Source organism: Cajanus cajan, chromosome 1 (genome assembly GCF_000230855.2).
Source record: "Cajanus cajan strain Asha chromosome 1, NIPB_CcT2T_4, whole genome shotgun sequence".
NCBI lineage: Eukaryota > Viridiplantae > Streptophyta > Magnoliopsida > Fabales > Fabaceae > Cajanus > Cajanus cajan.
In genome coordinates this window covers 33,858,266-33,930,354 of record NC_138517.1, presented here as the reverse complement: position 1 = coordinate 33,930,354, position 72,089 = coordinate 33,858,266, and the positions used below count along the sequence as shown (strand labels likewise).

General features: G+C 33.3%; 4 protein-coding genes and 1 long non-coding RNA gene across 5 annotated transcripts in view; 2 read left to right on the top strand and 3 right to left on the bottom strand.

The window, feature by feature from the left end:
- LOC109815785 (cytokinin dehydrogenase 2) overlaps positions 1-3,250 on the bottom strand; it is a 3,805-nt gene extending 555 nt beyond the window's left edge. The window contains exons 1-4 of the mRNA XM_020380581.3: positions 2,570-3,250; positions 2,258-2,385; positions 768-1,037; positions 303-571 (exon numbers count right to left, since the gene is read on the bottom strand). Coding sequence (XP_020236170.1) covers positions 303-571; positions 768-1,037; positions 2,258-2,385; positions 2,570-3,188 — 1,286 coding nt within the window. The 5' untranslated portion in view covers positions 3,189-3,250. The remainder of the gene's footprint in view (positions 1-302; positions 572-767; positions 1,038-2,257; positions 2,386-2,569) is intronic.
- Positions 3,251-7,995: 4,745 nt separating this feature from the next.
- On the top strand, positions 7,996-8,849 carry LOC145953943 (uncharacterized). Its single transcript, XR_014431160.1, has 3 exons — positions 7,996-8,010; positions 8,146-8,301; positions 8,394-8,849. It is a non-coding gene; the product is annotated as an uncharacterized LOC145953943 (long non-coding RNA).
- Positions 8,850-25,379: 16,530 nt separating this feature from the next.
- On the top strand, positions 25,380-26,459 carry LOC109815778 (uncharacterized). The gene has a single exon (XM_020380573.1). It carries the CDS (start codon positions 25,380-25,382, stop codon positions 26,457-26,459), a length of 1,080 nt encoding a protein of 359 aa, XP_020236162.1.
- Positions 26,460-32,068: 5,609 nt separating this feature from the next.
- Positions 32,069-38,160, bottom strand: LOC109815777 (cytokinin dehydrogenase 2). Its single transcript, XM_029274862.2, has 5 exons — positions 37,496-38,160; positions 37,133-37,260; positions 33,392-33,661; positions 32,886-33,154; positions 32,069-32,530 (listed from the first exon to the last, which is right to left on the bottom strand). The coding sequence occupies exons 1-5, from the start codon at positions 38,103-38,105 to the stop codon at positions 32,239-32,241; spliced, it is 1,569 nt and encodes a 522-aa protein (XP_029130695.2). The 5' UTR covers positions 38,106-38,160; the 3' UTR covers positions 32,069-32,238.
- A 33,218-nt stretch (positions 38,161-71,378) lies between these two features.
- Positions 71,379-72,089, bottom strand: part of LOC114916433 (cytokinin dehydrogenase 2) — a 4,735-nt gene continuing 4,024 nt past the window's right edge. The window contains exon 5 of the mRNA XM_083059449.1: positions 71,379-71,838. Coding sequence (XP_082915575.1) covers positions 71,547-71,838 — 292 coding nt within the window. The 3' untranslated portion in view covers positions 71,379-71,546. The remainder of the gene's footprint in view (positions 71,839-72,089) is intronic.

Genomic DNA, 72,089 nt, shown 5'->3' with positions numbered 1-72,089 from the left:
TCCCATTTCATGTCCATAGTTCTCTTAATAAAAAAGTAACATGTGGTTAAAGAAATAACATGCTTGATCTTCTAGTGATGCATCGTTTTTCTTGATCAAAAAGTTTTTGGAAATGAGATATTAAGACAATAAATGATTTCTTTTTTGTGCAGGGACATTGTTCATACAATGTTTCAAAACTGATAATAAAAAATTAATTTAAATGCGATTTCTGTTAATCAAATATTATTTTAACATGGTTGTACATAATTTTGATAAATCTTTTGCCACTTTTTTAGTATTAATTAATCTAATAAACTTACTTGTTTCGATTCATGGGGTAGACTAAACAACCACCGGGAGAAATATTTTGCTTAAGAATAATGTCCTTGAATACACCTTCATTAAAATCTGAGATTTGAGAACTTGGAACAAACATGTTCAGCCAAGGATGAGGAACATCCCAAACTCCTTGCGACGTAAGTAATAGCTCCGAAGCATGAACTCTACCCAGAAACTCCTCGTATGATACATTTTTTTTAAACATAAATGTGGGTAAAAAATTTAACCCTTTGACCAAATTTGCGACTTCCTGCTCAAGAAATTATTAAGAAAAATGAGTTTGTAACGATATTTGATTTGAATGAGTTTGACATATGGTATGGTCTCTCTTGGATTCGAGAATCTTTTGTATTTGTTATTAATAAATTGACTTAATCTTATAAAAATATAAAAATTAAAAAGATGTACCTAATAAACAGCAAAAACTACAATTGTTTCAAAGTTACCTGTTCGACACGTGCTTCATTGTTGTTGTCATAATATTTGGCAATCTCTAAGACATAGATAATGCCATATTGAGTTACCAAGGAAGTTATTCTTTGTTGATCAGAAGGTTCGTAAAAGGAAAGGTCTAGTGGCGATTGATTGATCAGTAGAAGTTGACCTTCTATATAATCTGCTGCATTAGTATCACTCCTTTCATTAAATGAGATCAAATATTCTTGGTCTTTAGAAAATGTCGTGAAGTTGTTGTAAAGCAAATGGATCCAATAAACCTGCGAGATAAAATAAAGCCTTTAACATGATTTTAATTCTCATAAAATAAGTAAAATTTGATTTTAATTCTTATATTTTTTTTTCTAATTTTCAAAATAAGTAAATATTGTTTTTATCATTAATAAATATATAAATTTTGATTTTAGTTCTCACAACATATATTTTTTTCATTATTATTTTATCACTAAAAAAATCAAATAAAGTCATTATTTTTTTTCTTAATTAATATTTATTTTATGATAAATAAATAATTTTTTAGTGATTAATAAAATTTTTAGAAGTATTATATATTGACTTGATATTACATTAACCGTTGTGAGTAATACTTAATATTATTACTTAATTTTTTTAACAAATAAATAAATAATTAAAAATAATTATATAATAATAAGAATTAAAAATAATAATTCTTAATTTTAAAAGGATAAAAACAAATCTTTTACAAAGTCCTAAATTAAAATTTATTTATTTTGTAGGAATTAAAAATAAATTTAGTTATAAAATAAATAACTTAACAAATAGTGGGGATTTTGTAATTTCAAGCTTTGTCGTTGCAGATAAAAGAGATAAATGAATAACTTTGAAGTCTTTTAGTTTTGTTCATCTTTGAATATCTTGTGCTAAAAAGTGGACCCACAAGCTTTTTGTTTACGACTTAAAAGATAATGGGATTGCACATTGTTTAAAAGTTTATAGAATTTTTTTTTATTATGTTTATGTTTTAAATAAATGACTTGTATATTTAAATATCCATCACTTGTTGCAACAGGTGTTGGTATAAAAATTAAAGTTAGAGAATTAATCGGGTTATCAAACTTTTGTGCCATCTTAGTTGGCAACTCTATTAGCCATTTCAAGCTCTTGGATTTGAGGTGGATACCTTTATATCTTTGTCATCAACTCACAAAGTTCAAAGCTTGAGAATAAGAAACACACAAAGTCAAAGGCATAATGATGTTATAGGATTATTTTTTGTAGCTTGATTATATGGATATGCCAGATCATAGATTGATTATTTCTACTAATTAATTAATCAACTACTTGATCTAATATAATTTATTAACTTGTATCTTAAAACTAAAAGAAAAAAGTTTTAAATTGTGATTGTCACTGATATTGATGAGAATCATACATTAATTGTTTTTTTTTTCCACAACAGATTAATTGTAGTTTTTACGCAAAAGTAAACTTGCATGAAAAGGGACAAAACGATACTTGCCCTCGTAGGTGAAGGTCTTAGAGGTATTCTTGCTCTTGTTATCACTCCAAATTGACCTAATCCTCCAAGAACAGCATAAAATACTTCTGAATTTTTCTCGGGAGAGCAAGTCACAAATTTTCCTTTCCCTGTAAAGACCACATATAAAGTTTATATGCGGAAAACAAACATGCACATACTCATAGAGATGTATTACAGAAAAATAAATAATAACAGAAAATGAACTTATTTTCATGTAACGTACAATGGTAGCAGAAACTATTTAAGAAAAAAAAATCAAATTAATTCATACAATGCCCTAATTAATCATACCTGTAACAACATCCAATTCAAGAACATTGGAGATCTGTGGTCCCAACAGAAAGGTTCCACCATTGATGCCAGCATTAGAGAGCGTGCCCCCAACCGTCAAATACAAATAATCAGTAAAAGAGAGAGGAGTGAGTCCATGTTTAAGGGTTGCATTCAACACATCAATCCACAATTGCTCACCACCCACATCAGCATAACAACCCCATGAACTCTTCCCATCACAAACAACCTTAATTCTTGACCCATGTTTGAAAGCATTTAGGTTAGTCATGTTCAGCACCACCCCATCTTGCGTCATGGCTTGACCACTAACCGAGTGGGCTCGCCCTCTAGTGGCTATGGTGAAAGGAGTGGGAAGAGAGTTTGAGAAGTTTATCAAAGCTGAGATATCTTCAACGGAACATGGCTCAAAAACTGCTTTTGGGGTTTTGTGAACTATTTTCCCGAAATCATTTGAGGCTAGTGAGAGGGCTTGAGGGTTTCGTGTAAACTTTGGAGCAAGGTCTTTGGGTGGGTGGAATGCTGACAACCGTCGTGGATGTGATTGTGCTGGTGTGAGCAATATGCTCAATAGCCATAGTACGATCGTAACTTTTGAAAAGACTATGTTGCTCAACATTTTTCTTAGCTAGGAGGGACAAAAGAGAATTAATTTGGGTAGTGTGCGATTTCTTCCAATTAGTTAGTGCATATTTATAGACTACTAAAAGGAACATGAAGAAGAAATTCTATTACGTAAGAAATGTAAAGAACTAAAGATAGATCAACACTCTTTTGTTTTCTTTTTTTTTTTTTTTTTTTTTTAACAGCAAAGAAATTTTATTAATGAAAGAGGATGAAGGTACAAGTTACCCATCCTTACGAATATGTGATTGAGATATGATGTAATTCTATCATTTTCTCTTAAAGTTGATTTCCTTGTAGATTACTAGTGAAAATAAAACCCAGCTGACTACTGTTTCATACATGAAAACCAAATGCTAGACAACGAAAAAGTATCCTATCTCGTATTTTCCAATCCTCTTAAAGAAGTTGTTGAATTATTTTAGATATCCCTTCATAATTATAACTAATTATGAATCATTTTTGATGAGACAAAGCCTAGATTGTAACACCATTGAGCAAATAAATACTCGAAAGAGTTCTATCTTTCATGTAACTAGGACCAAGAGATCAACACTCTTCCTTTTTAAATATCTCATTTTTTTAATACCTTATTAATAATGTTTTTTTTCTCTTCTTAATTATCATGCCACGATTATTATAATGAAACCATTTGCACGGTATATATATATATATATATATATATATATATATATATATATATATATATTTTTTTTTTCATATGTATTACATTTTGTTAAAAAAATTTCCTTACATTTCGATTTTTTTTAATCAGTAAACAAAAAATATATTAAATAGAAGTATACAACATGCTGCTAAATCCAAACACATATAATACATATTTATATATAGCTTTTAAGTGGTACATTGGATTTATTAACTGTTCATAAAAAGAAAATGAAAATCCTTTCATCACCTTAGCACTTAGTCACGATCAAGATCTGAATTCTATTAAGTGTAGCACATTCACAATATCCACAAACTCCTTTTTGAAGACACACATATTTCGGTTAAAAAATATTCCCAACATGAGTCATGTTTTAGTTACAAAAATTCACCACATTTTATTATACTAGTAAAGCTGGAAAATTTTATTATAATTTAAAATTTAATTACATATTTTATTTCATTAATTTTTTGCTACAATGATAGTTTTTTTTTTTGTTGAAAATAACACAAGTGTGCTATTGTTTATTGAGAGGTGGGGACCAAACCTGACCCACAAAAAGACAATACAAATATAAGGGAAAGTAAAAAAAAATAAAAGAAACAAAAATATAACCTAGAAACAATGCCAAAAAGGCACCCAACACACTACAACATTTGTTATCTATGGCAACAATAAAAAAATGTTGTTGAAAACCAAAAAATCGTTCCTAAAAGTTTAGGAAACGGTTTGGCAACGGTTTTTCAAGCGTGGATTTATCAACTGTTGCCTATTTCAATATGCAACGGTTTTTTAGCCTGTGCCCACGATGTCAAAAAACCGTTACCTAAACTTTCAAGAACGATTTTCATGATCTTCAATGGCAACGATTTTTTTTTTAATTTAAGGCAACACTATTAATTTTTAAAGAACGGTTTTAGAAATGTAGTCTATTTTTATAGGTAACACTTTTATAACCGTTGTTAGTGACATCAGGAAACATTTTTTTAAGGTTGTCAATGAGATAATATAGGTAACAATTTAGACTAAATTTAAGCTACAATTTTGTAAATAGTGTCTAAATAAACGCCCAACGTTGTCTATATTTAAAAATTTAGACTAAATTTAACATTTTTTTAATGTTGTCTAAAATATTGTCTAAATTTTACTTTATCCTGTAAAATCATATATATGTAATACGCACCTATAATTATAATACAAATAGTATATTAAACAACTCATATTAATAAGAAGAACTATACATTATTTTGGATTGATAATCCTCTTGTACATCCTCTTCTTCAAGAAGACATTTCTCATGTGCTCACTAAAGTATTGATTTCACCCTCAAAAAATAATAAAACAAATTATAAGGCTAGTCATCCATCCATGTAAGTAACATCATTCAGTCTCTTCATCATCATAAGGCTGATCTTCATTATCAAGTCTTTCATGCACATAAATATATTTTTTCACTTAGATTTTGATACCATGCTTGGTTAGCATCATATTCCATCTCCAAACGCATGCTTTCAGTAATTTCATACTGGTGTTCTTCACCCAAGTCAGACTTATCTGCCACTTCATCCTGGACACATGAAATTAATAATTATATAAGTTGATGATATAGCATTATAGCATGCATATTGAAACTCGAAAGTAGTCATAATAATTGTGGTGTGAAAGAAGAAAACCCCACATGTTCAGAACTTTGATTAAAAATTATTCATTTTCATTTTTCAGCATTTATAATGAATTATCAAATACACAAGGGAACTATCAGACATTAGATGCAAAATATATACCTTATACGTATTTCAATTCAACAATATAACAAAAGTATTTCTCAAAGACTTCCATCATCAAATTCAATTATAGGAATTAAAAAAATCAAAATGTTGGCAATAACAAAAACAATAATCCTGGATCATAAGAATAGCTAGTTTTCCCAATGCAGAGGTTAATTGCAAAATTATGTTTTTAATATAATAATATATTAAATGTCAATTCTATATAATTGGAAAAACACAGCAAAAGGTTTATAGTATTTCAAGTAAAGATAAATTCATGACATTCCCTAGCATCTATACTTGGATTAATTCCATAAAAATTACAAGAAACAGAAAATTAACAATTACATACCAGGTGTTCTCCTGGAACCTTCATATCTGTCCCGCTTTCTACCATATTTTGTAACTAGTGGAAAAAAGACTTTTAAGATCGGTTAAATAACCGATTTTAAAAGTTCAGCTTTTAAGATCAGTTACGAAATAACCGATCTTAAATGTATCAAGTTTAATTTTAATAAATTTATTAATGTAACAACCCTCATATTTGGCCTCTAAAAGATGCTATTTCATGACATTTCACTTTTCAACGTGTTTTGTCCTTACTGCACATTTTCTGGGAAGCTTCCCAGAAGGTCACCCATTCCTATATTACTCTATGTCAAGCACGCTTAATTTTGGAATTCTGATGAGATAAGCTACCGAAAAATAGATGCATGTTGTCAGTATAAGTAGTAAAAATTAATTAATTTAAGTCATCCTCAACTATACAATCTCATACTTATACTATTTTTGGATCTCTCTCATTTTGGTGTGTCCAGACCGCTATAAAAATATATAAATTATATAATAATTATATTACCAATAATAATAATTATATTATATTTAATTAATCTTTATTTATATATATACTTGTATAATTAACAATCTACTTATTTCTATTTATAATTAATATTATGATACAATTTAAATTATTTATTATAAATTTAAAAGTTTAAATAATAATTTATATATTTTAAAATGACACTACTAGAAAAATTAAAATTAGAGAGGGAACAAAATCCGTCACTAAATATTATAAAATCCGTCACAAAACAAATTAGTGATGAAATTGATTTCGTCACAAAAATTGGCGCCACAAAATATTTAGTGACGGACAATTTCAGTCTGTCAAAATTAGTAAGGGAATTAAGGCAACGCAAATTCCGTCACTAATTTCTAATATTAAATGTTCATAAATTAATAAAATTCCGTCACAAATTGTGACGAAATTAGTGAGGGATATTTATCCGTCACAAATTTGTGATAGAATTTGTGCCTCTTATTAACGCCACAAGTTGAGAGGGATTTTGGCCTCTCAAGAGATATCTATTTCACGACATTTCACTTTTTATGTGTTTTATCCTTACTTGCACAATTTCTGGGAAACTTCCCAGAAGGTCACCCACCCCTATATTACTCTAAGTCAAGCACGCTTAACTGTAAAGTTCTGATGAGATAAGCTACCAAAATGTATATGCATGTTGTCAATATAACTTGTACAAATTAATTTATTTAAGTCATCCTCAACTATACAATCTCATACTTGTACTATAATAATAATATATAATAATTTTATATTACGAATAATAATAATAATAATATATTTGATTAATCTTTATTTATATATACTTACTTTTATAATTAACTATCTACTTATTTCTATTTAAATTTATAATTTAAATTATTTATTTTTATAATTTATAATGATAATATAATTTATAAAATTATAAGTATTTATTTATTACATACTTATTGTGACACCTCTACCCCGCATATCATAATACAAATAATAAAATTTAAATAACACAGTCTTTCATTCACTACTAGAAATATGTCATTTACCTAAGGATTTTCATGCGAAAAAATATTTGTAAGAAATTGTTGCAAAAATTCTTGCAAATATAAATCTCCAATAAATTATTGCAAATATTTTTGTAATTTTAAATTTGCAGAAAATTCTTACAAAGTTTACTACAAAATATTAATTATATGAATTTTTTGTTACAAATAAAAATTTCTAAAAAAATTTGCAGGAATTTTTTTTATTTTCCTACAAATTTTGTTTTAAATATAAATTCGCAAGTAGTTTATTTATTTGTGAGTAGTATTTCCTGCAAATTTTCTTATTTATGATTATTTTTATTAATTTAAAAACTGAAAATATTTTTGAATACACATTTCCTTCTTCCTTCACTGTACTACTTGAGATAGTGACACCTCATCACCTCCGTAAACGTAAACGCACTATCTTTTGATTTCCTCATCACCGTAACACCGCATAACTAAGTCACCTCCGTAAACCTCCGCACATCGCACACCGCACACCACACACTTTTTCTCAAGTAAGTCACCGTAATACTTCTCTCGACATTTCTCTCCTTTTCTCGTCCTGCATATGTTAGGGTTTTCGTTTTCTCTCCTTTTCCTAATTTTTCTCACCGCACAACACTTCATTTTTTGCGCGCTTTTGCATGTAGATTTGAAGTACCAACTCAATGAGATAGAAGACAATGCTTGTAATCTGAAAAATGTAAAAGCAGTTGGCTGGAGGTAAGATGTTGGTTGGATTAGGTGAGAAATTTAGACAAGGTTAACTAGGTCCTGTAAAAAAAGCTATCTCTGTGTAGAATTAGGTGAGAAAGCTGCTAAATCTTTTTCGTTGGTATCAAATTAATGTATCATATGTGTAGAATTAATGTCGTGATTCGTATTCTGTACAAAATAGGATGAATTGCTATGGGCTGCTTCTTGGCTATATAAGGCGAGTGGAGAAAGCAAGTACTTGAGCTACATCATTGGCAACCAAGGTTGGAGTCATGCGGTGTCTGAATTCAGCTGGGATAACAAATTTGTTGGGGCTCAGACATTACTAACGGAGTTCATTATATATTTAATAAATTGACAGTAAACTATAATGTGACAAATTGGTATATATTATTTTATTTACCTTGGATTGAAGGAAATATATATTAAAATTCTACCCCTTTTTATTTATTTTCTCCAGGAATTCTATGGTGGGAAGAAAGACTTGGCGAAGATTAAGAGTGACGCAGAATCATTTATATGTGCAGTGATGCTAGGAAGTAGCTTTGTACAGATTAGAACAAATCCTGGTATATATATATATGTCTACGTTATTCCTGGTATATATATATGTATATGTTATTCACTAATAACTTTTATTATTTTTATATGTATACGTTATTCACAGAACTTTTTTTTTCTTTGGTCATATGATGAAGATTTTTCTATGCACATGGATATCTTTTTTTTTTCTGCTTATATCTTTACCTGCATATCTAATCTTTGCCCATATACGCAATTGTGCATTCTAGATCTCTAGAATTCCTTTTACTAATCATAGGGAAAGAGGAGCATTCTGATTTGTGTGGTTTAGCATTGCTCATACCAACAATTGGAATAAATTCACTAGTGCAAAAAAGGGTATTTACGTCACCCAAATTACGTCGCAAACCACAAACACCGACGTTGTAAAAACGCGGGTGGCAGTTTCGTAAATAAGTGGAGACTAATTTACGTCGGACCTCTCGTAGACCGACGTAAATTAGGTAATTTACGTCGGGTACCTCTATTCCTAAGGAATATACCGTGGTGTGGTTTTGTTCACTTCATCGAAAACCAAGCCAGGAAATTAAAAGCCAATTACATGGGTAACTAAATTTTTTCATTATGTTTTAACACTGTAATTATATATATTGGCTAACATTTATTTTTATTTCAATTAATTAGAATCGTGTCTGGAGCTAATATATTAAGTGGAAGAGCCAGATCATCAAAGTCATTGCATTTCATATACCCTAAGGTTAGCAAATTAATTCATACAGTCAATAATATTTAAATTTATTGACTTTGGAATTAATAGTTATTTGTTTCTCATTTTAGTGTAATAAGCAACAAGACTCGTTTGAATGTGGCTATTACATCATGTATTGGATGAAAGCCATAGTTTCTGCGGGTATTATTGATTCTTGGGCGCAGGTAATTCATATCAAAATTTATTTAACTATATTTACCTTTAGAATAATTAACATTGCATATTAATGACACTTAAATTACCCTTTCAGGTCTTTCAAGATCCATCTCCATTGCCCGAAGATGAGATGCTCAAGATAAGAGAACAATGGGCAACTTTTTTTCTAAGTTTAGTTAGTTAGATATTATGTTTATAGTTTGATAGTTAGTTATTTAGATAGCATTGACAAACATGTTTTATAGCTTTTTTAGGATAATAGGATTTACATTGTCATAATTTATGTTTTTTAAGATTTATATATTATTTTCTTTTTGTCATTCAATTTTGAAATACAATTTGAATTTCTATTCTGGACTGCCTGGTTTAGATTTGGTATTCTGGATTATATTTATATGCAGGTGTTGGGTATATCAATTTACAAACGTTTTTAAAAAAAAAACTGCCACAATTTACGTCGGACATGGCGTTGTCCGACGTAAATTTACGTCGGGCCTTGCAATGACCGACGTAAATTTACGTCGGACAAGGCCACGTCCGACGTAAATTTGTGGCATGATTTTGTCCCTTTTTACGTCGGTCTGGAAAAATCCCCGACGTAAATTTACGTCGTCTTCCAGAGGCGACGTAAATTTACGACTCCCGTATTAACGTCGGACCCTTTTCCGACGTAAAAGGGTCAAAATACACGACATAAAACACCCTTTGTGTACTAGTGATTATACCTTGCTTGAATAGGCAAAAAACCTGAAAGCAATTAGATATATAATACTACACATATAATTAAGATTATCTGGCTAATATTTCACCAAGTAATGTTTAATTTAGCTTTTAGAATTAATATTTATAGTGTTTTAACATTATCAAATTAGCCACTTTAATAGGTAAATCAAATCATAGAAACATTAACCTTCTACATTTTATAATATAGCTGACTGCATAATTAGTATTTTTTTTAAAGACAATATGGACTTAGTTAATGTTTCTGCATAGTTATGCAGAACTTGTATCTTGAACTTTTTTCTTTTGGTTGTTGTTTAGAGTCATTAGATTAACCTTTGAACTTTAAACTTACAACTAGTGCAAACACTATTTTGTCTCTTTTTAACCTTAACCAAAGAATGCCTGCCTATAAACTTGAGGTATGAAACTTCACAATCAAGCCTCAATCATACAGAACTGAAGCATTTATTCTACATAATTTCCTAACATAACTGGGATACAATTCCTCAGATTAAGATTGATCCATTTTGGCCCACAAACTTTGGCAACCAATTTTTTTCTTTAAGCCTTGTTCGAGACTATATTATTGACTTCTTAAATGTTGAATATCTTCACTTGTCTGATAACTACATTGATTTGGTGAAAGGATAATTTAATACCATTATCAGTGATAGTTTAAATAGTCAAGAATTAATGTAAAATCTAGTTACCGAAACAAAAAAGCAAAGTAAGAAGCTAGCATAAAATTGAAAGCAATTGCAGAAAGATGACTTAAAACAGAACAAGAGATGCTTCCAAGCGAATAATTCAGACGGGGAATAATATTTTTATGGGGACTAATAGGCAGGAGCACGAAATTTCAGACGGTGGTTACAACTCGCAATTCCTGTGGAAAATATGATTACTTATATTGCAAAAATTTCCCGCGGAATGAATTTGCAGCAAAATTTGCAGGAAAGTTTCCTGCAAATTTTCAGTTCCGTAACAATTTCTTGCCATTTTGAAAACTGGCAGGTAAGTTTTCTACGACTTTTCTTGCGTTTTTGAAATTTGCAGCAAACTTTGCTGCAAATTTTAGGTATGTAGAAAAGTACCTACACATTTTCTTGCAATTTTTTTCTTAGGAAAGATTACCTGCGGATTTTTTTGCAACAAAATCCGCAGGAAATATTTAAAATATAATTTTCCTTGCCAAAATTTCCTGCAAAAATTTATTATTTTCATGCAAAAATTATTCGCAAGAAATTTCTTACGAATTTTTAAATCCGTGGAAAATGAGTTATCCACGAAGGTTTTACCTGCAAATTTTAATTTGTAGAAAAGTTTGCAGGTAACTTGTTTCCTGCGAATTTTTGAGAAAAATTTGCAACTCAAGTAATAAAGAAAATTCTAGTAGTGATTTTTTTTAAATACCAAACATGTTCAGATAGAGAGCACCACATTCATAACTTAAACAAATAACATAATCACAAAAGAAATAAGGATAAGATTTTCAAAATAATTTAATAGAAACAACATACTAATCTAATCCTATCTACGTCCCGATGTCACATGTCCTATCAGAGTAAATCCCAACATAGAAGCCTAAGCTTCATCACCAACATCCTCAGCCTCATGCTGATAATCACTTGTAAGACAGTCAAGGAAAAACAACACAAGAAAAGGGAGTCAGAAACATCTCACTCTGGCTCACAGTGTAGGAATATACACCGGATAGCCAAACACAAACAAAACATATATAACACAGATAAATTAGTAATAATATCACATCTCATTCATTGAAGACATAAAAATATCAATTTATCATATAACATTAAAATGCACATGGATGGACATGGACTACATTTTATCATGTATGTGGCGCTAGTAAAACATCACATGGCATATTGCCGCTAACAATACACGAAGAGTAGTCTAGGAGTACATGTTGGGTCACACCCTTTGTGCACTCTCACTAGAAGAACATACTACCAGAGTCTCGTCGGGATAACTAAGCCGCGCAAGATATGACTGGGAGTGTATTTAAAGGTATCTTGCATCACACCGAGGTGGCTATAAAAATGTTGAATCCTGAAAGCACACAAGGACCTAAATTACAAGTATTTCCTTCTATTCTTAGTATGGACGCCTTGGCTGGAGTGATTTTTTTTTTCCTTATAATTATTACTCATGTGAAGTGTATTATTTCAGACTTGTAATGATTTTATTTGATGTGACCAACTCTTAGAGTTGTGCAGCCTGTGCTTATAATCTTGTGATTTACACTATTTTATATTAAACAGTGACGGATCCAGAAATTTTAGATAGTGGGGCACTACTTATTTATATATTAATAATATTAAAAATTTTATATATAATTTTTAAAAGTATAAATATATATTATAATTATTTTTTACAAGCTTTTATAATTATGATTATGATTAAGGATGAAAATAAGTTAGATTAGACTATATTATATTATAATTTAGTAGGTATGGACTTAAATTTAAAAAAAAAAATACATGTCTTAAAAATGACTTATTTATTTATCATAGATATTTTTTATATGTTTCATTAAAACTACAATCTTAAAAATATAGTTTATAACAATTTAATACTAATAAAAATATAAAAAATAAATATATTAAATTGTATAAAAATCAAGTTTAATTTATTTATAATATAAACATGTTTTTAATATATAATATAATATTTTAGATGATAATTTATTTTAAAACATATTTTATAATAAAAATTTTAAATAGAGCATAAATCTTCCAATCTTTCCTATTTTATTTTTTTTAATCAATGTATACAATCTTACAATCTTTACTATTTTGATTTTTTTAATCAATGTATACATAAATATAAAGTACAAAAGGTAAACATATATGCCACAAATTTTATTTTATCAAAAATTAAACTTTTTAAAAAATTAATTTGTTATTAAAGAGTATTCTTTATTACATATAAGAACAAATCTCCTTAAAAAATTTGATAAATATCAAATAAATGAACAACTCTTTTAAATTTATATTTTATACTTATGATAATTTAAATATATTTTTATCTTATTAGAATATAATTTTTATTTTTAAAAATATATTATTTTTAAATATATATATATATATATATATGTCAAATGGTAGTGGGGGCATGTGCCCCCACTGTCCTCTTAATGGATCCGTCAATGCTTGCTGGGTTCAATTATTTTGAAGTTAGAGACAGAGATATACTGTATTATGCTATTATGTCTAGTGTGGTTTAAAATTTCATTTTCTGTTACGTGCTTAAATAATTAATATTGCCAATTATCCATGCTACTAACTTTGAAATGCAGATCAAACTTCTTTTCTTGATATGAATGGGTGCTCTTATTCTGGACTATCCTAGTGTTATTCATGTGCTATGGTGTTATACTAATTGTGTTGAATTGAAACTTGAAAGTGGAACTTATTTATGACAATGTAGGGTGCGCAACCTTAAAAAGAGACTTTTTGCCAATTGTCATGTACTCATGTTCCATGGCTTAGGCTAAGCTGTGCTGTTAGAATAAGTGAGCCACCAGGAGTTGCAGTTTTTGATCTCCCAAACGTCTTTGGGGGTTTGCTCTTGATTTTATAGTTTCTTTTAAATGATTGAAATCTTTAATGTGATAAATTAAAACTGATAATATGTTTGTGTGATTTTTGTTATTGTAATTTGGTGGCCAAATTAATCTTGATTGACAATATTTGTCCATTATATATAGACAAAAAAAGAATCCAAAAGCAAGCATGATTTTTTTTTAAAAAAAAAATCAATCTACATCAGTTCTCAGGAAAATCGATGTAGATTTAACCATAAATCTACATCGGTTTTCCTAAGAACCGATGTAGATTTAAGCTTAAATCTACATCGATTTTAGAATCGATGTAGAAATGTATACATTTTCTAAGTCGCTCTATTCTACATCAGTTTTAGAACCGTGTAGATGACTTTGCAGAACCGATGTAGAATATACATCTTGTAGTAGTGTGAAGATTTAAGCTAACAAATGGCTAATAATTAAACCTTGATAATAACATTAATTAAAGATAGAAATGCTACTAAATTAAGACTATTGATTACAATATATTTATTTTTAATAGTTTATCAAAAGATGACAAATTCAATTTTTTATGCATTTCATAAAAGAAATTATTATTCTTGCACAAAAACTTAGGTCAGTAAATGACTAGTCATTAAAGCCTCACTATCAAATATTGACATTAAAGATAAAATTGTTATTCAATTAATATTATTGATTGTTGCATATTAAAATAAATTTTAAAGAAACATTCATTTACTAAAATAAACTTTATTTTAATTTATGTGAAAAGCTCACGATAACGAATAATTATTCATAAATTTTGTGAATCAAATGACATTAGAGCCAATCTCAACTACTCAATTATAAATTATAAATTATCATGTATATTAAAATTATTTTTATTGAAAAATTTCAAAATCATATATAACTGATACATTCTTATTTTGTATTTTAATATAAAAAATAGCGACAAAGAATTCCTGAGATATAAAACTATGACATAAATCTTTAACGTTCTCATTTTCTACGAAACACTAATATAACTAAAATTAAACCTTAGAAAATCCTAACCTAAAGATTAGAAAGCTCCGCTAAGTATATACATATAGTGATGTTCAATGAAAATAAAGCAAAACATTAAATAAAAGCCAAAAAAAAAATTGCAATCTAAAACTAAACTTTTAATACCCCATTTAATATCTTAATTAATAAGTAATCACTTATATACACGGAATCTTGAGAAAAGAAAAAAAAAAAAAACAAAAACAAAATCATGCAAGATGAAAAATAAATATAGGAACATGTAACATAAGCGAACACAAAATAATGGAATTAAATTTAAAAATTAACAGAAAGTTACAATCTTGAATAACAAAGAAAGAAAATTTGGTTGAAATTAGGAACCAACAATGCGTTATTTTGTTTTATTTTTTTATAAATTAAAATATACTCAAATAAATTTAGTTATTCACTGTTATATGTATATTAAAAAAAAACAGAAAAACACCACAGTACCCTTCAAACCAGAGAGGAAATTAAACCACCCAATTTGAACATTTTGGGATACACCCAAAGTAAATGACCCGATATCAATGGATGTTGTAGGATTATTTTTTGTGGTTTGAGGATATCGACGGAGGATTCTATAATCTGTATGTTAAAACTGTAATACCCCAATTTTTATACTTTTATTGAGGGTAATTTAGTAATTTTTAGGGAGTGATTTAACGGCCCGTTCTAGACTACTAAATCACCTCCTAAAAATTACTAAATTACACTCAATAAAAATATAAAAATTAGGGTGTTACAAAAACAAAAAGAAAAAAGTTTTTAATTAAATTTTGATTGCCACTTAATAAGCAACGTATTTTTTATTTCCACAACAGAATAGTTGTAGTTTGTATACAAAAGAAAATCTGCATGAAAGGAGAGAAATCACACTTGCATCCTTGGTGCAAGTTATTGACCTACCTAATCCTCCAAGATATATATAGACATACTTTATGTAGAGTTTAAAGGAGGAAAACAAACATTAGATATGTTTGAGTTTAAATGCGGAAAATAAACCATGCACATAGTGAACTGCAATTTATACAAGAAAAAAAAAAAAGAATATTAGCATGTCATCTATAAAATACTAACAGGAACTATTTAAGAAAATTTTCAAATTAATTTATATAAATACAAAATGAAATAATATTTAAAAATTAAAACTAAATAAAATTATATTATTTTTTTGGTACAGAGATAAAATTGCATTTGTTGAAAATTAAAATATTCTACCATTAAATGAAAGACATTAAAAAACTACTATGATTAGATTAATGGTGAGAATTGTGATGGTATATATATTCAAGATCTTAGATTTAAACTATGTTGTCATTATTAAAAAAATTTAGTGATAAAATAAATTCTCTAAGTAATTTTAAAATTCAAATGATTAATTTCTTTCCCATTTATTAGTTAAATCATTAATTATTCTCTACTACTACTACTTTACACTTCCTACAAAACTCCAACAATTGTCCACTACAAGAAAGCATGAAATTAATGGCCAAAAGTTTGGGCCAATTAAAAATTCATACTATACCTAATAAGCTAATACCCAACACGAACATGCCTTTCAACCTTCCACTACTAGAAAAATGTCATTTTCTTACTAATTTTCTTACAAAAAAATATTTGCATAAATTTTTTATGAATTTTCTTGCAATAATAATTTCGCAAAATTTTTTTACGAATTTATTTGCGAAAAATAATTTACAGATATTTCTTACAATTTTTTTTATGAAAAATAATCTACAAGAAATTTTTGCAAATCTTGCTACAATTTTAATGATCATAGAAATTATTTTCCAAGGTAAAAATTTACAGAAAATATTGTAAGAATTTTATTTTGTTTCTTGCAAAAATAAATTCGCAAGTAATGTTTACTAAATGGTAGAAAAATTTTACAAGTAACTTTTCCTGCGAATTTTCCTTCCAATTTTAATCTGCAGGAAAAATAAAAAATATTTAAATTTATAAGTTTAATATTTAAAAAAAACTTCAAGTCTCACATCGATTGAAAATAAAATAATTAAAGAGTATATAAGTTGGAGCAATACTTACCTTACAAGTTGATTTGTATGGTTGAGTGTTAGACTTGCAATCTATAATCTTAGAATTTAAAAAGATTATGTATCACATGTTAGAGGCGTGGAAATAAATGCTTTAGATGAATTCATTGTGAACATTTGAAAGTTGAAGAATTATTGATAGAATTTATAGTAATTTTTTTAATTTTTTTCGTAAAAAATATTCTTATAGAATTTCTTGTGAAAAAATTTGTAAGGAACTTTCCTACGAATATTTTTTGCAAGAAATTTCGCAGGAAAATTTCTTGCGAATTTTAAAATTCACAAAAATATATTATCCACGAAGATATAGTCTGTAGATAAAATTTCGCAAAAAAATTTGTAAGAACAACATTTCCCATAAATTTTTATGAAAAATTTGTAAGAATAATCGCATGTAATAAGAGAAATTGTAATAGTGTTCATCTTCTAGTTACAACCTATCGACTCATGAATAAGAGCAAGCATAATTAAGAAGCCCCAGCCAAATGGGATGTTAAACACCCCTCAACTAGAGAAAAGGTCGAACACGTTAGAGGCAATGGAGAGACTGAACACCCCTCGATTAAATAAGAAGCCAAACGTATATTCAATGACCAAATCTCTTTACCATTTAGTAAAGGAAGAGCTCAAACACACCTCAAACATGAAAAGGTCGACTTTGTCTTGATTGCCTTGAAGGCGAAGACAGGTCGTCCGAATAAACCACTATCATCCTATATCAGTTAACATGGAATATTGAGATTAACAAGGTGCTTATGCTAACATAACCCATCGTTATTCTTTGTTAACCAATCGATGATCATACACGAGAGGCTCAAAAAAGCCTATAGGCTAAATAAGGTTAGTATTTTTTTTTTTTGAAACAGCAAATAAAATATATTAATATTCGGACACTAGGGGTGCAAGGCAAGTGGCATGTGTTGTTCATTATTGCTCTATTCACATATTAATGTGCATTTATTGCTTTATTCCAAACCTTTACTTGAATATCGAAGTGTCTTTGCATACCATCCCAAATGAAAGAAGACCAATAGAAGACCAAGGAAGAATGCTAGCTCATGAAGGTGACCATATTGGTATATTTTGGCATCCACCATGTGACCCAAACCCATAACAACAAGCTTAAAAGCATTGACTACCACTATCATTCTCTTGCTAGAGGATGATCGTGGCAACGAGAAACAACCCTAAACGACAACCAACATGTGCTCAATATACCTCAATTCTCTCAACCTGGAATAAGAGAACGTCAACTCCAAATGCCATTGCAACATAATGAGATATCTCACCCTTAGTCTAGAATGCACCAAGCAACCAGGCCCACCCAAGGGGAGGAATCCTACATGATTGTATAGGATTCTCCTAACCTATCCTCAACGATGCAATAGTTGTGTTAAGAAATGTTAACATTACAACAGCAGCATGAGTAGGACGCTTATGAAATATCATTACTACGAAGGGAAAACACTGAACTATTTAGTCAAAATCACACATGGGAACCATTAGATGACATGCACCAACCCCATTTATTTTGAGCAGAACACAAACTCAAGCCAACCTAGAGCCATATGTCTCAAGGGTACTAGCCGCTAAAATGGAGACTAGACACCCTCGACGTCCATTCCCAAGCAACATCATGAGTGCTAAGTTTTCAGATAATTGGAAAAGTTTGATGCTCAAAAAATATGATGGAACCATTAACCCAAACGAGCACCTAGATATTTACACTATTCAAATGAGACTTTACATAAAAGATGATGCAATCTTATGTCGTGTTTTTTTTACTTTCCTTCGAGGCCTTGCCCTTAACTAGTTCACCCGTCTCCCCCAAACTATGATCAATTCATTTACAACCCTATCTACTTGATTCAATATTGAATTTGCTACCAGTCAACAACATTAGTTAACTTTAGTGACACTGGTCGGTATAAGACAAGAGAAGGAAGAATCACTTTGAGCCTTCATGGAGAGACTTGACAAAGGCGTCTTGAACATCCAAAACCTTGAGCCAAGCAAAGCCTTGCATCATTTGACGACGGTGTTACATGCATGGCTTATAGATAGTCTTTGTAAGAAGCCTCCATGAGATGGACGACCTTTGAGGAGGGCTACAAAATACATGCAAATGAAGTTATCTAAATTTGAAAACCAAACCTAGATAGAAACCAACCTGGGTCGACGAGAAGTAACAAAGAAGCGATAACTCGAGGTTATGGAGAACCTCTGAGGGATTGGGACATTAGAGGATCCCACCACCCTCATTACACCTTGCTCAATGCCAATAAGACTAGAATTCTTGAGCAAGCCCTCGCAACAGAGATTCTCACTGTTCCAAAATGAGAAAATACCCCCAAAGTCGATTAATCTAGGTCTTATATAGGTATCATTGCAACCATGCACACTCAATCAAAGAATGCGCTACATTGAAAGACCAGATAAAAGAACTAATTAAGTTAGGACATCTGTGAGACTTTGTCGGGCATCTCATACATTCAAAGGAACTTGAGACGCATCGGAGAAACGCTTGGGGAACAAGTACTCACAGAAACAATAGAAGGCATGAGCGTAGGCAGCAAACCACAAGAAAAATGGGTTGCCACCGAGGTTGATCAATAAAAACAGCCTTAAAGAGTTATAAATACCATCTCTAGCAAATTTGTAGGTGGAGGATCCACTTCATCAACAAGGTGTCAATACCTTAGGAATGGCAGATCTCTGAACTTGGCCAGTCACCTGTAATAGTATCTCCTACATCCCACCATATCTTTCATAGAGAGGGATTTCCAAGTTATATACCCCGTGCAAGATGATCCTATGGTTATTGATGTGGAGACAAACAACTACATTATACATAAAACGTTCGTGGACCAGGGGAGCTAAATAGACATTATATTAGATTTAGACCTTTTAAATAGCTTGACATCTTTGAGTGGGATTTGATGTGCTTTGACAAGCTATTGGTTGGTTTCGCCAAGGAAAGAGTAACCACACAAGTTTGCATAGATTTGAATACCTGTTTTGGCTTTGATGAAAAGGAAAATAGAATAATTAAAGTAAGATACATAGTGATGCATGCCAGCACCACCTATAATATCCAAATAGGAAGATTTGAATAATCTAAAGGCAATAGTGTCTACCCTTTACCTGGCTATGATGTTCTCGTAAGTAGTGAAGGTTATAACAATTCATGTAGGTCATGAAATTTCATGAGAATGTTACTTTGCTAATTTTAAATTAATTAATAGCAACGACAAAGATCCTAAGTGAAGTAAACATGGTCGTCCTCACCAAAGGGGTCATTCTCGCCTTTCTTGAGCTCAACCCATGCCAAGATAAGGATCAGATGGTTAAGAAAAATGAATTAACTTGTGCCCTACATTTAAGTGCTACCTCACAACAAGCCACAAACTTGGGCACCAGGTTATATGAAAATAGCTACAAAAGCATCAAAGAGGTAGTTCGATGCACTGACCTATTCACATGGTCGCTCTTTGACATGTTGAGGATAGATCCAAATTTTCACTATCATAGACTGGAAATATGCCAGGATGCAAAGCCTATAGCATAAAATAAGAGAAAAATAGGGGGAAAGATCGCACATCATAAATGAGGAGACATCAAAACTCTTGGTTGTTGGTTTCACTAAAGAAATCTAGTACACCACATGGTTTCACCAGAGAAATCTAGTACACCACATGGTTTCACCCAACACTTAGCCGATTTTGAAAATGAATTGTACCTTCAAAGGAAACCTGAGACAGATACGCGCACCTTGAATGTGAACGGATCCTCGAATCAACACAAAAGCGGAGCATGCATCATTCTCAAAGGACCTAACATTTTGGTTTTAGAGAAATCATTGAGATTCAACTTTAAATCCTCCAACAAATAAGCTAAATGCAAAGCCCTCATTATTGGTCTTAGACTCATTAGAGAGGTAGGCACGACCAAGGCCATTTGCTAGATCAAATCTAAGGTGGCAACCGAGCAAATAAATGACACCTTTCAAGTCAAGGAGCCAATTTTAATGTAATATTATCATGCTTAATTTCCAACACTTAAAAGAATAATTCAAAGTACAAGTACACCACACACCATAGACACAAAACGAACAGGCCAACTAGCTAGCCAAATTAGCATGCAACTAGAAAACAAGCCACCTCAAAACTCTCAACATGGGAGAAAATCACAACTCTCAACCTTGGCGAAAAATAATGCTTGGAAACAAACATTCCTCAAGAGAATTGGATGACATATATCCTAACATTGCTAGTGTCGCATTACCAAGAAGCCCCTTGTGAGCCAAAAATGTAACACAAGTTGCTCATTATACCCTTGTCACAAGAGAACTTTATTAGCGAGGATTTTTCATCCCCTATTAAAGTGTCTCACCAAAGAACAAGTGCATTATGTTTTCCGAGAGATTCAAGAAGGGATTTGTGGAATGCATTCGGGAGGACGAGTTATGGCAATAAAGATTCGTATAGCAAGATATTATTAGCCCACCTTGCACAATGATAGTGAATAATTTGTCAAAAAATGCATACCCTATCAATAGCACAATGACTTAATACACCAACCATTCGATCACCTGTGAGATATGATTTTCCCATGGTTGTTTGCCATGTTAGGAATGAATCTATTGGGCACTTTCCCTTCAGCTCTCAAACAACAAAAATTTGTTATATTAGTTGTTAACTACTTCATGGAGTGGCTTAAGGTTGAATCACTGGCCACCATTTCAACAAAAAATATGCAAAAATGCGTTCGAAAAAACATAATCACCCGACTTAGGATCTCACACTCCATCATTATTGACAACAGTTTGCAATTTACAAATAAGAAGTTTAATGAGTTATTGCAAAAGTGGTTATAAAGAATTGGTTAATTTTAGTTAAACACTTATAAACTAATGGGCAAACCAAATTAATAAATAAGGTCATACTTGAGGAATTAAAGAAACACCTTGGAAGGGCCAAAAGAGTCTGAGTTGATTAGTTACTAGAAATTTTGTGGGCATATCAGAGTACACCCCCAATGTTTAACAAAGGAAACACCTTTCCAGTTGGTATTTGGTACTTACACCATGATCCTAGTGGAAATTGGAGAACTCCTTTTAGGAAAAACAATTCAAAAAAAATAAAAACTTTGTAACTCTATGTGTGGAATTGAAACTTGTAGAAGAAACCAAAATAAGCCCTCATTATAGTAAAGGCATGTAAAGCAAAGTTGCTAGGCATTTAAACTCCGAATTTAAACCTAGGGGATTCAAGGAGGACTACTTGGTATGGCGAGTTATCAGATAAGCCTGGAAAAAAGCCCCCAAAGAAGACAAGCTAGCAGCAAATTGGGAAAAACCATTTCGAGTATGACACATTCTCCAAAATGACACTTACAAGCATGAAGAACTATCTGGGAATCCAATTCTAAGGACATGGAACTATATGCATTTAAAGCATTATTTTAGCTAAACTTTTGTAATTCTCAATTGTACTTTTTCCTTCTCGGTTGATTTTCCTTACAAGAATGTGAAAAGGTTTTTGGAGAATAAGGTTTTTATTGAGGCACCCTATTATATTCAATACAAACTATTCATTCATATTGTGTCGCATCATGCACGGGAAATGCCATAAAATTGAAGTAGGTCTCCCACTCGTAGACACACTTAGGTCATGGATGCACCTCGAAATCATAACAGATTTCTCAACCAAAGACACCATTCAGCCATGGAAGCACCATCAAATCACAATGTGTTTCCCACTGAAAACACCCTTTGGGAATGGATGAAACTTATTAACGTAACAGGTTCTTTTCTTTGAAGACACCCTTAAGTCATATAATACACCTTAAAATTTTCTCACTCAAGGACACCCCTCAAATACACAATTCATAAAACTCTCATCTTGGCACACCCCTTCAACTTAATTTGAATATATGATGCATTCAATAAATTAATAACTAAGTTTCTATCTAAACACATACAACGTAAAATCAATCACCCACAAAACATCACCCTTTAGTCAATGAACCATTAAGCAAACAACACTTAGGCATACAACATTCTTAATATATAAAGGAGGATATAATAAGATTCTTAAGTATAACTTATCCTGCAACCATAACACGATGAATGGACGAATTACATCGTTCTATTTCGAGAAGTTTCCACCGTCGTATCGTGAGCAAGATCTATGGAAAGTGTTTCAGAGGTGGGGCAGAGTGTGGGAGGTCTTCATTGCTGCAAGAAGGAATGCTAAAGGATACCTGTATGGATTTGTCAAGTTCATTGACGTGTGGGATGTAAAAGCACTGGAGGTTCGATTCGATAAAGTCTACATTGGGAGTGTTAAGCTCAACGTAAACATCTCAAGGTTCTCTAAGGAAGAAACAAGGAAGAAGAAACATGAAACAAAAATATATCGAGGTGAGGCTGGAAGGAAGGACACCCAAAGGTCATACGTTGATGTGGTTAACGAAAATGTAGTCCAAAAGATACACTAGAAGGTGAAGACGGTAGCCCCACGATCCCGGGATATAAGGGGGATAAAGGCACAGAAGGTGATGTGGTGTGAGAAAAAACCATCAATCCTGGGTAATAGTGAGGATGAAGAACGGACTGAAATTACAATGAAAGTGCTCGAGGTGTGCAGTGAATGGCTTCGGGAGAGTTGGGTGACAAGGTTATACTCACTGGAGGATTTTGACAGACTGGAAGGGCTACAAGCATTGCACGGGAACGAAAAGGTACGACTAAGATACTTTGGAGATGATTTAGTCTTGATTTCAGGCTTGTAGGAGATGGATCTTATGGAAGCGGAGAAGGGAGAAAATAGTGAGTTTTGGGCATTGTTTTATGATATTAACCGATGGGATCCGACAACATTGCCTGGGTCCTGATTAACGTGGGTGAGGTGTTACGGGGTTCCTTTGCATATGTGGAATGAACAATGTTTTTCTCAAGTGGTGTGAATCCAAGGGTCTTTGGTTAAGGTGGATTCAGATACTACCACGTTCAAGACAATTGAGAGCGCGAGGCAGCTTATTAAAACTTCATCACAACTACCCATCCAACAATATTCCTGGTTCAAGATCAATGGAATACGAACACAAATCAGACTAGTCGAACACAGGGGGGTTATACCCAAATTGCAAGTGTTACCTATGGAGGGACAACTCAGAGATCTTACAATCTAATGAAAGTGTTTGCGGTGGGGACTTACATTCTATCTCAAACACGATAGAAGAAGAGGAGAACTGGGATGGCAATCCTTTTGCCCAGGACATATCTCCAGCAGGTAGAACCAACGGCGGAGCTAGGTCAGATTGTTTAAATTCAAATTCATGGATGGCGGGAGTTTCAAAGGTGGCGTGCAGTGAAACAATGAAAAGTGTAGCCGTCAATGCAAAAGATAAGTCAGACAACACAGAGAAAAGTATACTATAACGAGGTAGCTTCAGGGAGTTGGTGAGGGGGGACGGTACTGTGTTAGGAAAAAAGGTGGATATGGAAGAACAATCAGGAAAAGGGCACCAAAAACAAGGTTCAGGAAATGGGGAAGTAGGTCGGCTAAACCTTACATCAAGCTGAAGAACGTCACTTCCATGTGCTTGGGGGAGGGGTTTCCCATTACGAGGTCCAAATATACTTCGGGCTTCAAGCTTAACCACATGTAATAGATTTATTTTGGGCTCAACACGTGCAACGGTCCAAACGCCAGGCTCAACACGTGTATCGCCACAAATAACAGGTACAGAGAATGACAATGTCAACTCCGAAAGGGTCAAAAATAATACGTTGGAATTAGAGGGTATGAACGAGAAGGGGACTATCTTAGACCAGTGCAGGGAACCGGGATATATGTTGACGTAATCGAACGAGCTGTCAAAGAAGGCTGTGCTAGAGATGAACTATACATCCGTTGAGGCCGTCGTCAATGTTACACCGACAGTGTTAGATGACAACATAAATTTGGATCCTCTAGGTGATGAGCGACGGGCAAAAAAGATTCAATGCTCGGCACATGTGGTGCATCAATCAAAGTCAAGGAAGGTGACACAAGCTGTTAGAAGCCAAATGAGCCAGAATTTAAATTCATCTAATAATTCCATTTCAGACACAAATGTATTGAACTGCAACCGATTGTTCTGGGCTAATTATGAGATCATTGAGGCCAAGAAACAATGGGAAAGGGCAAAGGTGTTAGGGGTGACATATGAAGGTGATGAGGGGGTGATTGTGGAGCAGTTTGGTAATCTAGAAAATAGAGACATCCAACAAGCTAAGATGTTACAACGCCAGACACATGAAGGGGTTAACATTAGTGATCAATGAAGATTATTTCATTTAATGTTAGAGGTCTCGGAAGTGAGACAAAGCATGGTATCATCAGTAAGCTGGTCTTGAAATATAGGGTGGATGTGCTATGTGTACAAGAAACAAAGAAGGAGGTTGACATGGAAGCGTTGTATAAGAAACTATGGGGTGGTGGAGAGTGCGAGTGTTGTTGGGCCCTTGCAAATAATGTTGCAGGAGGATTATTATGCATTTGGGATAGCCGAAAACTTGAGGTAACATCTCAAATTACAGGTCAAGGGTATTTGGGGTTGGTTTCCAAATGGATTGTGACTGGAGATTTAATGGTGATTATAAATATATATGCACCCTCGAAGAGACAACGTAAAAAGATGCTATGGGATGAAATTCTAGAAAAGAAAAGAGCTAGCCCAATAGCATTGTGGTGTATGGTAGGAGATTTTAACAGCATAAGGTGCTTGGTGAAGAGGGTTGGCCAAGCTACTGGTCTCTATGCTACTACAGATATAGAAATGTTTAATCATTTTATTGCTCAGATGGAACTGGAAGATGTCCCTTTGGCGGGTCGTAAATATACATGGTATAAACCAAATGGGAGGGTTAAAAGCAGAATTGACCGAGTATTGGTTTTGCTAGGGTGGTTGGAGAGATGGCCGAGAGTTGCTCAGTTAGTCCTTAACCGGGGAATATCAGATCAATGTACCATTTTGATGAGGAACCGAGAGATAGATTGGGGGCCTAAACCATGGAGATTCTTTAATTTCTGGTTAAATGACTCGGAGTGCAGAGAATTGGTGTCAAGGACCTGGGCTGATACAGAAGTGGTTGGCTGGGCAGCGTTTATTGTTAAGGAGAAGCTGAAAGCCATAAAATGCCAAGTGAAGAATTGGTGGGGAGGTAGAAATACCTCCATACAAACTACTACTGATGTTATGGACGAAATGAATGCAATTGATCGCATAGAGGAAACTAGAATCCTATCAGAGGAGGAACTACAAAGGAGGATTCACCTACAACAAACATATTGGGAAGTGGCACTTAAAGAGGAGTCTCAACTGGCTCAAAAGGCACGGGTCAGGTGGATGCTTGGGTGATATAAACTCAAAGTACTTTCACCATGTCATAAATTTGAATATGAAGAGGAATTACATGCCTGGTCTTCTTATTGATAATTGGTGGGAGGAAGAACCACTAGTGGAAAAAGGAGCTACTACGTCTCTTCTAATTTACGTCGGCTGCTTTAGCTGTCCGACGTAAATTATCTCATTTACGTCAGACCCATCTTTCTCCGACGTAAATAACTCCTTAAATGAAGGTGTGCGCGCACTATAGATTTCAAATCGTGGCATTCTTCCTCATCTTCACGTTCTCCCGCGCGTTGTGGATTTTTCTTCCTCATCCCTCCGCCTCCTCCTCAAATCGTGGCTGTCTTCCTCATCTTCACGTTCTTCTATTTTTCTTCTTCGAAGTTGCGTTGGTTTCTTCTTCGCGTGTTCATGGAAATGGCTTAACCATACATCCATCTGTTTTTCTATGAGGTAGCATCTTCTATCAAGTTTGTGTTTTCTGGGATGTTTTTTTCGTAATAATGTTTGTGTTGCATTTCGTGTTTGTGAAGCTGTAGAAGGAAGTGACCAAGTCCGGGTTTGGAGCACCCACTGCCTGGGTCTATCAAGCAGAACGGGCAGTTCTCCAAGCAGAACGGCCCGTTCTGCTTGCACTCGTTTTTTTTTTTTTTTTTTTTTTTTTAAATTTTTATGAATTTTTTACGTCGGACCTTGGCATGTCTGACGTAAATTTACGTCGGTTTTTGCGCCCCGACGTAAATTTACGTCTCCCGCTTCTACGTCGGACATTTTTCTGACGTAAAAACCTCTCTAATAACCGACGTAAAATGTGTATTGTGTACTAGTGAACCTATGATAGTCAAAGAACACATTAAATCTTTCTATCAAGAAAGGTTTAGTGACTCAGTGACTCATAGGTCAGGCTTGGATGGGGTCAGATTCCAACAGTTAAACGCTCAGCAATTAGAGTTGTTGTCCAGGCCATTCGAGGACGATGAAATAAAGAGGGCAGTTTGGGCGTGTGGGAGTGATAGGTGCCCAGGCCCAGATGGTATAAACTTCAAGTTTATCAAGGAATTTTGGGATATTATGAAAAGGGACTTGGTGCTTTTTTTCCAACAGTTCCACGATAATAGCAAATTACCTCGAGGGACCAACTCCTCGTTCATTTCTCTGATTCCCAAGGTTGATACACCACAGAGTCTGAATGAGTATAGGCCTATTTCTTTGATAGGTTGTATGTATAAGATACTCGCAAAGATTCTAGAACTTAGACTTAAAGTATTGCTTCCTTATTTAGTCAATCATAGGCAGATGGGCTTTGTGGAAAGAAGGGGATTATTACAAGGAGCCATGGTTCTTAATGAGACGCTTGATGAGGTTAGGCGGAGAAAGAAGTCATGCATGTACTTCAAGGTTGATTTTGAGAAGGCATATGATTCAGTTTCATGGAGCTTTGTGTTATATATGTTAAGGTGATTTGGGTCTCAAGATAAGTGGATAGGTTGGATTGGTGAGTGCTTAAGAACCCTCCTATGTCAGTTCTGGTTAATGGAAGCCCTACAACTGAATTTTCCATGCAAAAAGGGATTAGACAAGGGGACCCGCTAGCCCCTTTCCTGTTTGTTTTGGTTGCAAAGGGAATTACTGGCCTGGTTAGAAAAGCTTCAAATTCAGATTTGTTCAGAGGTATTAAAGTGGGATCGAAAGGCGAATTAGTTAACATCCTCCAATATGCAGATGATACAATCTTTGTGGGGGAAGCTTCGGTGGAAAATGTGAGGACCTTGAAGGTAATCTTGCGGGGTTTCGAGTTGGCAAGTGGTCTTAAAGTTAACTTTTACAAGAGTTGTTTAGGAGCTATTGATGTGGGAAGAGAGACCTTAATTTCCTTTGCAGAGCTATTACATTACAAGTTGTCCAACATTCCATTTATATATCTGGGCATACCTATTGGGGCCAACCCAAGAAGAAGTAAAACTTGGCAGCCTGTGGTCTCGAGCTTTAAAAAAAAGCTGTCATCGTGGAGAGCATCGACATTGTCCATGGCGGGAAGGATTTGCTTGATAAATTCGGTGTTGACCTCCTTGCCGTTATACATTATGTCATTCTATAGAATGCCCAAGATAGTGACCAAGCAACTAACATCTATTCAGCGCAACTTCTTATGGGGTGGTAAGCTGGATGAGAAGAGAATGGCATGGGTATCTTGGGAGAAAATTTGTCGGCCTAAGAAGGAAGGGGGTCTAGGAATTAAGAAGCTGGATGCTTTTAACGAAGCACTATTATCTAAGTGGCGTTGGGGACTCTTTCAGCAACCAGAGTCAATGTGGGCAAGAATTCTATTATCTAAGCACGGTGATACCATTATGCACAATACTCGACTGAGAGGAAGCTCAGATTCTATGCGGTGGGGTGATGTATTGAAGGCTTCGGGTGAGGACACCAGTGACTCTTGGTTTATGGATTCATTGTCATGGAGGTTAGGGATGGGTGACCGGATCCGATTCTGGTCTGATGCATGGGCAGAGGCAGAGCCTCTAGCGAATAGATTCCCAAGGATTTTCTTGAATTCATTGCAAAAGTCAAATGTGGTGGCGGATATGGGTCATTGGAGTAGAGGAAGGTGGCAATGGAGATTTCAGTGGAGACGAGCTTGGTTCACTATTGGGAATTAAACGATGTGCAACAGTTCATGAATATAGTGGAGGCAGGGGTACTAACAGAGGGTGTACAACTCTCAAGGCTTTGGACACTAGATAGCTCGGGATGCTTCTTAGTAAGATCTGGGTATCGGGCTTTGATGGACCGTGGCTCCTCATCACAGTTGCCAAATGTTGCTGCGGTAGCTTGGGATATAAAAGTTCCACCCAAAGTTAAATGCTTCATTTGGAGGTTATTCATGGGTGTTTTGCCTACAAAGGAAAACTTGTTGAGGAGAAATGTGATAGTCTTAAGGGATCAAGCAACCTGCCCCTTCTGCAATGTGGATATCGAGTCGGCCGAACACATATTTATATTGCAGCGGCATTGACCCGATCTGGAAAAAATGGTTGTTGTGGTTGGATAGCCCGACTCCTTTATCTAGTTCATTTGAAGGCAACTTCTTTGCTCATCCAAGTATACTATTGTCTAAAAAGAGGGTTGACCAATGTCATGTTATATGGACTGCAATATTATGGTGCATCTGGAGCTAGGAACAAATGTGTGTTTGAAGGGGAGCACCTCGACGGGAATCGCTTACTGCAGCAAACTGTGTTATACTCATGGTCTTGGTTGACTAGTTTTAATAAGTCGTTCAACTATTCATTCAGTCAATGGGAAGCTAACCCTGGACTTTGTATCATTTCCTAAGATCTTTGATGGGGTTTTGAGGAGTCTTTAGACTAATCTAGTATGCAAATAGTAGATTTTGTACCTCTTAGTTGGAGGCTAATTTATAATTTAAATTAGGCCCAACTTTGTTGTGTCCTCCGCATGCAAACATGTATTCGAGATTGATATCTCTTGTACCATTTTATTATATAAAATATTTCTTTGTTGTTCAAAAAAAAAAACACAAATATATATATGTGTGTGCATGTATGTATTCCTCAAAATGAATAAAGATGTGTTGTACAAAAAGGGGGCTCTATGTTCAATTGCGCATTCGTAGGGAAATGGGTGTGGAGGTGCACGCTCTCTCTAGGTATGTTGTGGGCTAAAGTTCTTCAAGGTAGGTATGAGGGCATTGAGTCCTTTTCTAATTGCTCAAATGTGGATAGGAGGGCTTCTTGGTGGTGGAAGGATATAGTGTGTGTGCTGCAACAAGGAAATTTTTAGTTGAATGAAAAGATTAAACGTTGTATTAACGATGGCACTATGACCCGATTTTGGGAGGATAAGTGGATAGGTGGTTTGCGCTTGTTGGATGTCTTTCCTCGTTTGTACTCCTTTGCCTTTGATCCGTTGTCAGTGGTGGCACATAATGGAACTTGGGTAATTGGAGAAGAGAACCTTTTGTCCATGAAGTTAGTAGTGTGAATACCTTGTTGGATATGCTTCAAGGTTTGCAAATTTTCTCCTCTAAGCAAGATTATTGGAGATGGATTTGTGATAAGAACTGTGTATTCTCGGTGAAAAGTACCTACCTTTGGCTGTAGCGCTCGCTGGGTGGAGAACTAAGATATTCTTCATATTTTCAACTAGTTATAAAAAGTCTTTGAAAATGCAAGGCTTCGATCAAATGCTTGGTGTTTTGTTGGTAGGTGTTCTTGAATGCATTTCTGTGCAAATCATTATTACAAGTACGTGGTGTGGAGTTGGATAACAATTTATGTTCTCTTTGCTCTCTGTTTGTTGAAGACCATTTTCATCTCTTTCTAATGTACCCTATGACTTTTAATACTTGGTTAGTTGTTGCAAATTGGTTGGAGGTTGTGGTGGTCTTTCCTAATTCTTTAATTTCTCTTTATTTATATTGGACGAATCTTGGTATATATAAATAGCGTTCTCAGTGTTTTCTGGTAGTTTGGGTTTAATTATGTTATCTGGTCACTATGACTTCATCGGAATGCTATTATGTTTCAGCAAGGTGTTACGAATTGGAAGGAAGTGCTGAACAATATTAAACTGCATTCATGGAAGTGGATTACTAGTTCTGTCCCCTGTTGTACTTTTAGTTACATTAGTTGGTATTATAACCCGAATTTGTAATTTTCATAATTTCTGTTTGGTTTTGATTTTAAATTATGTCTCAGTGTCTCTTGTAACGAGTTGGAGTACTCTTTGTACTCCTGTTAGTTTAAATCTCTTTTTCTTATAAAAAAAAAACAAAAAGGGGGGTTCTATCGACCCAAAGCAAATAATATCTATCATCCATTTTTCCACCTCAATGTCGTCACAACCAATCAGTCCATCATTGTCGTTATCCTCTTTTTCACATCTAGGCATCCAAATCACCATTAAGGCTTAAAGGCAAAACATGGGTATACTTAGGGGTGTTCATGGATCGGTTTATAAAAGTAGATTGGTTAACCGATCCATTTTTTATAAAGTGGATCAGTTTTTTTTTTTTTTTATTTTAAATATGGATCGATTTTTTTGAAATTGGATCGGTTGGGTGCAATGCAGTTATCCACTTTTTACTCATATATAGATCGATTTTTTTAAAATATCAAACCAAACCGAATCGATCCACTTTGTAAAAATGGATCGGATAACTGAACTGGTTTATAAAGTGGTTCGGTTCGGTTTTTTTTTCAAAATGGATTGGATTTTTTCAATACAAATCGGATCGATTCGGATCAATTTAGATTTTTTGCACACTCCTAGGAATACTCAACTCGAGCATACCCCTTAGTCTTCACCTTCTGTTTACAACCCTGTGGCCCATGTATAAGAGCAAACATAATTAAGAAACCCTTAGCCAAATGAGATGTCGAACACCAAATTGGTTTATATCAAATAGATGGTTGAATATCAAATTTTAGCATATTACAAAATTATACCGATGAATTATGTATAAATATAAAAAATTGCCTTGAGTATGGCCTACTTTGTTTAAGTAAACCAAAGAAAAGAGATTATCTTTAGAATTTAGAATTTGCAGTGAATGATCGACATGCATATATATAAAATTCTAATAAAATAAGAAATTTGAAATTATATAAATTTTTATTCCACAAATTTTAAAATAAGATATTTCACTCATACATCAAATTATTTCCAAAGCTCTGAACGCTTCTAAACACGCTCATCAATTAAAATAAAAATAAAACACCCATAAACATGCAGACATTGTGAATAAAACACGACACATTGACGTCTATTGGAAAATTCCTTGGCCAGGTGATAATATTTTGTTGGGATCAAATTTAGCTTTTCTATCTTCAAAAAGTTTCCATTTGAGGCCGAAGTGTTCCACCCATTCTTGATGTGTTTTGTTACCGGCAAGATATTCCTTGATCTTAATATCTGCATCTTTACAAAACTGTAATATGTTTTGGTTTTGAACTTGATATTTCTCCACCTCATCTAACCCAGATGCAGAATGAAAAATATCTACAGAATAGAAAACATCTTCCTCTGGTATAACTGCTGACATCCTATCATCCCACCTGTGAATTATTAACATGTTCATTCAGTTTAATTCTCACATATGTAAACATCCATGTACATATGATCGCAAATAATTTGGATCAGAAATAACTTGTTCCCATTTCATATCCATAGTTCTCTTAATAAAAAATAAAAAAAAGTAACATGTGGTTAAAACAAATTAACAAATGATTTTTTTTTATTTTACTTTTATGGATATGGTTTATTCCGTGTCCCAAAGTTCACAAATTAAGGACTAATTTACACACATAAAATATAATTTTTATTAGCCAAATATTATTTTAACGTATAGACAATAAATTATTTAAATATTTTTTTTGTCACTTTTAATATTAAATTATCTAATTAACTTACTTGTTTCGGTTCATGGGGTAGACGAAACATCCCCCGGTAGATATATTTTGCTTAAGAATAATGTCCTTGAATACACCTTCATTAAAATCTGAGATTCGGGAACTTGGAACAAACATGTTCAGCCAAGGATGAGGAACATCCCAAAGTCCTTGCGGCGTAAGCAATAGCTCCAAAGCATGAAGTCTATCCAGAAACTCCTCGTATGATGCATCTCTTTTGAACATAAATGTAGGTAAAAAACTTAACCCTTTGACCAAATTTGCAACTTCCTGCTCAAGAAACAAGAAGATGATCAATTTAGTAAAATATTATTTATGACTAAATTATTAAGGAAAATGAGTTTATAACGATTTGATTTGAATGAGTTTGACAAATGGTATGGTCTCTTTGGATTCGAGAATCTTTTGCATTTGTTTAATAAATTTATTGAATCTTATGAAAATAAAAAAAAAAATTAAACAGATGTACATAATAAATAGCAAAAACTGCATTTGTTTCAAAGTTACCTGTTTGGCGCGTGCTTCAAAGTTGTTGTCATAATATTTGACAATCTCTAAGACGTAGATAATGCCATATTGAGTTACCAAGGAAGTTATTCTTTGTTGATCAGAAGTTGGGTAAAAGGAAAGATCTAGTGGCGATTGATTATTCAATAGAAGTTGACCATCTATAAAATCTGCTGCATTAGTATCGTTCCTTTCATTAAATGAGATCAAATATTCTTGGTCTTTAGAAAATGTCGTGAAGTTGTTGTAAAGCAGATGGATCCTATAAACCTGCCAGATAAAATAAAGCCTTTAATATGATTTTAATTCTTATACATAACTAAGTTTTGATTTTAGTTATTATATAAAAAAAAAATCCATCCTTATAAATAAGTAAATATTATTTTATCTTTGTTAAACGAATAAATTTTAATTTTAATCTTTATAATATATATATATATATATATATATATATATATATTATTTTCATCATTATAAAATTACTATTTTTTATTCTTAATGCTCACTTTATGGTAAATAAATAATATTTACTTTTAACGAACAATAAAAATTTGAGAATTGTCATACATTATCATGATATCACACTAATAGTTGAGTAATACGTAATATTATTACTTAAATTTTTTAATAAATAAATACTTATTTAAAAATTATAAAATTATAAATTAAAATTTTCTAATTTTATAAGGCTAAAAATGTATTTAAGCGTAAAATAAATAACTTAACAAATAGTGGAATTTTTGTAAAGCGAGCTTTGTGATTCAAGATAAAATAGATAAATGAATGACTTTGAAGTCTGTCAGTTTTGTTTATCTATAAATATCTTGTGCTAAGAAGTGGACCCACAAGCTTTTGTTTACGTCGACTTAAAAGATAATGAGATGGCATATTGTTTAATAGTTTATAGAATTTTTTATTATATTTATGTTTTAAATAAATGATATGTATATGTAAATATCCATCTCTTGTTGCAACAAGTGTTGGTATAAAAATTGAAGTTAGAGGGTCATTTTCAAATCCAGTCCATTCCTTCTTTAGGTTAATGTGTAGGGAAAAGAAATGATAAATCGGGTTATCAAACTTTAGTGCCATATCTAGGTTAGGTGACAACTCTATTCCCAGTCAAGTTCTTGGATTTGAGGTGGATAACTTTATCTAAAGTCAACTCACAAATTTCAAGGCTTGAGAATATACTTTCTTTCATAAAATTATATTTTAAAATAGTATCTGTATTTCTTTTTTATTTTTTCCCAGTAATATATATATATATATATATATATACAGTGGCGGACCTTTTAAGGGACAGGGGGGAGCCACGGCTCCCCCAAACTTTTTTTAAAATATTTTTTTTATATATATTATATATATATATATATTTTTATAATTATTTTATGAAATGTCTAATGAATAATAAATTTTTTTATTTTATTATCATGCATGTTTATTTTGAGTAGAGAAAATAATTTTTTTAATTAATAAAAAATTTAATTTATATATAAAAAAAATTAATTTGGCACCCCTAAAATTTTTATTGAAGTTCCGCCACTGTATATATATATATATATATATATTTCACAAATCCTTGTGATATGCATGTAAAAAATTGTTTACTCACTTCTAATAGTTTCCGTAAGGGACTGACTCAAAATATATTATAATAGGAACTAAGAAGGAAAAAAAATATTTTAAGGACTAAAATCTATTTTTTTAAAATAATATTAAAAGAATTAAAATAAAAAGTAGACTATATTATAAGAAACAAAAACATACTTTATTGTTATTATTATTATTATTATTATTAATCGTAAAGATAAGAAATTCCAATGAATGGAAAATAAGTTTGATATTAGTTATATGCAGTTCTCATAAGCTTAAAAGGGGCATGCATGTGCTTTTAATGTCTATTAACTTCAACTGTTGTTGATTTGAGTGATATCTATAGACTTGATTTTTAAATAAAATCTTGAATTTGAATTTCAAAAAATTTGATTAAGAGAAAAGATTTTATTATAACTATTGGGTTTGCTATTGTGGTGGATGTTACGTACGGTTAGCAATATGTACAACAGTATGCCATTCTTGGCTTTCAGATTTTATCCATGCTTCAAAGCAAGCATGAACGTGTTAAGGGGATAAACCCAAAGTCAATGGTAGATTGAGAATATGGATATAGTAGATCATAGATTGATTATTACTACTAATTAATCAACTATTTGGTATTCGTATCTTAAAACTAAAGAAAGAAGTTTTAAATTGTGATGGGTCACCTGAGCATCAGATTGATGATGGCGGATCATCCATTAATTAATTGGTTTTTAATTTCCGCAACAGTAGGAATGTGAAAAATATCTAACCTAATATAATTCATATTAAAAAAATGTGATCTATTTAGAAAAAAAGTCAATCCATTTTTAAAATATCATTTTTTGTCAGATCCATTTTTATAAAATAAAATAATTTTATTTGATTCAATTTAAAAAAAACGATATATATATATATATATATATATATCCCTACTAAAAAAAATGTTATTTTCTTGCAAATTTTCCTATAAAAAAAAATATTTGCAGATTTTTTTTGCAAATTTTCTTGCAATAATAATTTCACAAAATTTTTTACAAATTTATTTAGGAAAAATAATTTACAAATATTTCTTATAAATTTTATTTATAAAAAGTAATCTACAAGAAATTTTTTGCAAATTTTGCTTCAATTTTAATGATCATAGAAATTTTTTTCCATGATAAAAATTTACAGAAAATATTGTAAGAATTTTATTTTGTTTCTCGCAGATTTTCTTGCAAAAATAAATTCGCAAGTAATGTTTACTAAATGATAGAATATTTTTGCAAGTAACTTTTCTTGCGGATTTTCTTGCCAATTTTAATCCGCAAAAAAAATAAAAAATATATTTAAATTTATAACTTTAATATTTTAAAAAAATATCAAGTCCCACATTGAATGAAAATAAAACAATTAAAGAGTATATAAGTTGAGGCAATACTTACCTTACAAGTTGATTTGTATGGTTAAATATTAAACTTATAATCTAATTTTAGAGTTCAAAAGATTATGTATCACATGTTGGATTAATATTTGTAGTAATTTCTTTAATTTTTTTTCATAAAAAATATTCCTGCAGAATTTCTTGCGAAAAAAAATAAAAAATATTCCTGCAGAATTTCTTGCGAAAAAAATTTACAGGAAACTTTCCGACGAAACTTTTTTTGCAGGAAACTTTCATGCGAATTTTTTTTTGCAAGAAATTTCACAGAAAAATTGCTTGCGAATTTTAAAATTCGCAAAATCATATTATCTACGAAGGTATTAGCTGTAGATAAAATTTCATAGAAAAATTCGTAAGAATAATGTTTGCTGCGAATTTTAATACAAAATTCACAGAAGAAGTCGCATGTAATAAGATAAATTTTAGTATATATATATATATATATATATATATATATATATATATATATATATATATATATATATATATATATATATATATATATATAAAATGGACAATAACACTATATTAAACTGGTTAATTTTAGAAAAATTAATCCATGTTTTTAAAAAGTCAATTCGATCTATTTTATAAAAAATGGTTTAATTAATCAATTTATTTTTATAAAATGAATTAATTTGGTTAAATTTTAATTTTTAAAAAAGTATTCATAAACACCCCTACACACGATATTAAAGAAAATTTGCATGAGGGGGAAAGAAAATGATACTTACCTTCGTGGGTGCAGGTGCTAGAGGTATTCTTGCTCTTGTTATCACTCCAAATTGACCTAATCCTCCAAGAACAGCATAAAATACTTCTGAATTTTTCTCGGGAGAGCAAGTCACAAATTCTCCTTTCCCTATAAAAGTCTCAAAGTTTTATATGGAAAACAACCATGCACAGAGTGAACCACAATTTAATTTAGAGAAATAATAATAATAATAATAATAAATAAATAAATAAATAACTTATTTAAATGTAACATACAACAGTAACAGAAACTATTTTAGAAAAAAATCAAATTAATTCTTACAATAACCCAATTAATTCATATATATATATATATATATATATATATATATATATATATATACCTGTAACAACGTCCAATTCAAGAACATTAGATATCTGAGGTCCGAATCGAAAGGTTCGACCATTGATGCCAGCATTAGAGAGCGTGCCTCCAACCGACAAATACAAGTAGTTAGTGAAAGACAGAGGAGTGAGTTCATGTTTAAGGGTTGCATTCAACACATTAATCCACATTTGTTCACCACCTACATCAGCATAACAATAACCCAATGGAAAACAAGACACTAAAATCCCTGACCCATGTTTGAAATTGCTGAGGTGTGTCATATTCAGCACCACCCCATCTCGCGTCATGGCTTGTCCAAGAACCGAGTGGCCTTGGCCTCTAGTGGCTATGGTGAAAGGAGTGGGAAGAGAGTTTGAGAAATTTATCAAGCTCGAGATATAACCAACGGAACATGGCTCAAAAACTGCCCATGGGGTCTTGTGAACTACGTGTCCATAATCGGTTGAAGCTAGTAAAAGGGCTTGAGGGTTACGAGTAAACTTTGGAGCAAGGTCTTTGGGTGGGTGGAATGCTGACAACCATCGTTGATGTGATTGTGCTGGTGTGAGCAATATGCTCCATAGCCATAGTACCATAGTAACCTTTGAAAACACTATACTCAACATTTTTCTTAGGAGGGACAAAAGAAGAGTTAATTTTGGTAGTGTGAGATGCTTCCAATTGGTTCGTGCATATTTATAGACTAATGAAAAGAACATGAAGAAGAAATTTTAGTAGTTAAGAAATGTAAGGATAAATCAACACTCTTCCTTTTTTAAATATCTCATTTTTTTAAAATACTTCATTAATAATTATATTCTTTTTCTCTTCTTAATTATCATGCCACACGATTATTTTAATGAAACAATTTGTAGTTTTGTACTGTCTATATTTTATTATTTTGAGATGTATCATGTTTTGTTTAAAATTTTTCTTGCATTAACCTTTCGATTTTTTTTTTTAATCAGCAAACACAAAATATATTAAATAGAAGTATAAAATGTACCTAAATCGAAATCCATATAATACGCATTCATATATAACTTTTAAGTGGTACATTGGATTTGTTAACCGTTCATAAAATGAAAATGAAAATCCTTTCAACACCTTAAGATCTGAATTTTATTAAGTGTAGCACATTCACAATACCCACAAACTCGTTTTTGAAGATATATATATATACGTCGGTTAAAAAATATATTCCCAACAAGAGTCATGTTTTAGTTAAAAAAATTCCCCACATTTTATTATGCTAGTATGGTTAATTGGTAAATTTTATTATAATTTAAAATTGAATTATATATCTTATACAATTAATTCTTTTGTTATAATAATGTTTTATTAATTATTTATTTCACATTTTAAAATTAGTTAAAATTTTGATATATTTTGATCAAGTCTTATTATTTTGTTAAATTGATGCAGGTTAGAAAAATTTGTTGTTACACATTGTGTGTGTTGTGTTCGTAGGTGTGTGTTCATGTGTGGGTGCGTTACGTGCGTATGTGTGTGTGCATGCTTAGAGAATAAAAAGTAACACATAACATATAGACAAATACAATAAGTTATCTCTCTATTTTTACTAAACATTTTTTGATATTATTATTAAAATGTTTTTATTTTTTGGTTTGGAGATCTTCCGTCGCATAAAATTGATCCAACATGTTATAATATTTTAAGAGAGAATTTCATTTAAAATTAATCTACCCGTACATTAAGGCATTTTTTTCTTCTAAAGATAGCGCTTAAGATACTTCAACCAAAGCTTATTTAAACTGTTATTCTTATTTATTTTAGTTTTTATTAATTTAATTAATTTATCATTTGTTGATATTCATTTTTATATAATTCAATGATAAATAATATATTATAATTTCATATTTCCATGTTCTAACAATCTTATAAAGAACAATTTGAATCTAAATCAAAATTTAGTTTTTATAAAATTATTTATTTTGGAAATAGAAAATTATTTTAGACATTGTTGTTATAAGGTTGAGCTATCATTTGATGAACTTTACGTTGATGTGATAGAGAACGAAAGTCAAATGATGGTGGTATCAAGGGAATAAATTTTCTTCGAGAACCTAAGAAATTGTGCAACTGTGTGAAAATATAAAAATGAGGGTAGAGAATGGCAACCTAATAGATGATTAAATAGTGATAAGAAGTCTTGAGATTTAAATTAAATATTTTGTTATTTATATTTTCCTTAATCTTTTAATTTAGAAATTGATTGCAAGTTTTAGAGTTCTTTGATCATGTTGATTTTTTCTTCTTCTTTTACATAGTTGGTTGTAGCTGGCAAAATATTTTTGAACTATGATAGTTGAAATCAAGTTGGATAGTGGATAATGTGTTTGCAATGCAACTATGGAATGACCTTGAGATAGGATCTAGTGCTCCTATGATCTTTAGTTGTGTAAACCTATCTTGTATAAAAAAAACAAAGTAATTTTAAATTAAGAATTTTTTATCAAGTTATTTATCACGGTAACCAAAAATATTTATTTTGATATAATCATATACTTTCTAATTCTAAAACTTGGAAGAACTTTCTTAAAGATGTGGTGTTTATACTTATAAACATTATGTTTGCATATATTTTTTAAGTATGAAAGTTTATATTTTACTTTTTGTTGATTATGTAGTGTTGAAATTTCTATGCCCAATTTTGGATTAGTATTTGCTGAATCACACTACAAAAAAAGTCAATTTAGCCACCGAAATTAGCGACTGATTTTTTTTCGTCGCTAATAGCGACATAATTAGCGACCGAATCTGATTTGGTTGCAAATTTTATTTAGCGACCAATTTAGCGACCGAATTTTTAGTGGCAAATAATCGGTCGCTAAATCGGTCGCTAAAATTATAATTGTTGATTAAAATTATAATTGTCGCCAAATTAAAATCGGTCGCTAAAATTATTATAAATAATAATATTTTATTTTTTTAGCGACCAAATTAAAATCGGTCGCTAAAAAAATAAAAAAAAATTATTATTTATAATAATTTTAGCGACCAAATTAAAATCGGTTGCTAAAAAAATAAAATATTATTATTTATAATAATTTAGCGACCAAATTAAAATCGGTCGCTAAAAAAATTAAAAAAAATTATTATTTATACTAATTTTAGCGACCAAATTCAAATCGGTCGCTAAAAAAATAAAAGTATTATTTTTTATATTAATGATAACAAATAAAAATTAATACCCTCCCAATAAAATTAATTTATTTTTTAAAATAATACAAATTATATAATTTAAAATAGATAATTAATATATCATGATGTATTAAAAAAATGAGAAACATAATGCTATAAATGAAAATTAAATAATAATCTTTTTAATTGAATCTTTTTTTAAAAAAATAGACTAATTTAAATAATAATTTATCTAGAAAATTTATTTATTTTTCTCTTGAGAAATTTATTTCTCTTTTACCATGCTTAATATTTTATTACATTATTAGATAATATGAAAATACATAATTTATTGTGTTTTCCAATTTTGTTAAGATAAATAAACTTCTTTTCATAAATCTTATTTTATTTTCATTATTATTTTCAAAATTGACTTAAACATCAAGTTCAATTGATATAAACACGTTAGTTCCATTAAATTAAAAATAATTGGCTTATATAAGGATTAATAAAAATTTATCAAACAAATATAAAATTGATAAAATATAATTAATGTTCCATTAGTTTAATAAATAAAAATTATAAAATAAATTATATATATAAATAGATACACCAATAACACATGAGATCAATTATTGAAAATACGTATATCATCTATCTTCGATTATGCTCGTACTACTTTGGGTAGATATCGCTTATTTGAGGAGACATGATTCTATTATTGTATATGAATATGATCCCACTATGAAAAACTGATTCAACAACAACCATATTTTAAAATATTTTTATTTTTTTAATGATAAATTAATTTTTAATATAAAAATATTTATTTAAAATATATCTAATTATACATATATATTTTAAAATTATATTAATTAGATATGTATATAATAGTTTATCTTAAAAATCAATTCATTTAGATATTATAAAATATTTTATTTTAAACATCAATTAAATAATACCTTGCTACTTATAATTTATTTAAATATTTATAAATGAATATTACATTAACTCCATTGATTATTTTAATCCTTGTCTTTAATTTTATTATATATAAAAATTATTTACCTAATATATTTTGAAATTATTTTCATGAATCTTTTTTTATTTCAATTGATATTTTAAACGTTAGGCTTAATCATTTGATTCAATTGATATAATCGTGCTAGTTTCATTGTTTAAAAGCAATTGACTTATACAAAAATTAGTAAGAATTTGTGAAATAATTATAAAATGAATTATTTTTTAGTAATTTAAAAAAATTATTATCCTTTGATTTTAATTTACTCATAGATGTTCATAGTATTTAACTTATGATATATACACCTCCTTTTTATTACAATTACACCTACTTTGTTTAAAAAGGCTAAAATTGCTGATAGTAGAGCTCGAATCCATTCAAATACTTACGTGGAGAAAATCTTAAGTCTTCTCCCTTAACTAATTGGGCAAACCACCCGCTGGTTCTTTTTGATCAGTTTTTAATACATCACAATGCGTTTCCTTGCTTTTTTCTCTATCAAATAGAATACGTGACTGTTTTAATGGAGTTTTTTTTTATTCGCACATTTATTTTAAAGTTTCATGTTGAAATAAAATTCCAACACAAATTAACATATTTTATAACTAATATCTGGTTTTAAACTTGATATGAAAATATTATGATATAACTTGATAAGATTTTAAATTAGTATTTTATTAATGATTGATAATTAAAAAATAAAACAAGGATAAATACATTTTTTGAATTTTATATCTTAGATTTAAGATGAATAAATATATTAAGTTAATTAATAATTTATTTAAAATGTTAAAATTTAATTTATAAAAATAATAAAAGAAAAGTGTTATAATAACACAGGTGTAACTTTTACTAAGTATTACATCGCTCAATAACTTTATATTAAATGTGAATTTTATAAATTCAACCGTTAGATTGAAAGTTTTTTACTCTTAGATCATATATACAAAATTTTACATGAATTCAAGATGATTTGATACTTCATTCTTGTAAAATAAAATTGACGTAACATATACATTTCAAAATATATTAAAATATGAGCACTTTGATTACCTTCAAATTGTTGTTCAATTTTAACAAAACTTGAAATAAACATATAAAGTGATATGAACTTTCAATTTAACGGTTGGATTTACAAAATTCACATTTAATATAAAGTTATTGAACAATGTAATAGTTAGTAAAAGTTATATTAGTGTTATTATAACCCTTCTCATTTTAAAATATAAAAATTATTATTTAAAATTTTAAATTTATAATAGATAAATTAAATTGTATCATTATATTAATTTTAAATAGAAATAAGTAGATTGTTAATTATAAAAGTAAGTATATATAAATAAAGATTAATTAAATATAATATAATAATTATTATTAGTAATATAATTATTAAATATATTATTATATTTTTATAACGGTTCGGATACACCGAAATGAGAGGGATCCAAAGATAGTATAAGTATGAGATTGTATATTTGAGGATGACTTAAATGAATTAATTTGTACTACCTATACTGACAATATACACATGTCTTTCTGTAGCTTATCTCATAAGAACTCCACAGTTAAGCGTGCTTGACTTGGAGTAATATAGGGATAGGTGACCTTCTGGGAAGTTTCCCAAAAATTGTGTAATTAAGGACAAAACATGCTGAAAAGTGAAGTATTGTGAAATAGAATCCTTGAGAGGCCAAATATGAGTATTTCGTAGTCACGAATTTGCAACGTCTATAAAATTTAATAAAATAAAAAATAAATCTTTAGCGACCGATTTAGCGACCGATTTATTCGGTCACTATTTGGTCCCCATACACTTCAGCGACCAAAATCATTGCAACCATTTTGCGACCAAAATTTTCGGTCACTAAACCAAAATTTTCAGTCGCTAAATAGCGACCGAAAATTTTTGGTCGCTATATAGCTTTGCGACTAGGGTTTTTGCGACTACTTAAATTCGGTCGCTAATTCGGTCGCTAAGGCAAATACCGACCGATTTTAACAATTTAACGACCGATTTTGGTGGTCGCTAAATCCAATTTGTTTTGTAGTGCTCATAATGGATTTGTAACTTGGTCCTTTCATTGATTTGTAACTAATTGAAGGATGGTTGCTAAGCGTTCATGGCTTAATGTTTGCAAAATAAGAGAAAGCTATACTATAATGAAATTGGAAATCATGCATATACCCTTTATAAGTTTCCTCTTTGGAAAAAAGAAAACACCCACAAAATTTTTGTTGGAAAGTAAGAGAATTTTTGGATAAATCAATTGATATTTTTTACTATCTTATATCTCACTTTAACTTGCTCATAAGATTATGGTATTTCAATGAGAATGTTTCAGTGCAGACATCTTCATTGCAACTCAGGTGCATTCGCAATTTAGGTGTGTTCCTGTCGAAGTCATGATTGAGATTGATACTTTAATAGTGATAAAGTTGCTCATGGGGAGAGAAATTATTTCTTAGAGAAAATTTTGCGGATCCACTTATAAAAAAATTATGTGTCAACAAATACTAGATCATTTGGGAGAATAGGATTAAAGCTCATTAATTAGACCCAATGACGGACACATGACTCCATGTGAATGGAAACCTTAGGAATGGAGTTCAATAGGTAAAATCGAAGTTGTTTGCACTAGTACAAAAATATCATTTATTGGTGCACTTTCTATATTGAGTCTTATCCATATGATATAAAAAATAGTGCGATCATATACTCATAATCATGTCACAACATTCTATAACAAATGTTGACTTACCTGTCATAAAATATCTTTTCTATGTTAATTAAGTCAACACCCTTCTTAGAAAGTGTTGTCAACCTTTGACTGCAACTTTTTTATGATGGATGTTGACCTACCCAACATAAAAAAAAAAAAAAAAAAAACCTTCTTTAATGAGTGAATCAACACTTGCCATAAGAAGTGCTTTTATTAAGGCACTAAGGGAATGAATTTAATTTGCGCTCTCTGTCTCACTATTCATCATCTTCTCCTTTTGTTGTCCCCTTTTCTTTCTCCCTAACTTCTAGCAACCCATCCCTACACACATACTGCCCTCATTGCTAACGAATTCCAGCTACCACCACGACCCACACATGCATTTAACCCATCCAACGTTTTTCCAATTTATTCTTCTGTCTGAGGTTAGTTTCCACACGACCCAACCAACACTTTGTGTTTGGTTACTATTCTCTAGTTGATTATTGTTTTGATATTTTTGTATTATTTGGGGGGTAATATGTTGTGGATTGTTTTGTGGGTGTTTGTAACTAATTGATTTGGGGCTATTTGTGAGCTATTTTTGGCTTGTTTTGTGGTTGATTTGATACTTGTTGATAATTGATTTGGGTTATTCTTCTTATATGGTTGGATTTTTTTGTTTGATTCATGGGTCTAGTCTGTGGAGTAGGTAGCTATAGTGAGGGTGAAGTACTGTTTTTGGATTGTTAATAGGAAGGTATTGGTTGTTTATCTGGTGTGGCTGTTTAATTGTATATTTGGGATGTTGTTTATGATGACTAGTTGTGGAATTTGGTGTATAGGGCAGAGTATACTTCTCCTCAAACAAATTGACAAGAGTTGCCACACGATGTCCATCTTAGCTTCTGGGATAGGGGGAAGCATGCACCTGTAGTAAGGAATACAAATGAACTTTAAGTCTTGGTCACTATACCTTCCTTCTTTCTTTGTTTTTGTTTTCTTATTCTCCTCTTCCTCTCTTTCTTCTCTACCTCTCATTTTATGACAATTAGCCGCAAACTATTTCTCTCATCTCACCTTATAAAACCTATGTGGGTAAATTAATATACTAGCAATGTCGTAAAAGGGTTTGTTATGCTTTGTTGCTAATGCTCAAAATTTGGGGTTAGAACTTGTCACCATTATCCACACACTAACGAGGGGAGGGAGCGAAAAATTGACTAAAAATAACCGGTTTTAATTTTTATAAAAATTAATCATCAGTAAAATTAATAAATATTTCTAATAACTTATAATATATGGTGACTCCAAAAATATTATAAAAATATATTAAAAATCTTAAAAAATAAACACATTAATAATATTAAAAAACACACACACATATTATAGCATGATGAAAAGAAAACATCAATCGTACACCTATTAATAGTTTTAAATTTTTAAATATTTAATTTTTTTAATTAAAATTTTAAGCTTTAAACACATAAGCTTAATTAATCATGATTTGATTTATTTTTAACTTTTGAAACCAGAAAATATCTTATAGGTGTTAATATATCAATGCATTCAAAACTTTAAAATTGTGCAAGTATTTTTAGACATGCATGTCCAAACACAAAGAACTTACTGAATTTTAATTACTTATGACACGTTCTTATATAACAAGTGCATATTGAGCAAGATCTTAATTGAAATTTTTTTTTTCTAAAGAAAACCTTCTACACATATAAAACTATAAGAAAATAAGAAATTCATAATCATATTGTTAAAACATCAAAATTATTAGCCGATTTAAAGGTACGGTATGATGGACGATTGCTTATGTGTGGGGATGATTAACGACTACATTAGGGTTGAAATGGTTGACAATCGAAATTGTTCATGTGTTAGGAGACACATCTTGCTTATCTGAGTCGTTGCTATCTTGGTCCTTGGTTTAGGTTTTCTCATTCCGCTCTAGGTAGTTTGAGGAGGGAGAGGTGTCTGCAAAAGACATTCCGACGATCAAGTAAGTGATCGGCGTATTAAATGCGGTAGTCAAAGTTAGTTACATACCTCGTTGGAGGTCTATTTATAGTAGTTGTTGTTGGGCTGTAATTAGGGACTGGGTCCCGGGAAATTAAGGGGTTAAACCGGTGTATTGAGTAAAGTAATCTTTCCTTAATTCACCTAACTTAATTTCGTGTCCTCGAGTACGAGGATCCTACTGACCGAGTCGGATGACCACAATTTCACCGAACCGACTGGGTTGGCTACACTAGATATGGTCGGTCGGGTTGGCTGAACCACGTGTTCGGCCTGATCGGTTACCATCTGGTATACAACCCCGCAACATCGAGGACTAGAAGGACAAAGGCGATAATGGATGGCTCAAATAATTTGTGCCAAAACTCCCTAACATGGAAGTATTCTGACTAATCGTTGAAATGGGTGTTCGTTAGAGGGTGGCCGGGCATTGGTGGTTTGCTATGACCCGGATGGCGTGTCGGGTGTGTCGTGGATGGTGTCACGTTAGATGTGGAAGGCCTTTACTGATCACTCGTAGCCGGGCACGACCTCGACGGTGCCACATTGGACGTGGGAGGTCTTGTCGACCACTCGTAGCAGGGCACGACCTCGATGGTGCCACGTTAGACGTGGAAGGCCATTGCCGACCACTCGTAGCCAGGCACGACCTCGATGGTGCCACGTTAGACGTGGAAGGCCCTTGCTGACCACTCATAGCCAGGCATGACCTCGACGGCGCCACGTTGGACATGGGAGGTCTTGTCGACCACTCGTAGCTGGGCATGACCTTGACGGCGCCATGTTGGATGTGGGAGGCCTTGCCGACCCCTCGTAGCCGGGCACGACCTCGATGGTGCCACGTTAGCCGACCACTCGTAGAATTACAAGAAAATGACGATTTTGCGACGGTTATATGGCCTAGATTGCGACGGTTAGAACTGCCGCAAAGACAACATTGCGACGGTTTGGGAACCGTTGCAGAATTGTCCGTCACAAGGCACTCCGACGCAGAATTATCAGAACCGTTACACAAACCGTCACAAAATTGGGATTGCGACCCCTGAAGCACCTAAATTAATATTACGACCCTTTTTTTACCCGTCGGAAATTATAATTGTTTTTTTAATTTTAATAAATTTATTAATGTAACAATCTTCATATTTGGCCTCTCAAGGGTTCTATTTCACGATATTTCACTGTTTAGCGTATTTTATCCTTACTTTTGCAATTTCTGGGAGACCTCCCAGAAGGTCACCCATCCCTGTACTACTCCAGGTCAAGCACGCTTAACTGTAAAGTTCTGATGAGTAAGCTATCAAAATGTATATGTATGTTGTCAGTATAACTTGTACAAATTAATTCATTTAAGTCATCCTCAAATATACAATCTCATATTTGTACTATAATAATGATATATAAAAATTTTATATTATGAATAATAATAATAATAATAATAATATATTTAGCTATTCTTTATTTATATGTACTTACTTTTATAATTAACATCTACTTATTTCTATTTAAAATTATAATTTAAATTATTTAATTTTATAATTTATAATGATAATATAATTTATAAAATTATAAATATTTATTTATTACATACTTATAAATTAAATTTTAATATTTTAAATAAATTATTAATTAATTTAATATATTTATTTACCTTAAATCAAACATATAAAATTCAAAAAATGTATTTATCCTTATTTTATTTTCTAATTATCAACTATTAATAAAATACTAACTTAAAATCTTATCTAATTATATATAATATTCTCATATCAAATTTAAAACCAGATATTAGCTATACAAAAATATTAAGATCATATAGTAAATTGTCAATAAGATTTTAGTTAAATAGTTTAAAATAATTAATGTTTCAATTATATTGTTAATTAGCAAATAATTTATTCCAAAACTAATTAATTTTTTATATTAATTATTAGTAAAAATTAATAACTTTTAAATTAACAATTAATTGGATCGATGAAATTCAACACACACCATGAGTTATTGAGCGGAATAACTTTACCAAAAGTTATTTTGTAAGTTATCTTAAATCAAACATATAAAATTCAAAAAATGTATTTATATCCTTGTTTTATTTTTTAATTATCAACCATTAATAAAATACTAACTTAAAATATTATCTAATTATATCATAATATTTTCATATCAAATTTAAAACCAGTTCTTACATTTTCAACAAATATAAATTTTTCTGAAATATTCCATCAATAATAGTTTTTCCTACAAAAATTTTCTCATCGAAAATATAAATTTTTCGACAGATTTAATTTTGTTTTATAAGAAATCATCTTCGATTAATATAACATTTTGTATATATGATTTAAGAGTAAAATATTTTCAATTTAACGGTTGAATTTACAAAATTCACATTTAATATAAAGTTATTGAGCGGTGTAACACTTAGTAAAATTTACACTGATGTAATTATAACCCCCCTCATATATATATATATATATATATATATATATATATATATATATATATATATTAAATGTAACTTTTACTAAGTATTACACCTCTCAATAACTTTATATTAAATGTGAATTTGATAAATCCAACTGTTAGATTGAAAGTTCATATCTCTCATAGATTATATATACAAAACTTTATATTAATCCAAGATGATTTGATACTTCATTTTTATAAAACAAAATTGATGTAATATATTCATTTCAAAATACACTAAAATATAAACACTTTGATTAGCTACCAGTTGTTGTTCAATTTTAACAAAATTTGATATACACTTATAAAGTAATATGAATTTTCAATTTAACGGTTGGATTTACAAAATTCACATTTAATATAAAGTTATTGAGCGACATAATACTTAGTAAAAGTTACACCAGTATAATTATAACCTCCTATATTATATATATATATATGTATATAAATATATATATATATATATATATACAGGGACGGATGGACGTTTGGAATAGTGGGGCATTTGCCCCCACTACTATTTGACATATACATAATTTTTTATCTAAAAATAATAATATATTTTAAAAAATAAAAATTATATTCTAATAAAATAAAAATATAGATTCAGAAAAAATGTTTATTTATTTGATATCTGTTAAATTTTTGAAAGAAATTGATTCTCATGTGATAAAAAATATTTCTTAATAATGAATTAATTTTTAAAAAAAGTTTAATTATAATATATATATGTATATATATATGTCTTAATATTCACATATATAATGTAATATATTAAAATAAATATTTTTTTGATAAAATAAAATTTGTACCATGCATGTTTATCTTTTTTGTTTTTTATTTATTGTATACGTTGATTGAAAAAATCAAAATAGTAAAATTGTATATATTGATTAAAAAAATCATAATAAGAAAAATCAGAAGATTTATGTTCCATTTCAAATTGTTATTATAAGATATATTTTAAAATAAATTATCATCTAAAAATATATATTAGATATTAAAAACATATTTATATCATAAATAAATTAAACTGGATTTTTAAAATTTTTAAAATTTATTTTTATATTTTTAATAGTGTTAAAAAGATGGACATTTAAAATAAAATTTATAAAATTTAACATTGTAAATTATTCAATAATTTGTGATCTATAACTCAAAAATTAAGTTATAAAATGATAATTATATTTATTTATATACTCTAACACATCTTACATACAAGATAAATTCATAAGTTTGTTGAAAGATAAATTTATATTCTAGTCACGATTTTGAAATTATATAAAGAAAAAAAAATCGTGTACCTCATGTTAAAGGAAGTATATATAAAATTGTTAATAAAATATAAGTTCATTAAGATAATATATATAATACTTCAAAAAAAAAAACTTTTAAATTCTAATAAAAAAAATTGTCTTGTAGATTGCCACGGTTTATAGTAAACCGTCGCAATGCTGAAAAGTTTGACGGTTTATGACTAACTGTCGCAATGTGAAAAAAAATTTGCGACGGTTTATGATTAACTGTTGCAATGTTAAACAAATTTTGCGACAGTTTACGATAAACCGTCGCAATGTTGAACAATTTTGCGACGGTTTTGAAAAACTGTCGTATGAAGGGTCGCAATATCGTTGCAATGTTGAAAAGTTTGCGACGATTTATGACTAACTGTCGCAATGTTAAAAAAAATTTGCGATGGTTTTTGATTAACTGTCGCAATGTGAAACAAATTTTGCAACGGTTTACGATAAACCGTTGCAATGTTGAACAATTTTGCGACGATTTTGAAAACTGTCGTATGAAGGGTCACAATATCAAAGCGACAACGGTTTCTAGATAACCGTCGTAATTTGTCCGTCGCAATTTATCATTTTCCTTGTAGTGTAGCCGGGAACGACTTCGATGGTGCCACGTTGGACGTGGGAGGCCTTCCCCGTTCTGAAATTGCGATTGAGAGCCCAACAGTCATGAGATCTGGACCGTTCAGTGGTTGGGATCCAATGGTTGGAGATTCGCGACGTCTTTTCACCTCCCCCTTTTACTTTGCCTATAAATAGAAGGTGGGTGTTTGGATTTTTACGCACTGTAAAATTTTTGAGAGCCATCAATCATCAGAGAACGAGCGAGACAACCGAGCAAGGTGAGAATTTCTATTGTTTGGTTCTAGTGCTAAATGGAGAGTGGATATTCCTCGGCTAGGAACTGGACATCATCGGAGGCATCGGGGTCTTCGCCTATAGGAGAGGGATGAGACTCGAGCGAGGTGTCAAGGTTGCCATCTTTGCAGTGTAAAGTTGTCTTCCCTTCGGACTTCGACGATCAAGAGAATAGCGGGAACAAAGTGGTGGAGGTGCTACCTCCCCGGTGACCGTGGTTGTCTGTCGAGATGAAGGGTTTGGTGCGACCTCGATAGGGGGGGTGGAAGAGTCGATCATGCCGAGGTGAGTTACGAGGTTGAGGTTCATAGCGACAAGACAAACAACGAGGTGGGGGGTCGTGTGAGAGCTCGGGATAAGATCGATTATGGAACGGTGGAGATGCCTGGGTATGAGTGGGTGGATGGGGAAGTCGATATTTACTTCTCCTCCTTCTCAGATCAAGGTTTGTTAAATAAGTTCGTGGAGTTGGAGAAGTGTTTCGGTAGTGGGGAAGGAGAGTTGCCTTAGATCACCGAGGCGTGCACCGACGAGGGCCTGAACACTGACTTTGTATTTCTAGACCGTGGCGCCAAGGAGAGTGACTTCTTCTACGCGTACATGTGTTGGTTCCAAGATTTGGGCATTAAGTTTCCCTTTGATAATTTTCAGATGGGGGTGCTCCGAGTCTTAAATGTTGCGCCGAGCCAACTACATCCGAATGCTTGGGCAGCGATGCAAGCCTTCCAGAAATTATGCCTCTGCCTGGGCATCACTCCCCGACCCGTGTCGTTCCTCTACTATTACATTTGTTGGCTGAATAGGCTAACGAAATGGGTTTCTTTGGCTCGTGTGCCAAAGCGCGGTTTTTTGATGGCGTTCACGTTAGGGATGGCAAATATACCCGTACCCGTGGGTAATACCCGAACCCGTCCCGACTTTGACGGGGAATACCCGGTTTGACCGGGTACGGGTACGGGTACGGGTAAAACCCGATATATTGAATCGGGTACGGGTACGGGTACGGGTATGTACTTACCCGCCCCGTACCCGTACCCGTACCCGTCCCCGTTCTCATTTTTAATTTAATATTCACTTTTAATTTAATTATATTAAAAAATTTTAATATTTTTTTTATGTATGATTATTTATTATAATGTGAGATAAAAAATAACCTAATTATAATTATAATATAATATAAAAAAATAATTTAAAAATATTATTTTTAAAAAGAAAATAAAAAATAAAAAAATTGACGGGTACGGGTACGGGTACGGGTATACCCGATACCCGACGGGGATGGGGATGGGGATGAAAATCCATACCCGACGGGTATGGGGACGGGGATGGGGATGAGTTTTACTTGCGGGGACGGGGACGGGTATCATGAAACCCGTACCCGCCCCGCCCCGTTGCCATCCCTAGTTCACGTCCTCCTACAAGGGTTTTAAAAGAGGTTTCTTTAAGATTCGTTGGTGTGACACCCTCTACCCCAACATACATATACAGTAATTATAAAAAATATAAAAAAAATAAAATACAATTCTTCAACATAAGACGATCAAATCTCCAACAACATAAGGGTAAAGAGTTCACATTCATAAACTTAATCCAAATAACATGTAGAGAAATTACAAGGAAATGAAACTGAGTTTTTTTTTCAAAATGATTTAATAAAAATAACATTCCAATCTATTCCTATTTAAGCCCCGATGTCACATGTCCTATCAGAGCAAATCCCAACATAGAAGCCTAAGCTTCATCACCAACATCCTCAGCCTCATGCTGATAATAACCTGTATGACAGTTAGAGAAAACAACACAAGAGAAAAGGGAGTGAGAAACATCTCACTCTGGCTCACAGTGTAGAAATATACGCCGAATAGCCAAACACAAACAAAATAAGTATAACATAGATAAATTAATAATAACATCACACTCATCCAAGACATAAACCATCACTTTATCATATAACATTAAGAATGCATACGCATGGACACAGACTACATATTATCATGCATGTGGCCCCAGTAAAACATCACATGGCATATTGCCGCTAGCAATACACGAAGAGAAGTCTAGGAGTACATGCCGGGTCACACCCTCTGCGCACTCTCACTAGAAGGATATACTACCAGAGTCTCGTTGGGATAGCTAAGCCGCGCAAGCTACATCCCATGCACACAATGGGCGAGACTGGGACTTCCAAACCGAGCTATCCCCAAGGACTAATCCCCAAAGCTTTTACACTAGGGGGCCTTCTCTGGCGGTGTATTCCATATCGTACCCTTAAAACACTTATGCAAATGATGCATGTCAATCAAGACTCTATGCATTCTCATATCACATTATCATTTCTCATTCCCATATCACATTATCATGTCTCATTATCACTTTTCACATCATATCATCATATTCACATAGTCATCACTTTTCACATCATCTCATCATATTCACATAATCATCATTTTTCACATCATCTCATCATATTCACATAGTGTCTACAGAGCACTCAAAATCATATAAAAACTGATCTATTTTCAAAAATAAACACATATTTATACATCTCATTCAACAAGGAATACATCAGAACAATTAGAAAGCAAAACAGGAAATATTCATATTTTGTCTGTTTCTCATAGGGTTCCCACAGGAACCCACAGAGCACTCTAATTCATATCAAAACTTGTTTATTTTCAAGATTATATACATATTTACACTCGGCAAATATCAAGAAACACAACAAAAAACTCAGAAGGTAAAACAGAAAACATTTAAAATTTGCCTCTTACAATTATCAATGAATTCCCTTAGGGTTTCCCATAGGAAACCATAGAAATCTCAATTCATACGATTAATTACATATAAGAAAACAATAGGCAAAACAAATATAATTGGGAAAAACCCCTCATACATAAGCATACAAAAAATGCAACAAACACAGGATTGGGGCCAATCCCACTACCCAACATACAATCTCACACCCATAGCGTGGTTTCTCACTCCCCCCTTACCTCGATAAGCAGGAGCCGAATCTTGCTGGTCGCCCCCTCTAGGTTGACCTTCGTCTTCAGAGAGGAAGGAGGAAAAAAATTAGAAAATGAAGAAAATGAATTTTAAAGAGTGCAAAACGCTTTATTTATAGGCATCAGGCCGCGACCAGAACGGCCCGTTCCGAATCCGGAATGTCCCGTTTTGGGCACACGGAATAGGTACAAAAGCCTCTCCCAGAACGGCCCGTTCCAAAACCAGAACGGCTCGTTCTGGGGTTTCTGGAACGGCCCGTTTCAATGTGGAACGACCCGTTCTGAGTCAAACTTTGTTCTTTTAAAATCACATCCGGAACGGCCCGTTCCCAAATTGGAACGGCCCGTTCTGGGTTAAAATTTTACCCACACATGCCTGATTTGGAACGGCCCGTTCCTAAAGTGGAACGGCCCGTTCCTAAAGTGGAACGGCCCGTTCCTAAAGTGGAACGGCCCGTTCCAGAGCTTTGAAAATCCAGGATTATTAGTTAATGAATAAATAAATAACATATATATATATATATCAAATGAAAATAAAATATCAATACAATTTAAATATGATTTTCTTCAAATAATAATTATAACAAAATATTATAATTAATAATATTATACAAAATAATTTTCATAAATGATTATTATTAAAAACCTTTAAAGATTCAATCAAACCCATTTAATTAATCAAAATAATTATAAGGAAATAATCTTCATAAATACAAAAATAAATAATAGTTATTCGTAGTTTTAGTAGAAAAATTCGGGGTGTTACAATTCTCCCCTCCTTTTAAAAATTTCGTCCCCGAAATTACCTAAAGCAAATAAAAATGGATAAGTCTCCTGCCTTAGACTTCTGGAATACTACACACGAGTCCACAACTTTCCCTGTTCCTCTCTTCACCTTAGACCACCACGCTTCCGCTACGTCACTCTCATATATCCTCCTAAGGTCCTAATCCATCTTAATAGCTTCTAAGTGAATACTAAGAGTACTCTTATTGCCTTCTTCTAAGATCATCTTCCTTAATTCGGGATTATTAGACACATAGATTCTATCCTGAAACCACAAAACACCATCAACTTCCACTCGAAAAGGGGTATCTATACCCTTACCAATCCTCTCCACTTGGTTCACTAAGGAAGGATCTAAATCTTAGGCTCCTCTAATCTCATCCATTAATTCACTAGCCACCTTCGACATACTCAATTCAATGTTTCTCAGGGTAAGCTCGCAAATCAAGCCTAAATTTCTAAACTCTTCAATCAAATTTAACCTTTAAATCATCAAAATGATAGACGAAAGATCATCCTACTCAAGGCATCTGTCACCGCATTGCCTTTACTTAGATAGCAACTAAGATTAAAATCCTAGTCCTTAAGAAATTCCAACTATCTCCTTTGGTCAAAAGATATTTAAGACTCTAACAATCACTAAATACCTCAAGCTTAGAATCATATAGGTAGTGTCTCCAAATCTTAATGTAATATCATAATCACTAACTCATAGATAAGGTAATTCCTCTCATGAATTTTTGATTGCCTAGAAACATAAGCTACTACCTTTCCTTCTTGCATCAACAATGCATCCAAATTCATCTTTTAAGTACTACTATATACCACAAAAGGCTTACTAAAATCCAATAATATTAACATTAGTCAATATTGTCTTAAGAGTTGGAATTACTCTCATACTTACTATCCCACATAAAGACAATACTCCTCTCCTAGTGAATGCAGTTAAGGGCAATGCTATCTTAGAAATTTCTTCAATAAATCTCCAATAATAATAATAAGCTTATCTAAGAAAACTCTTAACCTCACTAACTGACTTAGATATCTCTCCACTTAAACACAACTTCTACCTGAGACAGATCCATGTTTACCTCAACTGGAATTTACAGGAACTAGAAAACTTATCTCATACAATCAAAATAAATAAATAAATAAATCAATCAATCAATTAATACATAAAATAAAATAAGATAAAATAAAATAAAATAGTAATACTTAGATAACTTAACATACAACCGTCTTGGATATATCTCCACCCTCAACTACAATATTATCATATCACACCCTAAGATCAAGCTCACTAACCACACGACATTCACCAATTGATCCCTAAGGTCATCTATCCACATATCAACATACATTATTAATTAAATCATATTAGAATACCTACTTTAAACCTTCAAATATACCATCCATAAGCATGTACATGAACAACCCTTACCACATAGCATCATACAATCTTAAACAACCTCTCAATCCACATGAAAACGCCTCAAAACATCTTAACAAAATCAATTCTTATCCTTGCATTGCCTACTAACCCAAAAAAATTATTACAGCCTACTTCTCCTTTCAACAACTATCAAAGAAAACAACACACAGAGCGTTCTACTCATCCAAATGATCTCAAACCTATCTCAAACGAAATCTAAGAGAATAAGCTACAACTCCTATGAAGACATAAGATTCTAAAAAGATCATCTTAGCTAAAAATTTCAAAAACCGCAGCAGATATATTCAGCGCTTACAGCTAGACCTTTGATCACCAAAGTAGCTATAACTGGAGTTCTAGACCTCCGTTTTACCTGATTCCAGTTCCATTGGAAAGATAACGTCCAAGGCTACAACTTTTGTGAAGACCATAAAATCTAAATCTCTCAATATGGTACTCATACTGGAACAAAAAGACTGCAGCGAAAATATCCTCTACACCAAACAACAATAGTATATATATCTAAGCCCACAAAAATACCTCAACCCTTCCAAACTCACACCTCAACTTCATATTCAAGCTTTCCACTACAATCCTAAACCAAAACAACTCACATATTCAGTATAAAAGGCTTAGAAAATAAAATTCACATGCTACCTAAACCATAAAAGGTCAACATGCAACCATCAAACTTTAGAAATCATCAACACTTCAATCACTCCTTAAGAATACCAAAACTCCAATTCTCAACATACATCATCCTTAGATTCAATCGCTACAACTATAGCTTTAAAAAATTCCACCAATCGTAAACTCTTAATACACTAAAAACAATCAATGTCTTACCCAAGTCTAAGGCCTCAATAGTTCCTATAATATTAGCACAATATCTCGTCTACCACTACTCGCACATATGCTTGCAACACAAGCGATATCACTCAACCACTACTTCTTCCGTAAGCAAGAAGTATCAAACAAATAAGCAATCATAAGAATGAAGAAGAGCGGTCATAATGGTATTAGCTAACACTATCATGACTATCATTCCTCTAATTACAAAATAACTTAACAAGAAGAACATCATCATCATCAAAGCAAAACATCATCAAAGTACACAACAAATAAGACACAATCAGAGTACACAACAGAATCACGATAAGTACATAACTCACGGCCGATTGGATCGACTTGCTCTGATACCACTTAATGTGACACCCTCTACCCCAACATACATATACAGTAATTATAAAAAATATAAAAAAATAAAATACAATTCTTCAACATAAGATGATCAAATCTCCAACAACATAAGGGTAAAGAGTTCACATTCATAAACTTAATCCAAATAACATGTAGAGAAATTACAAGGAAATGAAACTGAGTTTTTTTTTCAAAATGATTTAATAAAAATAACATTCCAATCTATTCCTATTTAAGCCCCGATGTCACATGTCCTATCAGAGCAAATCCCAACATAGAAGCCTAAGCTTCATCACCAACATCCTCAGCCTCATGCTGATAATAACCTGTATGACAGTTAGAGAAAACAACACAAGAGAAAAGTCTCACTCTGGCTCACAGTGTAGAAATATACGCCGAATAGCCAAATACAAACAAAATAAGTATAACATAGATAAATTAATAATAACATCACACTCATCCAAGACATAAACCATCACTTTATCATATAACATTAAGAATGCATATGCATGGAAACAGACTACATATTATCATGCATGTGGCGCCAGTAAAACATCACATGGCATATTGCCGCTAGCAATACACGAAGAGTAGTCTAGGAGTACATGCCGGGTCACACCCTCTACGCACTCTCACTAGAAGGATATACTACCAGAGTCTCGTCGGAATAGCTAAGCCGCGCAAGATACATCCCATGCACACAATGGGCGAGACTAGGACTTCCAAACCGAGCTATCCCCAAGGACTAATCCCCAAAGCTTTTACACTAGGGGGCCTTCTCTGGCGGTGTATTCCATATCGTACCCTTAAAACACTTATGCAAATGATGCATGTCAATCAAGACTCTATGCATTCTCATATCACATTATCATTTCTCATTCCCATATCACATTATCATGTCTCATTATCACTTTTCACATCATATCATCATATTCACATAGTCATCACTTTTCACATCATCTCATCATATTCACATAATCATCATTTTTCACATCATCTCATCATATTCACATAGTGTCTACAGAGCACTCAAAATCATATCAAAACTGATCTATTTTCAAAAATAAACACATATTTATACATCTCATTCAACAAGGAATACATCAGAACAATCAGAAAGCAAAACAGGAAATATTCATATTTTGCCTGTTTCTCATAGGGTTCCCACAGGAACCCACAGAACACTCTAATTCATATCAAAACTTGTTTATTTTCAAGATTATATACATATTTACACTCGGAAAATATCAAGAAACACAACAAAAAACTCAGAAGGTAAAACAGAAAACATTTAAAATTTGCCTCTTACAATTATCAATGAATTCCCTTAGGGTTTCCCATAGGAAACCATAGAAATCTCAATTCATACGATTAATTACATATAAGAAAACAATAGGCAAAATAGATACAATTGGGAAAAACCCTCATACATAAGCATACAAAAAATGCAACAAACACAGGATTGGGGCCAATCCCACTACGCAACATACAATCCCACACCCAGAGCGAGGTTTCTCACTCCCCCCTTACCTCGATAAGCAGGAGCCGAATCTTGCTGGTCGCCCCCTCTAGGTTGACCTTCGTCTTCAGAGAGGAAGGAGGAAAAAAATTAGAAAATGAAGAAAATGAATTTTAAAGAATGCAAAACGCTCTATTTATAGGCATCAGGCCGTGACCAGAACGACCCGTTCTTGGCACACGGAATAGGTACAAAAGCCTCTCCCAGAACGGCCCGTTCTGGGGTTTCTGAAACGGCCCGTTTCAATGTGGAACGACCCGTTCTGAGTCAAACTTTGTTCTTTTAAACTCACTCCCGGAACGGCCCGTTCCCAAATTGGAACGGCCCGTTCTAGGTTAAAATTTTACCCACGCATGCCTGATTTGGAACGACCCGTTCCTAAAGTGGAACGGCCCGTTCCAGAGCTATGAAAATCCAGGATTATTAGTTAATGAATAAATAAATAACATATATATATATATATATATATATCAAATGAAAATAAAATATCAATAAAATTTAAATATGATTTTCTTCAAATAATAATTATAACAAAATATTATAATTAATAATATTATACAAAATAATTTTCATAAATGATTATTATTAAAAACCTTTAAAGATTCAATCAAACCCATTTAATTAATCAAAATAATTATAAGGAAATAATCTTCATAAATACAAAAATAAATAATAATTATTCGTAGTTTTAGTAGAAAAATTCGGGGTGTTACAGTTGGGGGTTGGACATGGCCGATTATTTCTTTGACCGGGAAGGAGGAAAATTGTTCCCTTTCTATTGGACGAAGACCCCTACGCGCTTCGAGGCTATGATCGCGTCTAGGCTCCTTGCCGAGGATCAAGAGATCATTACTTTCCTTGACAAGTTGTCGAAGGGCTTGCCTATCCGAGGCCTTTTGGACATTTTCGAAACTTCAAATTTTGAATTAACCCTGCTAGGTACGTTTTCATGCTTTGGTTATATTATAGTATTTTAAATTGATGTTAAACTTTGTGTTGTTGTAGGATTAATGGCTGGTACCGGGGATGACATGGATGTGACTACGATGCTTGTGAATCGAGCCAAGGCTGTAAAAGCAAGCGGGAAGGTCCCGCCTCCTCGGTCTGCGTTAAAGATCCCACGAGAGAAGGCAACCGATGTCTCAATTTCGCTGGCCGAGCAGAAGAAGAAGAAAATCAGCTCGGCTCGTGTGACATCCGCCGAGCCGATCGTTGAGATGGACCATCTAGGCTCGTCTTCTAAACACATGAAGCAACAAAGTCTAGACCAGCCTAGGTGCGGTGCCTTTGTCGTGCTCACGGTGGTGGCCGGGTCCAACTTCCTGGTGCCCTCGGCTTAGGCCAAGAATCTGGTGTCCACGGAGGCCAAGTACAAGCTCTTCTGTGAGCTCGATGCTCAGACTTCGTTAGTCGCCAAGCATATAATGATGAGGTCGACGATCGGGGAGGGTTGACTTGAAGGCCGACTAAAGGGGGCCGAGAGTAATTTGCAAGAGGCTTGGCTGTCAATGCTAAGATTACCGCCTCAGCTGAGGAGTTAAAGAAGGTTGCCGATGTGCGCCGAAGGGAAGCGAACGACTTGAAGTTAGTCGTCCAGAAGCTTTAGGCCGAGGCGGTTACGACTACTGGTGAGATTGATCGGTTGAAGGAGGTGGCTGCCAAGCTGAAAGTCGATGCCACTGAGAAGATCCTTGCTAAGCATGATGCCGGCGTTCAACATGCCATTCATTAGGCCTTCTACTTCTGCGATGTTCCTGATGACTTAGAGTTTGACGTCAGCAAGGACTTCCTAGAGGGGAAATTCATAAGTTATGCCGAATTCCCTCGCAGGGCGAAGCTTGACGACAATGCTCCTCCTCGAGGAATTTCAACCCACGTCGAGGACAACGCTGACCGAGACGATGATGCGAGCACCGAAGTGGCTGTTAATGAAAATGTTGATGGCTCGGCTGCTGCGTAGGGGCAAAGCATTGGATGAGTTAGGGTTTAGGTTTATGTAGTCTTGACCGGTAGAGCCATTTTGTAAATTGCCTCGGCATCGAATGCATTCGAGACCTTGTAATTAGCCATACCCATCCGGCCTTTATTAAATAAAGTGTTCCTTTTGCCTTTATTTTCCTAGTAAGTTATTTGTATTGGATTACATGACGCGATTACGAAATGTGGGTTTGTAACCAAGCAGGGTGGTCGGCATTTCTCCTCTGCAGGTAGGTGCTCTGTCGAATAGATTGTTCGATATACCTCCTCAACAAGATCGATGGTTGGCACTTCTCCTCAGCAGGTTTAGGGTCGTGCTAAGTTGGGTTCATAAACAAGGAAAACACCCGGCCTGGGTGCATCCTTAATCGAGGAGGGTGTTCGAGAGGTAGACCTGTTTGGCTTGAGTTCGTGGTTTAGGGGAGTGTTCGGTGTGTATACTCAGTAGTGGAGTGCTCGGCCGAAGAGTGATTAGTCCAGGTGCATCCTTAGCTGAGGAGGGTATTCGAGAGGGAGACCTGTTTGGCTCGAGTTCGCGGGAGTGCTTGGCATGTATACTCGGCAACAGAGAGCTCAGCCGAGGAGCGATTGGTTCAGGTGCATCCTTAGCCGAGGAGGGTACTCAGAAGGGAACTTGTTGGAATGCTCGGCCCAGGTGCATCCTTATCCGAGGAGGGTGCTCGGGAGGGAAACCAGTTTGGCTCGAGTTCGCACTTTAGGGGAGTGCTCGGCGCATGTACTTGGCAACGGAGTTCTCGGGCGAGGAGCGTTTGGTTCAGGTGCATCCTTAGCCGAGGAGGGTACTCAAAAGGGAACCTGTTGGAATACTCGGCCTAGGTGCATCCTTATCGAAGGAGGGTGCTCGGGAGGGAAACCTGTTTGGCTCGAGTTTGCACTGTAGGGGAGTGCTCGGCGCGTGTACTCGGAAACGGAGTTCTCGGCCGAGGAGCGATTGGTTTAGGTGCATCCTTAGCCGAGAAGGGTACTCGGAAGGGACCTGTTGGAATGCTCGGCCTAGGTGCATCCTTAGTCGAAGAGGGTGCTCGAGAGGGAAACTTGTTGGAATGCTCGGCCCAAGTGCATTCTTAGCTGGACAATGGAGTGTGCTCCGCGCGTGTACTGGACAATGGAGTTCTCGGTGGAGGAGCGATTGGTTCAAGTGCATTCTTAGCCGAGAAGGGTACTTAGAAGGGAACTTTTTGGAATGCTCAGCCTAGGTGCATCCTTAGTCGAGGAGAGTGCTCGGGAGGGAAACCTGTTGGAATGCTCGGCCCAGGTGCATCCTTAGCCGAGGAGGGTGCTTAGGAGGAAAACCTGTTTGGCTCGAGTTCGCACTTTAGGGAAGTGCTCAGCGTTTGTACTCGACAACAGAGTGCTCGGCTGAGGATAGTGCTCGACGTGGGTGCAAGCTTAGTCTGAAATTGGACCTACGCGAGCGCAATATATATATATATATATATATATATATATATATATATATATATATATATATATATATATATATATATACACGATAAAATTAGTAATGGCATCAAATATTAAAATATGGGGGCTTGTCTATTAATTGAGTGTCTCATTAAAAACCTTGCCGACCCAAAACCCTCCTTAGGAAAAAAGAGTCGGTCAAGGAAAAGAGTGCACTATTATACATTAACTGTAATACATCTTTATTAAATGAGTAGAGTTCCAAGTTCTAGGAATGGGCTCTCCTGATAGGTGTTCTAGCTTGTACGCTCCGTTGTACAAGTTGTACCGTATGCGAAAGGGTTTTGTCCCAGTTTGGGGTAAGCTTTCCATGTCTCGAGTCTTTTCTTGCTTTGCCTGTGACTCTCCAAACGAGATTGCCTTGTCAAAATTCCCTTGGCCTCACCTTGGTATCAAATTTCCTCTTGTAGCATTGTTTGCATGCCTCGGCTATCACGAGGGCCCAGTCTCAGATCTCTTCCACGACGTCCAGGTTTGCCCGAAGTTCGTCTTCATTGTTGCACTCCACAAAGTGCGCTTGGCGAAAGGATGGTTCACCGATTTCCACCAGGAGCATCGCATCGGATCCATACACTAGGCGAAAATGGGTTTCTTGTGTAGTCGATTGAGGTGTGCATCTGTAGACCCAGATCACTTCAGGTAGTTGCTCGACCCATGCGCCTTTTTCCTCTCCGAGCCGCTTCTTCAACTCAGTTAGGATCACTTTGTTGGACGACTCGGCTTGATCGTTTGTTTGCGGGTGCTCGACTAAAGTGACCTTGTGTTGTAATCCTAGGCCGACTAAAAACTCATTTAGCTTTCGGTCAGTGAATTGAAGGCCATTGTTGGTCACCAAGGCTGATGGGATGCCGAATCGGGTAATGATATTCTTCCAGAGAAATTTTTGAACTTGATGGGCCGAAATGTTCGCCAGGGGCTCGGCTTCGATCCATTTAGTGAACAAGTCCACGGCCACGATGAGAAATTTACACTGTCCTTTGGCAACCGGGAAAGGTCCAAGTATATTTGCCCCACGATGGGCGCCAAATGTTTCTGTGTTAGTAGACACACCTTGCTTATCCGAGTCGTTGCTATCTTAGCCCTTGGTCTAGGTCTTCTCGTTCCTCTCTAGGTAGTCCGAGGAGGGGGAAGTGCCTACAAAAGACACTCCGATGATCAAGTAAGTGATCGGCGTATTAAATGTGGTAGTCAAAGTTAGTTACGTACCTCGTTAAGGGTCTATTTATAGTAGTTGTTGTTGGGCCGTAATTAGGGACTGGGCCCCGGGAAATTAAGGGGTTAAACCGGTGTATTGAGTAAATTAATCTCTCCTTAATTCACCTGACTTAATTTCGTGTCCTGGGGTACGAGGATCCTACTGACCAAGCCGCCCGACACAAATTTCACCGAGTCGATCGGATCGGCCGCGCTAGATATAGTCGGTCGGGTTGGCCAAACCACGTGTTCGGCCTGATCGGTTACCATCCGGTACAAAAATTAATAAAAAGAAACTAATGGATGTTGTGCCCTAAGTCGTTCAGCATGTTTTAAGCTTGCTAAACGGCGTCTGCTAGAGTATGAAAACCACTTCCCTTAAAACTATGATAGTGGACAATTATTGTTAAAATCAATGACTAAAAATTTTTAACACAAATGTCGAATCATTTGTGTTTCGTATTTAAGGATCAGGTTCCATTTTCGTCTTGAATATAGAATTGTCACTTAAACTATTACTTTACCCCTATTATGGACAATAAAAAACAAGATTCACGAAGAAAATTAATGAAATCTAACTTATTTTCTATCTATTTACGGCTGTTTCATAATACTTTCTTCATTGTTTTTCTTTACAAGTTTTATTTAAAGTTTTCTTCGGTTTAGATATTAGGAGTTTCTTTTACGATCATTATCAATCCTTATCTTTAGTCTCGTTATTTGGAGTGAACTAGGAACATATTCGATGAAGAGAGCCCCTTCCTCAAATCAATCTCTTACCTAGGAATCAAATATATAGGTTTAATCAACGCGACAACTGATAAATTTTCACATCAACACAAATTGTAATTCTACAAATTTCAAAATAAGATATTTCACTTATACATGAAATCATTTCCAAAGCTCAATGTTTCTAAACACACTCATCAATTAAAAATATAAATAAAACACCCATAAACATGTAGACATTGTGAATAAAACAACACATTGTTTATTGGAAAATACCTTGCCCAGGTGATAATATTCTGTTGGGATCAAATTTAGCTTTTCTATCTTCAAAAAGTTTCCATTTGAGGCGGAAGTGTTCCACCCATTATTGATGTGTTTTGTTATCGGTAAGATATTCCTTGATCTCAATATCTGCATTTTTACAAAACTGTAATATTTTATTTTTTTTGAACTTGATATTTCTCCACATCCAACCCGACTATGCTATGTAAAAGATTAATTAGATAGTGAATATCTTCGTCTGGTGTAACTGCGGACATCCTATCATCCCACCTATGAATTATTAGCATATTGATTCAGTTTAATGTTCACATATGTAAATATCCACGCATATATGTGTTAGGGTTGCTCGAATGTATATTTACAAAGATCACTCGAAGAGTACAAAAAATAAGAGGGTAACTAGGAAAAAGACATTTCCCAAGCAAAGATATAAAAAGTCTCGAAGTAACCTAAGAATGTTCATATTCAAGAAACACTCGAGATTAGAGGAAAAAAGAGGAAGTTACCAGCAGCTATGATCAGTTAAAGAGGTTACGTCAAACTAACAAGGAAGTTACCAGATAGAAAAGAGTACCAGACCGTCTCTAAGGAACACTTTCAAGGGTCGAACAAGAAAAACGTGGGATAAGCAATTATAAGAGCTTAATGCAAGTTACGAAGAAATCATGCAAGTCACGTAGTGGACAACGGTTATACACCCCACGAAGATCCTTCATGTAAATAACTGCTCCCAATTATCTCTATAAATATGAGAAGCAATCTCATACTCGAAGTCGAAAACTCATGCTTAAGAACTCTCACAAGCACTCACTACCTGCATATATGGCTCCCGTGTACGAGATTGCTAAGTATGACTTCTTGGCCTCTTTTTTCCTTTCCTTTAATAGTGTAGTTTATAGTAGAATAGCGTAGTCTAATTGCATATTTCAACTTGTTTCTGAATCATCACGCATGTGTAATTTACAATTTGTATGAAGCAAGTAGTTATGATTTCTGTAGTCAATATACGTATTATACACTCCATATATTTGAATATTTGCATGCATGATACTTACTTGGTAATAATCCTTGATGAATATCTAGAAATTGACACTTGTTAAATTGGTCTATCTTATTTTCATCTCCATTCTCAAAAAGTTTAATTAACGTACCTAAATTGAAAAAACTCTATGCTAGTTTGAATAAAAAGAATCTACATATGAAATTCACTGTAAACAAATTGGCATGCCCGGTGGGACCTGTTTGATTGAAAACACAATCACTACTACAAGATGCATATTCTACATCGGTTCTAAGACCGATGTAGATTTAAGCATAAATCTACATCAGTTCTCGGGAAAACTGATGTAAATTTATGTATAAATTTAAATTGATTTTCCTGAGAACCGATGTAGATTGCCTTTTTTTATATAAAAAATCATTCTTATTGTTGGATTCTTTCTGATTACCCATAATAAACATATATATAACAGCACCAACAATACATGTGTTAGTATGTCACTGTACTTAAGCTTTGTCTAAAAAATAAAACAAATGCACCAATTTAATATTTCAGCACAAAAATAACTTTTCTTCATTGATCCTAATTTATATCCATCAGATATCTAACCAACAGTAATTTTGAAACATCATTACGAAAAGAAACAAAAAACTGAAACTAATAAATTAATCACCTATAGTAACATCTGAATTACCATCCAAGAGCATTATAAGAAAAACCCAAGGATAAGTATAAGGAAAATTAACAGGACAAAAACTCATTGACACAAGCGTGATAAGTGATAACCTTTGTTAAATTTTTTCTCCCAAAAAGGTGGTCCATAAGAGTCAGATTTGTATAACAACAAAAGTAGCATTGCATTATTAAATTTGATCGTGGAGTAGGAAGATGAATTAGGTAGAATACCATAAGACAGAGGCCGTAGTCGACCAAGTGAATCTAAGTTACAATTGGCTCTTCTTCCATCAATTGGATCAGCACACGCTGTCCTTGTAGCCTCGGGATCCCAGAAAGTCACCTATACCCTCCAATTCCATGCAGGTGAGATGGAAACCAAGTAAAAGTAACGCAATCCCAATCACCCAAACCAAAAAAAGTTTTCATTTTGAATGATAACAAGTTGGCGTGATGTGTAGTGGCAGCGCCAACGGGTAACAATGGAATAAAAAAGATACTCACAAAACCATAGCCCTTGGATCGGCTGGTGTTCTTATCGATGATGACGACGACCTCGCGAATCTTGTCGAGTTGCTCGAAGAATTGGTTCACCCGAAATAGGTTCAGTACGGATCTGATTTTGCTCCGGATTTGCTCTAGGTGGATCTCGAGGTCGTCCAGGAGCAGCTCCTTGTCGTCGAAGTTGGCGTTGGTGCCGCCCATGGCAGGGCTACTGTATATTGGCTCGGAAGAGGTGGACGTTGCGGCGGAGCCTATTTTGAAGGACATGAAGGGGATGTCAGAGTTTGGCTGGAATGGCGGATTAGGCACGCGTTGCTGCTAGCTAGAGGTTTGGGGCTGGCGTGGTGGGGTTTCCAGCGGAGGGGAAAGCCACTAGTGAGACTTGAACTCTTTATTAGCCATGAGATTGAGATCTGGTGGGAGGAACCAAGGTTTTGAGAGAGAACGTTTCTATGAGAATGTTGAGAGAGACGTGTGCTTACATTTTTGGATTTGAATTCTACATCGGTTACTGTCAAAACCAATGTAAAATTCTTCATATTTACATCGTTTCTCTACTAAACCGATGTAAACATGCTTACATTTTTAATTTAATTACACAAATGCCACCGCGTTCTTCTTTTACATCGATTTTATTTAAATCGATGTAGATGTGACGATGTTAAATAGTATTTTTGTAGTAGTGAATTGAACTAATTTTAGGTATGTTTTATGAAACTTAGGAGTGGAAGAACTATGTCTACGTCTAGCAGGAGAGATGTGAATAACGAGGATAAGGTAGATACAAAAAATAGGAATCCTAATATAGAGAATGTAACCATCGTAACAAGGGGGGCAACATTGCCTCCTGTACTGCCTGAAAATGTGGTTAGACCAATGAATGTGTCGCAAGAACTTATGAATGCCACTCGAGAGTACCCGTGGGGTATGCCTCCGAATTGGAGAAATACCCAACCCATGCATGTAGAGATGCCAATGTCTTATCCGAGGTCAAATCCACAAATGCATATCCCCCCACAAGGATATAATGCCGATTCAAATGGAATGGGTTTCGTCATACAAGACCCTTAACAACATGTGGGCACAAGCCAAGAAGGATCATTGGCTCGAAAAAGTAGCTACATACCTACAGGTATAAGCAATCAGGTTATGATAGCTCTTCAATAGTAGATGGATCATAGTAATCATGATATGGTGAATTTTTTGTCAACCCAGATGCATAACATACTCACCCCTCTATATGAATTGATAAACAAAATAGGTGATAAATGAGGGGATAACAGCCTTTGAGAGCTATGAGTGCAAATCTGAACGAAATAGATAATCGTGGCGGAAATAGAGTTCCTCTTAATCTAGGAATACCTCCTAGAAACCTCGAAGAAGACCTAGATCAAGTAGTAGAAAGGGTATTAAATAGGCATGGTTTTGAGGTAGGAAGAAATGAACGTCCTTATTTTGTGTCCACTTTCCCAGAGTACATAACCCAGGTAGAGTTGCCAATAGGGATGAAAATTCCAAAGTTCTCAAAATTTGTAGGAGAATTGAGTGAGTCCACTGTGGAACACATAGCTAGATACATAGTCAAATGCGGAGATTTAGGGAACAATGAACATTTAAAAATTAAATACTTCACGAGTTCTCTAATTAAGCATGCTTTTACGTAGTTTACAACTTTGCTGCCTAATTCGATCAATACATGGGCTTAGTTGGTAGGAAGCTTTCATGTACATTTTTTCGAGAAGAAACTAAAGTGAGCATAGTCAATATAATGAATACAAAAAGACAACATAATGAAATATGAGATGACTATTTAAATAGGTTCAGACAGTTAAAATCTCGAGTGGAAGTTGATGGTGTTTTGGGTTCATGGATAGAATCTATGTGCCTAGTAATCATGAATTTAGGAAGATGATCTTAGAGGAAGGACATAAAAGTAGTCTTAGCATTCATTTAGGAGCTACTAAGATGTATCAGAGTGGCGCAACAGAAGCGTGGTGGCCTAAGGTGAAGAGAGGAGTAGAGGAATTTTTGTACTTGTGTGTAGTATGCCAGAAGTCTACTGTGGAACACTAGAAGTCTTTAGGATTTTTATAGCCTTTAGAAGTCCCATTTTGGAAGTGAGATAGTTTGTAGATAGACCTTGGTTGTAGGTTTGCCTAAAGGTGCTTAAGAAATTTGATTCTATTTGGGTTATAGTGGATAGACCCACCATGTTTGCTCACCTTGTACTTTAGACTTTCCTTGAAAAGATTGATAGAGTTGTACATCAGTGAGGTAGTGAGGTTATATGGGTTTTCTTACTAGTATAGTTTCTGAAAGAGGACTGGAGACTACGACTTATGAATTAGTAAGCAAGATGCGAGGAGCCTACCCATTTCTGTTTTTAGGTAAATTTCGAGGACGAAATTTCAAAAAGGGGGGGGAGAATTGTAACACCCTGATTTTCACAAATTATATGAAGGCCCAAAGCCCAATAAGGGTGATTTAGTAGCCTAGAACGGGCCGTTCCCAAACTGGAATGGACCGTTCCAAACTACTAAAAAGGCATATAAACCCTAGTTGGGAACAGGTCGTTCCCAAATTGGAACGGGGCGTTCCAAACCACCAAAAAAGCTTATAACCCTAGTTGGGAATGGGTCGTTCTAGTTTAAGAAAGGGTCGTTCCAAACATGGACGTTATGAGTTAAACTCAACTCCAGAATGGGCCATTCTAGTTTAAGAATGGGCTATTCTAGATGCGAATTTAACACATGATGAAAGGATCCAAAACGGGTCGTTCCAGATCCGAAATGGGCCATTTTGGCCACTTCTGACATCTATAAATAGCACACTTTGGCACTGCTTCTGGACACACTCTATGAAGACCAAGGAGAGCCAAGAGAAGGAGATCGACCAAATTCTGCTCTAGCTTCATCTTCTGCTTATCTAGGTAGGGGGGAGTGAGAAACCTTGCTCTGGGTGTGGGAATGTATGTTGGGTAGTGGGATTGGCCCCAATCCTATGTTTGTTGTATGCTCATGTATGAGGGGTTTTTCTCAATTATATTTGTTTCATCTATTGCTATTCTTATATGTAAATATTTGTATGATTTGAGATCTCTATAGGTTCTTATGAGAAATCCTAAGGGAATGCATTGGTGATTGTAAGAGGAGATTTTTGAAGAGGCAATTATATGAGTAAATTGTATTGTTTTAAATGTTTATTATATGAATTAGAGTGTTCTGTGAGTTCTTGAGAGAACCCTATGAGAAGCAGGAAAAATATGAATGTTTTCTATTTTGTTTTTTGATTGTTCTATTGTGTTCTTTGTTGGATGAGATGTACGAATGTGTTTAATTTCGCAAATAGACAAGTTTTGATATGAATTAAAGTGCTTTGTGGAGACTATGTGAATAAGATGAGATAATGTGAAAAGTGAATATGAGACATGAGATATGATGTTATATGATAATGAGATATGATGATGTGATATGATAATGTGATATGATAATGAGACATGACGATGTTATATGATAATGAGACATGATGATGTGATATGATAATGAGACATGACGACGTGATATGATAATGAGACATGATAATATTATATGATAATGAGACATGATAATGTGATATGAGAATGCATATAGTCTTGATTTACATGCATCATCTGCATAAATGTTTTAAGGGTACGATATGGAATACACCGCCAAGGAAGGCCCCCTTGTGTAAAAGCTTGAGAATTAGTCCTTAGGGATATAGCTCGGTTTGGAAGTCTCAGTCTCGCTCATTGTGTGCATGGGATGTATCTTACGCGGCTTAGCTATCCCGACTAGATCCTGATAGTATGTCCTTCTAGTGAGAGTGCACATAGGGTGTGACCTAGCATGTACTCCTAGATTACTCTCGTGTGTTGCTAGCGGCAATACACCATGTGATGTGTTAGTGGTGCTACATGCATGATGATATGTAGTCCATGTCCATTACATGTGCATTTTAATGTTATATGTTAACTTGATATTTTTATGTCTTTGATGAGTGGAATGTGATATTGTTGTTAATCTATCTATGCCATGTACATATACATGTCTTGTTTGTGTTTGGCTATCCAATGTGTATTCCTACATCGTGAGTCAGAGTGAGATATTTCTCACTCCCTTTTCTTTTGTGTTGTTTTCCTTTGATTGTTATACAAGTGATCATCAGCATGAGGCTGATGATGTTGGTGATGAAGCTTAGGCTTCAATGTTGGACTTTGTTCTGATAGGACATGTGACATCGGGGCATAAATAGGATTAGATTATGTTGTTCTTATTATTTTAGAAACCTTAGCATTATGTCTTTGTAATTTTTGCTGATTTTGTTATTTGTTTAAGTCATGGATGTGATACTCTCTATCTGAACACGTTTGATATGTTATTATGAAAGATTATGTTCTTCAAATTTTGTTATCTATGTGTTATAGTATGCAGGGTAGAGGGTGTCACAGCGACCGCAACCGCGATCACAACCGCAATTTAAAACCCTTGAATATGGCCTACTTTGTTTAAGTAAAACAAAGAAAAGAGATTATCATTAGAATTTGCAATGAATAATCGACATATATAAAGAATAAAATAAGAAATTTGAAATTGTATAAATTTTTATTCCACAAATTTTGAAATAAGATATTTCACTCATACATCAAATTATTTCCAAAGCTCTGAATGCTTCTAAACACGCTCATCAATTAAAAATAAAAATAAAACACCCATTAACATTTAGACATTGTGAATAAAACACGACACATTGTCTATTGGAAAATTCCTTGCCCAGGTGATAATAATTTGTTGGGATCAAATTTAGCTTTTCTATCTTCAAAAAGTTTCCATTTGAGGCCGAAGTGTTCCACCCATTCTTGATGTGTTTTGTTACCGGTAAGATATTCCTTGATCTTAATATTTGTATCTTTACAAAACTGTAATATTTTTTGGTTTTGAACTTGATATTTCTCCACCTCATCTAACCCAGATGCAGATTGAAAAATATTTACAGAATAGAAAACATCTTCCTCTGGTATAACTGCTGACATCCTATCATCCCACCTGTGAATTATTAACATGCATGTTCATTCAGTTTAATTCTCACATATGTAAACATCCATGTATATATGATCGCAAATAATTTGGATCAGAAATAACTTGTTCCCATTTCATATCCATAGTTCTCTCAATAAAAATAAAAAAAAAAGTAACATGCGGTTAAAACAATAAGATGCTTGATCTTTTAGTGATATATCACTTTCCTTTTTAGAAAAGTACTTGGAAAGGAGATGTTAAGGTCACAAAAATGATTT

Coding starts and splice junctions, on each gene's coding strand:
- LOC109815778 (XM_020380573.1), top strand. CDS start 25,380: ATGAAGATTATTTCATTTAATGTTAGAGGTCTCGGAAGTGAGACAAAG.
- LOC109815777 (XM_029274862.2), bottom strand. CDS start 38,105: ATGTTGAGTATAGTGTTTTCAAAGGTTACTATGGTACTATGGCTATGG. Junction 33,662..37,132: donor TAGCACCTGCACCCACGAAG/GTAAGTATCATT, acceptor TTTATCTGGCAG/GTTTATAGGATCCATCTGCT. Junction 33,155..33,391: donor TTGAAGCACGCGCCAAACAG/GTAACTTTGAAA, acceptor TTTCTTGAGCAG/GAAGTTGCAAATTTGGTCAA.